Below are 72,089 nucleotides of genomic sequence, written 5' to 3' on the forward strand. Positions count from 1 at the left end.
GTACGGATTCGACGAAAGACTTCTGCCCGGAAAACAACGCGAAAACTACCTACTGCAAGTACACCGGTGGTGAATTTTACAAGAAAAGAAACATGTCATGTTGGTAATAATTACGATTCAGATATGGAGCAAACAAAGAGAAGCATCCAGTTACTCGAACAGCTTGTTGCCACATTTCCTAATCGAGAGAAAAAAATCGTTACTCATCGGTAAAATTAGCTCTAAATAATGAAAACAATGGTGTTATTGCTTTTCTTTACAGAGATTGTCATCATCTTCCTATAGATTTTATTGAAAGTACGTACGAAAAGTATAAGCTTGAACTCCGAGAATTGTTTGATAAATATATGAAGTATGGGCGACATTTGTCAAAAATTGTAGATATTTTGGAATGGTATCAGATATCAACCATATTCACTGATGAGCAGAAATATCGCATGAGTCTTTATTTAGAAGAAAAATTACTGACAGAACAAGAAAAGGGAATGGTATGAGTCAATTATCTATTTGTGATATATATATATATATATATATATATATATATATATATATATATATATATATATATATATATATATATATATATATATATATATATATATATATATATATATATATATATATATATATATATATATATATATATATATATATATATATATATATATATATATATATATATATATATATATATATATATATATATATATATATATATATATATATATATATATATATATATATATATATATACAAATAAATGTATGAATGCGTGCGTGTTTTTTTAATTTTTTTTTTTTGCAGCACACAGAATTTTTGGATTCTGTTCTGATACATGAATGGGGTTTAAAGATTTTTATTACCCTGTATGAATTCCCTACTCGCGAAGAGGCACTCCAGCACGTAAATCTTCAGGAAGAAATGGAAATATATCAAAGTGATTAATCCAGTTGATTGAGAGTACTCCTATTCATTAAACGATTCATTGTAAATGGAATTCACCAGACCCTAAACGGGAAAACTCACTCCGGTAGTTTATAAATTTGTGTTCAATTGTCTTAATTTCACTCTTGTTTGATTTTTAGAATTCCGTAAGATTTGCAACACAATTTGTCAATAGTACCCAGACGGTAAAACGATTCAGCAACATCGGTTCGCGATGTGTGTTTTCAAATGCATTTAGATTTTATTAAAACCACGGTCTTGCACAGAGAGTAGTTAGCTGTGCCAATCGAATGCTTTTCTGATGGCTGTTATGGAAACAAATATGAGCAAATGATTGAAAACAATATGTGCAAATGATTACCAAAAACAAATAACGAAAGTTGACTTTCAATATAATCTCTACTTGTTTTTCAAATGAAATCTTTCTTTAATATACTGTTGATATATCACATTCATTCAAATACAGCAACCGTCCAGTTTAAATATATGTATATACGAGCATATGATATGTATATACTACATGTATGTATAGGTATTTATATATGTATGTGTGTATCAATGTATGAGTATGCATGTACGTGCATAAAAGTAACCTTGTTTCCTGAAACCGTACTGGCAAAATGTGCACTAGTACATACCTATCTAGAAATAAGAGTTCATATTAGTCTTATGTTAATTATTCTTAATTGCCATCAACTGTTTTCCCAATGATTCTAGCTCAAAAACTACCATGCTATGCTACATAATATGCTTTGTTTTGATTTTTGATCTAAATGTTCCAGGCGGGAAGCGCGCATAATCTCCAGACCGATGTCATGGCAACAGTTTCCGGAAGCCGCCGCCGATGCTGATGGCGCTACTGTTGGAAATATGCTCATAAGCTCCGTTCATTGTGCCGCATGTGTTACTGTGCGGATTTTTTGCGTGCTTCTAACTACATTGAATGTAGGGCTATCTGGAACGTGTTGAAACATGTTTGAACGTGACTATTTATATCCTGCACAAAATCCATAAAACGTTCAAGACAAAACAATCGTTTTTCGCTTTCTGGATTTCTTCACACCATTTGCAGCAACAGTTGATCTCGCATGGACGGTGCATAATCGGCTGTTTCGCAAGCACTGACAGCCTTTTGACGTATAATCGAGCCAGAGAGCCAAAGAAAAACGGCTTCAAGCGAAATGTATGGGGATGATGTTCGTGACAGGGATGTGATAATCTCCTTCCAGTATAGTGCGTCTTGAAACTCTTGAAAATTTTATCAAACCTCATCCAGTAGAAAATTTCTAAGTGTGTAACAATATTTGGCAAATAATAAAATAATGTGTGGGCAGATGGTGCACGATTTTCAGTTTTAGGATCGTGGTTTAACTAGAATTGGGAACAGTAGAAAAAAAACCGATCGTTGAAACAAAATACCTTATAACAGTAATGTTTATTGGTGTATGAGCACAATAGCAAGATGTGTAATTTCTTAAGTTAGTAAATTTACTCTACAGCATCCTGAAATCCCGAGTGTTACGTATGTCTTATGTGGCAGGGGTCTTGTGACAGCCACAAGAGCCCCCTGGAAAAAGTATAGTCAGAGACAGAAATAGTTTAGTCTGAAAAGTGAAATAAAACATTTACGGTAGCAAAAGTGTAGTCAGAGTGTAGCTGCACCACATACATAAGACATACGTAACAGTCAGGAAGAAATCTTCCAAAAAAGTTGGTACTCGAAAGTACCAACCTCTGTAAAAAAAACTCTGTTTGAGTAGTTTATGGAGGTTGTGTACCTGCGCAGCCCTGCATTTGTCTCGTTCCCACTCGAAAAATGCAGAATTGATTTTGTAAACAACTTTTGGACAGTTTCGTAAGGGATTTTGCTGAGGGCTCGAGTAGAGCAGTTCATACTAGTGTTGGTACCGGGTGATGTGGGGCAAAGAGTACCAAAAAAATCGCCAGTGTTACGTATGTGGCTGCACCACGAAAACGAAAACAAGATGTTTTTTTTTTTCAAGTGGCTAAACAAAAACACAACCGAATACGAAATCTTTTAACCCGTAAAGACCCGGGACGAAACTTGTTTTTTGAAAATGCTCGTTCTCAGCACTGGAACGGCCGATTTGGGACAACTTGGAATTTTATTCAAGGAGAATAGTTGCTCTAAGTTTTGGTAAAGGTGCCACCACATACATAAGACATACGTAACACTGGCGTTTTTTTCTGGTACACGTTGCCCCATAGTACTCCGTACCTCGCCCTGTCAAACTGCTCGATAAATAATGAACCAAATGAATTTTCTTTTTCTCGGCCTTATCGAGCCCTAAAGAAAATCCCATAAGGAACTGTCGAAAAGTTATTTACAAAATCAATGCAGCATCTTTCGAGTAGGAACGAGACAAATGCAGGGCTGCGCAGGTACACTGCCTTCAAAAACAACTCAAACAGTGATTTTATTCAGAGTGTGGTACCATTCGAGTAGTTCATTTTGTACCAACTTTTTTGGAAGATTTCTTCATGAGTGTTACGTATGTCTTATGTATGTGGTTATGTATGTCTTATGTATGTGGTTATGTAGTTTTGTGATTTTGTACTGAAATAATTTAGAAACTCCAAAATTCACTCTTGCATACCATGTTTCATCCACCTGACATGATTTGATACATGGAGCAATTGATACGTATGGAAATTCCCTGTGGTTGCTCAATCTGTTTGAAAAATTAAAAAAAAAACACAGACATATTTGCGTCTCACGAAAACGGGGAGGGGTCCAGAGGGGTGGCATCTGTACCAAAACTTAGAGCAACTATTCCCCTTGAATAAAAGTCCAAGTTTTCCCAAATCGGCCGTCCCAGTACGAGCATTTTCAAAAAAGAGAACGAGCATTTTCAAAAAACAAGTTCCGTCTCGGGGCTTTACGGGTTAATGTCGAAAATTAAATCTTAAGTGATATTTTATTGTTGTGTAAAGGATTAGCGCTCGGACAACGCTTGTTTTTCACGCTTTTCGATCCGGATAAGGCAATCCACGAACAGTTGCGATCAGCTGATTTCAGTCTGTTTTCAACTTATGACAGCTTTATGTATGTTAGATCGGTCGCAACTTGGCTGTAATTTGGATCCAGAAGCGTGAAAAACAAATGTTAATCGGTAGCTCTAGTATCGCGAGTGCCAATCCTAAATACAACAATAAAACTCACTTTTGATATTATTGTCGACATTAAAAGATTTCGGTTTTGGTCGTGTTTTGGTTTTACAGCTTGAAAAACAGCAACAATAACAAACGTGCAAGCAAAGAAACGTCACCCGTGGATTGCCTTATTATTGAAACATAGATATTGTGATTTCAGAGAAAAATTAGAATTTTGCGCTCTAACTGACAACCGCAACTGACAACCGAAAATGACAATCTCAGACAGCACCGATAAAAATGCGACTCATAAACTTGTTTGTCAAAGCGTATGCACTCTTAATTTACTTCAATTGAAATTGAATAGCATTGAAGCCCCCTTGATTCCTTGCCCTCGACTATGCAGCAGAGCCGCATTGATATGGTTTGCAATCAGAATGTTCTACGAATAAACTAGTTATAATCCATTATTTGATGTTGCTTAAACAGTATGCCATATAACATAGTTTTCATTGACTGGTGAATGACCGCCGGTTAAAACCTCAACAAAAAAATGTGTCGATGAGATATATGAAAAAAGGACCTCTGAATTTCGTTCAGAGATTTAGAGGTACGGCTCAAGAGATTCGTCTTCTCGAAAAAAGTCACTCTTCTTAATTTCTGCACAATCGGACTTCGGGAAGTCGTGCGGGTAAAATTATACTTTTTTACCAAAAAAAAAATGTTCGATAAAAAATATTGTGATGCCAAATTCCTTAGAGATGCAATAAACGTTAAAATCTAGTGTTTTTTTTTTTTTTTTTGTAAGATTTGGATCACTGCAACCATTTTTTTGATCATTTGTGGTAAAAAAAAATATTTATATATTTTTCAGCTGGAAATCTCTCAGCTTTAGTTTACTTTTACCATTGAGGACATTTTTCGAAAAACCGAAGCTTCTGAGCCCTACCGCTAAACGAAATTCGAAGGCCTAGTTTCCCCATAACTTCTGTTGGTTCCAGCTTGAGAATTCCTATGCTTTAGAAAGTCTTTTTTTTTTGAAAATTTGTTTCCTGAGATAACATAAATGTCTTCCAGTACCGCAAAAGTCTACAGCGCATCGTTTCTATGTCTGTCTCCTGCATCTTCAAAATTGAGCTTTATAGACATAGTTGTTAGAGCGGGGGCCTAGTGTGGTTGGTAACGTCTCCGCCAACCACGCTCGACGCCTGAGTTCGAATCCCAACGCCGACATAGGTGTCGATGGTTGTGAGGTGGCGTGATCCACTCACAACCAACCCAACTGGTCTAGATTCAATCCTAGCCGACACCGGGAGATTTTCTGAGGCGAAAAATCTCTGGGATCACGCCTTCCATCGCATGAGGAAGTAAAGCCGTTGGCGCCGGTCCGTTAATAAACGGGTCGTGAGTTAGGGTCCTGAGTGTGGAGTCGCCTCCCTGGGCGTCGGTGATTGGCCACAACAGTGGCGGAACTAGACCGACGGAAAATAAGCGAGAATAAAAAAAAGACATAGTTGTCCCACGACTTTTATTCTATATATCATGGCATTGTTGTGATAAATACATCAAATCACCAAAAGCATGCGAACTTTAACAAACCCGTACCCAATGTTGTCGTATCATATTCACTAACCGATCTAAAAATAGGCGAAATGGTGCCCATCGCTGATGGCAATAAATCGTACATGCCTTTGATGATGAATATGATATTCTTTGCTCGATCAAGACAAACGAAAACCAAAGAAACAAATAAAAAAACTCTAATTAACTAGTGAGGTGTAAAGAATAAAACTTATTCGGATATTTTTGTATTTCAATTACGAACATTTCACTATCCCCAGTTGAACGTGTATCGAGTGCTATTCCTTACAGCACTTTTTTACCAGTGTTTGAGATGTCTGTCAGTTGCGGGTGTTGCTTCTTCTTTTTCTTAAAAATACCCTGCATTCTAATTTTTTTGTGAAAGGACAATATCCAACTCAACCAACAATACGGGCAACAAAAATGTGGCGCCACTCCGAGCATGATGGCGGTTGAATGAACTACATTTCATGCGCACACACAGAAATATATTAAGGTAGTTGCTATTGTTTTAGGCTTGGTCAGATTTGTGCGGGGTTTTTAACAGACTAATCTATATGGTCTGGATAATAATAATAATTTATTACAACAGGACTAAAAGAATAAATGATGAAATTGTCAATGTATGAGATGACAATGATATATGAATTATTTATTTTGATAATAGTATGATTAGTCGTTTATAGTCGTTTTAACAATATGTTTTAAGCATAACCAAAGATGACTAGTCACACTTATTTTTGTTTTAATTGTTGGGTAATTTTCATTACGGTCACGTTCGATAAATTTGAAATTTAACTGGCCATTCTGTAATTTTATGGAAGAATGCTGATGTTGATTTACTTATCTGCGAAATACAGTTTAATAACATTCACTAGACGAGCTCAGCAAAAAACATTACTGACATCTTCTGTGAATTAAATATTTTCTGCACTTTTTTATAGTTCAGTAAATAAAAAGAATGTGAAGCTATTTTTCCTCTACGTCACCTTCGCCAATTCGATTAGAGTATCTATGAGATGTTTACATATTGTAACTCACACTAATTTGAAAAATTACGCAAGATTTACTTTTTAGTGTTGTTTTTTTCCTTTTTTTTAGTATTGTTGTAATAAACTGAAATTGCAAATCGTCTAGACCATATCATCTAGACCATATACGATAGTCGACTGAAAACCGTCGTACGAATTCGATTAAAAGTAACATATATTTTACTGGGTGTGCGAATCTGGTCAAGCTCACCACTGACATGATAAGAAGTACCATGATATTTTTCCGTGTGGATATGCTTTAGTTTACCCAACGGCCTACAGATGGCAAGTTCATAGCGTTGCCTTGAGATTATATTCAGTGAATTCCAACTTGGATATCTATGTTTCTTTAGTCTATGCTTGAGATTATAATAATCCGGCCTGGATTTTGTCAAGGAGAAAACGGGACAAATGGGTTTAAAAACGGGACACATGGGAAAAATAATATTTAAAATAGTTGATTAGCTGAAGCATACAAACGATTAATCATTGCTTTTAAAAACCTACCTCATTTTCTGCAATATTTAGCATTTGATGGAATTTTAAATTGCGATTTTTGGTGATAAGGTCGTGAAATTTATGATTTTGCATGCCACATACCGTTCGTGATAGAAAGGTCCTTTCCAGTGGCGCGGTACTGCCTGAAGGCACAAAATTTACTCACTAATATTGATAAATTCCTGCCAGCCTAGAAACTTTCCAATTCAACAAATTTTGTTGCAAAGCTTTATTTCGAAAACTCCTAAAGGAATATCCTAAAAACGGTACAAAATGGTCAAAAAACGGGACGGGTAAAAATGAACGAAAAAACGGTACTGTCCCGTTCAATACGGTACGTCTGGTCAGCCTACTTTAATTATATGCAGCGAATTCCAACGTGGATATCTATGTTTCTTTATGTAGTTTTCGTTTTTGCGGTGTAGCTACCCCGCGGACTATACTTTGTCCTATCACTGTTTTTTTTTTACATTTTCCGAACTATCCCGGACTACCCTTTTTTGTCCCGGACAGTCTGCGAAAGAAACAGAGTGCAGTTTTGAAGACACCAACACATTCACACGTATGTGTCAAAATAAAAAAAAATGTGTCAAAATCGGTTTGCTTTGATATTATCGTTCTTCGCGTGTCAAACATCAGGTTGAATTTTATTATTATTTTATTTTATTATTTTGTCATTTTTCAGTAAATTGGCAAATTTTTCGTACAGTAGCACACACGCGATAAAAGACAATGGCGATAATGACCAAATCAAAAGTGACAGCTACCTCTGGTATTACGCACACCATTGCAACTGCTCGGGAAGTGTTTTTTTTTCAGCTGCAAAGCGTATAGTCCGGGACGGGATAGTCCTGCCGTAAAAACGAATTCGACATTAGTCTATCCCGAAAAAAAATAACATTAGAAGAACATTAAAAAAACCTTAAAAATTGCTGTAATTGTACATAGCTATACCATAATTTAACTATGTTTTTCATTGTAGATACATCGTTTACAGTACAGTAAAAATACCGTGTTTTTATTGTAAGCATAAAAAAACACGGTATTTTTACTGTAAGCTTGTAAACGATTGTTGTCATTACCATGTTTTAACAACGTTTTTTGTTGTTGAATCTACCACCGACAATAAATTTACCATGAAAAACATTGTCAGTGACTTCTAAATGTATGGGAAAAATGCGAGCCTTTGGCATCCCTATACCGAGTAACAGTGAATGACAGTGAACTCATGTCCTGGGCTCAAATTAATTTGTGCCCGCTGTCAGCAGTAAGATAAAGATGTATGAAAAGAAGCGGTGATATGCTATCTCATTTTTACAAATGTTGAGATGTTAGCCCTTGAGACATGGCGTGATGCCAAAGGGGTGGAAAAATGTCTCAAAAAATGCTGTTAAGATACATAACGACCCCCCTTTTTCATCCCGCATAATCAATAACCATAAACGGATGATAATCCATATGGTTTAACGATACCCCATACAGTCGAGACTATAACCCGAACTAGTTGTTAGGCACGTTTTATGGTTATTGATTATGCGGGATGGTAAAAATGGCAGAAACGATATTTTTTATTGTTCTGGACAATGATATTTAATGTAAAACTGATGTATCTACAATGAAAAACATAGTTAAATTATGGTATAGCTATGTACAATCACAGCAATTTTTAAGGTTTTTTTAATGTTCTTCTGTTATTTTTTTTTCGGGATGCTATAACTGACAACATGGTTGTTCTGTCACAGTTGATTCTGCTTTATTGCTACTGGTGGAACGACTGGAAAGAGAATTGTTTACCTAAACAGTGTTGTTGTGACAACCTCACAAGTATGCAGTGATACCAAATGGGCAGATTTGTCTGCAAACGCAGATTTTTGGAGTCCGTGTGCAGATATTTATCGATTTGCAGATATTTGCAGTTTTTCCACGGTGTCTGCAGGTTTTTGTAAGAGTCTCCTTATATTTGCGCAGATTTTCTTAAACTGTGTGCAATTTGTACAGACTTTTGCCTGCGCAAGTGAAATTTTTTCGGATCACGGATAGATTTTTTTCAGATTTCGAGCACATTTTTCCGGTTTTTCGAGCAGTTGCAGACATTTTACAAAAACATCTGGCATCTCTGCAAGTATGGCGTTAGCCAAGTATGATGACAGTTCTACAAGGTAGGCTACATTTTTGTCTACCCACGCACACAAACAAATCTCGTTATGAAAAATTCACGTTTTGTATGGAATTCAGAACATTTTTGGAAATTTCTCGTTTTATGTTGTTTTATATCTGATTTTTTTGGTTGGAGAGTGAATCTCCAGTTGAAACACACTAGAAATTGATATTAATTTAGATTTAGTGTGAAAAATTGCGACAATATGTCGAAATAAAATATATAGAAATGCTATATTTCTAATTGTTGGAGCATAATATTAGTCATTGTCATAGCTCATGACTTTTGTTACTGTATGAAATATAAGCGACTCTATTTCGAAGCGCTATTAGAGTACAAGAAAAAAACGAAAAGTGCGAAAAGGTTACCGGCAAATTGATGAAAAACAGCATATTTTACCTAAACCGCAGCATGTTTATGTATTCCCCACAAATAAACATGTTTCAACATCATTTCTATAACTTTTCAGGAAAGTATGTTTTATAATTTTAGTTTAAAATGCAAAATCATTTCAAACTTCATACAAAATTGGAAAAAGTTCATAACGATCACTAATACTAATGCATCGACGTGAATAGCATACCTTTTAGAACTGTCATCTATACTTGGTGGCGTTAGTGCGCAAATATAAATTAATATTAATCACTGTTTATTTTCAGGTATTTCAACATTTTGTGTGTACATATACAAGCCACGCAACAAAAATCTATCTTAACCCTCTAGTGGTTTGACTGAAGCCCGCCAAAAGGCGGCATTGGGCACTAGAGGGTTAAGAAAATCAGGACAAATGCTAGAATATGAAAAAGAAATCAGAAAGCTCAGATAGGATTTCAAAATCAGGACATGTCCTGCTAAATCTGGACGGATGGTATCCCTAGGAAAACCAGATGTGCAGATTTGTCTGCAAAACGCAGATATTTAGGGTCCGTGTGCTTATTTTTTCTTGATTAGCAGTTTGTTGCAGATTTTTCATAGTTCCTGCATATTTTTGTCAGAGTCTCCTTATATTTTTGCAGATTTTCTCAAAATGTGTGCAGACTTTTGCATGCGCGAGCGAAATTTTTTCGAATCACGGAGATTTTTTTCTAGATTTCAAGCAGATAGTTCCGGGTTTCGAGCAGTTGCAGGCATTTTCCAAAAACATCTGACATCTCTGCGGTACACGCTCCCTAAAATGAATTCAAAAATGATTAGAAAACAATTCATTTTCATAAAAAGTGGAACAACACGAAAATTGAGTAACTCTGTTGTTATTCAAAATTGTGTAACCATAGTATGGGCAAATACTGTGTATTTATTATTCAGAATGATGTATACAATTGAACTCATTTTTTGTGTTTAATAAAACTCATTTAGTTCTTAAAAAATATCAGTTTATGTGTACAAAATTATCCATTTATTGAATTTAAAACTACTCAGTTTTGAAATTGAAACCTACACAGATTTAGATTTTGAAACTATCAAATTTTTGAATAGAAAAATATTCATTTTTGAATTTAAAACTAACCATTTTCAGAGTTTAAAAGTACTCAGTTTAAGAATTGAAAACCACTCAGTTTGAAATACGATGTTAGCGTAGAGAGGGATGTTTGTGCCGGTAACAGTCAGAACAAAACAAACAAAATCTGAACGGTGTCTAATTATATTTATTTTTTAAGTATATTTTGCTCTTTTTTTGTGATGCATAATCACTTGATATTTTACTCTCCCACAATTTTCCTGATGACACGAACAACCTGAAAACTTTTGGTTCTTTAGAATGAATAATGAAAAAAGTTTATATGTGTACCTTAAAGCTTTTTAAAATGTCCGTGACCACCTTCCCAGCGATTTTCTCATTTTTTGGAATCACTCAAACAGCCACAAGAATAGATAACACGGCCGCAAAGGCTAAATAATGGCGCACAAATGTTGAATCATGGTGCCGCCTTTTCACTCGTGTCAAATAATGGTGTCGTTTTTTCATGCTTGCTACTCAAAATTGAGTTATAGTGGTAAATTCAAAAATGAGTTATTCTAGATTAAGTTAAAATCAGTGTAAAAATTACACAGAATCACCAAATGCGGTATTCATTTTTTGACGTTTCCATGCAACTTATGAAATTGAATTAAAACTAATTCATTCGCCGTGTTACTTTTCACGAGCGTGTAGTTGCTTGCCAAATGTGTCAGCTGTTATTTGACGCAGTCTTCATTCTTACTTTGAAATCTGAGATTTAAAATTAAAGAGTTATCCAAATAACATAAACATGTTTGCATGTTACATGAGATATGTAAACAAGCAAATAAATACGTGAATGTATTTATTATGCTTTCCAGCAAGTAAGTGTTCAACGTTGATAAATCGTTTTGGTATAACGTCGATTTCCACAACAGTTATAACCACAGGTTCAGTTTCTATTTTTATTCATAAAGCCAGTTTTTTTTTTCTTTTTAAGGGGAGGGGGGGATTTGTAAGTAGCTTAAGTATTCATGATAAATATGGCGACTACTTAACACTGTTAGAAATTTGTAATTTTAATTGCTAGGATTTGTTTGCTTTCGCAATTAGGACTTATCATTCGTAGGGATTTTAACCTACTTGTCAAAAAAGGGGAAGTAAACTTACAACTGACTGTGGTTTGGGTAACTTTAGATTTCATTTACATGCTTGATATCTTTGATACTATGTCTTTCTTATATCTTAAAACTGCTTTCTACTCTTTATTACGTTTTTGGCGGTTTTTGTCGATGCACTGATGCATCAGAACCTATAGCCATGTGCTAACAGTGATGGAAACGAAACGAATATGATGCAATCGTCGTTTATTCATCATATGTGCACTTCACGAAGTGTACAGGCCGGGACTAAACTCGAATCCTCTCAACCTATAATGAAATGATGATAGGGTGCATAGGTTTCTGGGAGAAAACAAACACATGACTAGACTACATCAGCTCTGAGAAGCAATTCGATCGTTGCGTTTGTCTTTCCATAGGCCGGTAGTTACGGGAAGAAAGGATAGCAAGAGGAGAAAATCATGTCGCCTGAACAGCAGCAGAGGTGTGGTGCGGTGAGAGGGAATGTGTGGGGGAAGGAACTACTTCGGCAGCGGTTGAGTTTAAGCGAGAGTAGGAGAGCATACACTGTCATTTTCTTTCTTTTTCTGACAAAAAATCATATTCATGAGTCAAAAGAATAAGGATATAACAAGTTCTGATCGCTCTCTGTAACAGAGACGAATAACTTCATATACCGAGTTGTGCACATTGAGAACCACGTATTGTGGTGTACACTAATGAATAGAAATATGTCGTAAAGAGGAAAGCAAAAAGAGTGCACCAGCACCGATACTTTGTTTTTCGCATACTGACGACGATGTAAACGCATCCTAGGCTAGTTTTATATGTATTCATTAATCGCTAGAGGTGATTTTTTTCCTTCGCTGTGTGCTAATTTAACACGTGTGCCGAACATTAGTTAAGACGCAGTTAGCTTTAATTTCCTTGCACTTTCTGCATACCAGGCGAGAGGAGGTGAGTGGAGGATTAAAAGCAAAGGTCAGAACAGCAGTGTTTGCGTTGCTACCCACAAAAAAATAACAAACTTTAGTGTACCTCAGCTTCAGAGTTTGCTTGGGAAAAAGGCAATTTGAGTAACTTTCGTTTGTCGTGCGCGTTACTGAAAGACAAGCAAACTATATATATTCTGCAACTTAATTGCTAACATAATGGCTATAAAGAGAGAGCTTATCGTTTCAATTGAGGATTGCAATGGTTTTTGTCGAAAATTGTTAATAATTTTATTTGACATAGCTTCTAATGTTCCAACACCAGTAAGTCTATGTAATTCGAGTGTACCAAACCAAGGAGGACGCTTCAAAATCAGCGTTTTCTTACTTGTTGAACAGCAACTTGACCAGATCGGTACAGCATAAAGCATTTAAATAACACCTCAAATCAACTATCGTTATCGTTAAATCTATTTATATTTATATAAATTGCACGACAAGATCATTTTAGTTTAGGGGCCATCCACATACCACGTGGACAGATTTTTAGCGATTTTGACCCCCCCCCCTCCCCCTCCGTGGACAACTGCTCATATAAATTTAAAAAAATTGTATGGACCGTGGACATTACCCAACCACCCCCCCCCCCCCAAGGCTGTCCACGTGGTATGTGGATGGCCCCTTACTTTATTTCTATGTCATTCACAAAAGATAAAATTCATAAGAACTCGTGGCAGGATAGGCATTGGAAATAATGATTGGAAGATGGGATAAGAGGGCGAGGGCGTTTTTTGTGAATCACGCGTTTGACTTTAAATCGGTTGGATTTTCTGATATGCAGTCTGCTGATGAGGTCACTGCTTGAATATTCCAAATGGCTACACCACAGCTTTAATATTACAGTATCTACTACTACTAACACATGTATTAGGACACGAAAAAATTGGCAATTTTCAGTTGATAATAAAAACATTATTATCGCTTCATTTTAGTCAAAATATATTAATAACTCAATACATATTTAGGTAGAAAAACGTTTAAAAATTAACGAGATTAAAAATATCTAAATTTAGGTTGATCGTCGCTTTCTGTCCACGACAATATCAATCTCTACCTTTAAGTTTAAAATGAATTATGTAAATAAACGTAAAACTCAATTTACTTTAAGTCACCATCATTGGCAAACATGGATTCCCAATTTTCTCGTGGTGAAACAATCGGCATATAGTGAAACATATCGGCAAATATATATTTAAAACCGATTTTTTTCTGGCAGTTGTTTCAGTAGAATAATATAGTTCATTTGTTTCAGTGGTGTTTAGCATACGCACAATTTTCTCGCATTGCCTGATAGTCCTGATAGTATTGCATTTCATTTTATATACAACGATGGCTAATGAAGTCGATACCCAGTTTGTTCGAAAAACTAATGATTTTGCGTTGGAACTATATACGGTAGGAAAAATTAGTGCTTATCAATGAATCAGAAGCTTATCTAATTATTGATTACGTGTCTTTCAGCAAATTATTTCTGGTGAAAAGAAAAATGTTGTTATCTCCCCGTTTTCTATTAGCACCTGTTTGTCATTTGCAGCGATGGGCGCGGGGGGCATAACCGCCGATGAACTGTTTTCAGCATTAAAATATGGAAATTCTGCTGAAAAAGTCAATGTAGCAGAAAGTTACGGAAACATATTAGCAAATTTGAGTACTAACAAAAGCCTTAAAATTGCTAATAAGATGTATGTTATGGAACGGTATTCACTGAAGTCAGACTTCCACGAAATTGCGGTTAAAAAATTTCAATCGGAAGCTGAAAATATTAATTTCGCTGAGAATATTAAAGCAGCAAAAACGATCAACACATGGGTGGAACAGAAAACTAACAACAAAATTCATGATCTCATCTCTCCTGATGCTCTCGATGATTACACCCGAATGGTCCTTGTTAATGCCATTCATTTCAAAGGAACGTGGACTCACCAATTCAATCCAGCCAGCACCCGACCAATGCCTTTTTGGATTAGTGCCACAGCATCAGTAGATGTTCCAATGATGAATACTAAAAAACATTTCAAACATGGCGTATTCGAAGAACTAGGACTAACCATGCTTGAATTACCCTACTGTGACAGCGATGTTACAATGTTAATTATGCTTCCAAATGAACGAGATGGGTTGAAAAAGCTTGAAGACACGCTCCTTACTATCGATATTCCTTACTTGATGACTAAAATGTATACACAAGAAGTAGAAGTATTTTTACCAAAGTTTAAAATTGAATTCGATATTGACCTACAAGAAACATTAGAAAAGGTAAACATTGTTGGTTGTACTAATAGATTCAAAATTCCTAAACGTGTACATATATTCCTTTCTAGCTTGGAATAAAAAGAATGTTTACAGACCAGGCCGATTTTAGCGGACTTTTGGATCAATCGGATCCACTCAAAGTATCAAAAGTCATACACAAAGCATTTATTGAAGTCAACGAGGAAGGAGCTGAAGCTGCAGCAGCAACTGGTAAGCAACATTTCTGTTTTTATCGGTAAACATCGCAGCAAATTTCAGATTTAATTTGTTAAAACCTCGTTAGATGTATTTAATGCATGTTTCATTTTTCATATAATCTAATTTCTTCAAATGACTGTATTAAAACTGAAACAGGTTGCGTGTTATCCACACTGTCGTGGGACGCATAATCGTCAAATGTTATGTTTTAACACGTTTGAGGTTTTATTGCTTATACGTCATTTTTAGTATGTTTTCGAAATATGGGGTTTATATTTGAAAACTCGAAAAAAATTCGAAGTCAATTTGTCACATTAGGAACAGGATAGTTGCATACAGTCAGGTTTTTTTTACGCGGGGGATACGTACCTCGTAAAAAAAAACGCGTTAATTCGAAAATCCGCGTAAGAAAATCCGCGTTAATTAAAAAATCCGCGTAAAAAAACCGCGTTAATTCAAAAATCCGCGTAAAAAAAAACACGTTTTTTTAAAAATCCGCGTAAAGTAGTCCAGCAAGAAGGGCTTTAGAAAAAACCCTAGACGTTCTAGAACCAGTATTAAAAATTGTCCTCTTTGGCGGTTATTCCGGATCTTTCGGTGGGCGGAGAGTATTTTTTGGACTAAGTCTTTTACTAGATAAACATTTAAACGTTTCTGGTTCCAACCCACGTTAATTCGGAAATTCGTGAAAAATTTTTCGAATTAGCGCGGTATCGCTTAAAAAAAACCGCGGTAATTCAAAAATCCGCGTAAAAAAACCGCGTTAATTCAAAAATCCGCGTTAAAAAAACCTCGTTAAAAGAACCGCGTATAAAAAAAACGCGTAAAAAAAACCTGACTGTATTTGAAACTTCAAATGCGTTTTTCTCATTTAACTCTTTTGTAGCATATGACACTTATGCGTACCACGGCAGTATACTATATTTTTTTAATATAGATATGCTTAATGAGATTTTTGCAATTCGTAGCTACCTTTGCGCGCCTCAAGAGAGCGATTAGATCCACATCGTACTTCAAAGTAGATCATCCATTTATGTGTTTGCTTTTAACGAAAAACCATATAATTTTCATAGTAAAAATCGTTCATCTAGGTCACATGTTGACGAGACATGAAGAATTGTAACCAGATTTTAAACCGCATTTGAAATATATTTTGTAATCGTTTCTTGATCCATCGCACATATGAAGCTTTCCTCATAGCTGAAGCTATATCTAATCACGGCAAATGGATAAGAATTTGTGTAAATATTATCACTGTCGTTATCAAGTGCATTTTTGAATACCCTTCATTTTTATACATTAATTTGTAATAGATAATTTACGGTTCAAACGATTTATGTGTAAATTTTCTATAAGTGTTTAATCTTTGGTGTTTTTCTCAGGCATGATTATGCAGATGAGGTGCATGATTAACCATCCCTTTTTCACCGTTGACCATCCATTCATGTACCTTTTAAAACAAGGCGATCAAATATATTTTATTGGAAAAATGATACATGCCTGACTTCATGTGATGGAACGATTTGCTTAGACAGTTCAACAGTGAATATATTATTATTTAACATATATTGTACAATAAACATCTGTTGTTAGCTTCACACATGTAATTCGCTGCGAAATATCACATTAAGAATACTTAACGAATTACTAAGAATAAATGCATTGAAAAAGTAATAGTTTTTGGAATAACTTTTCACACAGCTAGACATGTTCATACATTAGGATTCCGGATTACCTAGCTGCTGATATTTGATAGGTTTTTGCTTAATGTCAAATTCGTTTTCGCAGTATAGCTACACTCAGACTACACTTTCTACCCTGTAACTGTTTTTTTTTTTTTTTTTTTTTTTTTTTTTTAAGTAGAATACTTCTCTCAGGTAGTTCGGCTACATAGGGATGTGAAATGAAAATCTAAAACCGAAAAAAGTAAAAAAAAGTATTCACACTATTTTACTATTGTAAATAGTCAAGCCTTGTCAAAACGAAAAATTCGACCTCTGATTGGTCGTTATATGACTGCTTCCCAAGCACGGTCGACAGAATCCTTGCAATTTTAAACATGCTATTTGGCCTATATAAGAGCCTGTTTCAGCCGAAGCCGCTCATAACACTGTGCTACAGCGATTTAGAACTTCTGAAGTGACCTAGCGTAGGTTATAGGTCTTGTTGAGTGTAACATTCGCTCATACTAGAAATTTTCCAAACACCCCCAAAATCTGAAGTTATGGTCAAAATACGGTTTTTTGGACATCAGTGCATACAATTTTTTTTAACTCAGTCATTTCTCAACCGATTTTCAATATTGAGGCAGTTTTGGAAAGAAGATAAACAGAGCTTTCAAAAAATCTACTGGTTTGTACTAATATCACTAAAACATGTTGAGTTATTTCACGCAATTTTTCGATTTAATTTGAAATTTGCCACCTGTTTTTATGAGAAAGATACTACAAATACACTAAACTTTTGAAGTTATATTCAATGACGAATCAAACAAAAGTGGTTTTGTGAAAATCGGTGAATATTTGACTGAGTTATATCTTTTTTAAGAAAACCAGAATTTTTGGCTTCTATACCACAATTATTTCGCGGTGCTACAAATGGTGAAAAAACACAAAAACTTCTGAAGTGATCTGGTGGAGGTTGTAGGTCTTGTTGAGTGTAACATTCGCTCATACTAGAATGTTTCCAAACACCCCAAAAATCTGAAGTTATGGTCAAAATACGGTTTTTTGGACCTCAGGGCATATATTTTTTTTAACTCAGTCATTTCTCAACCGATTTTCAATATTGAGGCAGTTTTGGAAAGAAGATAAACAGAGCTTTCAAAACATTTACAGGTTTGTACTAATATCACTGAAACATGTTGAATTATTTGAGTTTAAATATAATTTTTTAGACTTTTACATGCTATTTTTCAACATAACTTGAAATTTTTCACCTATTTTTGTAAGAAAGATACTACAAATACAATAAAATTTTGAAATAATATTCAATGCCGATTCAAACAAAAGTGGTTTTATGAAAATCGGTGAATATTTGGCTGAGTTATAGGGTTTTTAAGAAAACCAGATTTTTTGGCATCTAACGCACAATTGTTTCACGGTGCTACAAATAGTAAAAAATGCAAGAGCTTTTGATGTGACCTAGTGTGGGTACTAGCTCTAGTCAAGTGTTAATAGCGCGCATACTTAAAGTTTTTCGAATACCCCTAAAATTTGAAGTTATGATCAAAACCCAGTTCTCAGACCTCACATTGAAAAATTGTGTGAAAGAATCTAAAAAAATATATTTAAACTCAGATAACTCAACATGTTTTAGTGAAATTAGTACAAACCAGTAGATGTTTTGAAAGCTCTGGCCAATAATTGAAAATTCGATGTGCAAAACCCGATCCAGGGTGTCGAAAACCTGGAAAATCAGGGAAATACAGGGAATTCATTTTTCGATCAGGGAAATCATGGACAGGCCCTGATCACGGAATATCAGGGAAAACTGAAAAATATTCTAGGAAAAAATTTTAACCGAGACGAGATTTTTTTAAACGACTCTAGCGCAAAAATTGAATTTTTAGCATGAAAAGCCAATTCTGGACCTCTACGGTTCGGCTTCACATTCAATTGTTAAGTTACGTTATTCTACGTTGTATTGGAAGAACAACATTTGTGCTCCCCCTGTCGTGTTTGATACTACGCGTGTACAACCATATCAGTGTTATAATATGGCAACAATGCACCAGTAAAAAGTAGCGCGTAAAAGAGCGTCCTTTTATCCTTTATTGTTAAACGTGCTCTTGTAGAGATCAAATCGTTGTTTAAATAAATTCTTTAATTTCATTCGTTACATTAACTTTGGCCTTTCATTTTTATAAGTGTATAAGTTCATTTTATCATACCATTTTACGAACTGACAGGTGTCACGGATCCTGCTGGTATTGATGTTGCGTCAGCGGTTCCGAGCTTTCTGTCAAAATTTCATTCATGAATTGAGTTCAGAAACGTCTCGTAAAATGGTCTATAGGTTATGTCTGGGAGGGAGAAACGAATACTACACTCAAAACAGAGAACACGCACATGTGTCGTTTCCTGATAGCGTGTAACTGTCTTTTTGCTGTAACGCATGCATGACTCAAACGAAGTTTTTAGTAACATCAGAAATACTGAATGTGCAAATTTTACAGACTAATTTGTCGAGTCTGTGTTTTTTTTTTTTATTTGCCGTTGTATAAAAGTTTTTTCAGAGTTTTTAGTTTGACCGTAATAAGTGTGTTTGAAATTGTAACTGAAGCCTTAAATCCAGAGAAGAGCAAGTTTAATAATCGAAGTACGCTAGCATGATTATTACTTAAAGCCTATGAAATTTATTGTTTTCGTAAAAACAAACTAAAATATTTTGTAAAACGACAATGAATACAAAAACTGTTTGCGATGAATATTTTTTCGAGCAACTGAAAGGTATCAGTTATAACAATACTCATCGCAAAAAATTGCTTTTTTTTCCTTGGTTCAAATTGACAGTCAATGACAGCTCATTCTGGTTCATTTTGACACTCACACAGCTTCGTGTCCGTTACTCCCTCCCAGGGTTATGTGGCCCAGTTGAGTTAAAGTGCGGGAATCGTATTTATTAGATACGATTGGTGGATTGCTGTGATTATCGAGAAAGACAAAGTGTGCTATCGAAAACAAAATGGCATACACGAAAATCTTGATTGAAAAATTTAACGACCAGAATTACGGTATCTGAAGGTTTAAGACGCGGTTTCTGATAACACGGCAAAAAATGCTGAGTGTAGTGACCGATCCGAAACCTGAGAATGCTGATGCTGCCTTGATCTCAAAAGATGAGAAGGCGCAGGCATTGGTTGGGTTGGCACTTCAAGACACGCAACCGATTCATGTTATGCAGAAGACGGCGAAAGAGATGTGGGATGCTCTGAAGGACTACCACGAGCGAGCGTCCCTATCGAGTAAGATCCACATAGTGCGTAAGTTAGTGTCCATTCGAATGTCCGATGACGGGTACATGGCAGAACACCTGAAGACTATGGCAGAGCTGAGACTTCGGCTCACGGCGCTAGGGGAAGAAATGAAGGAACACTGGATGAAGGCCGGCGGCGCACAGTGGGGCGACTCCATACAAATGCTGGACAAGCAAAAAAATGTCTTCAAATCATGGAAAATACATGGTTTTTATATAATTTTGGGACGCAGAGTCCGAATTTGATATTTTTGCATAAAAAAGCGTGTTTTTGACGCCAGGGAGATTTTCATGTCTTTTATATATATTTTGTGAAAAAAATTTTACGACGGTTTCAATTTTTCGGAAAATAAAATGCATGATGCTTGAAAAATTTTCATATTCCGTAAAAAAACATAAAAATATTATTCAGTTATTGAGAAAATAAGAAAAAATATCAATAGAAAATATCAATTCGTGTTGAAAATCACTTTTAACTTGTTTTTTTCAAAGTGTCTATATTATATTGCTTCTTTTTGTCGCATTCTTCTTTTCATTCACTTCCACCGTTATCTTTATTTTTGTGTTCTTTTTTAGTACAGTTTTAATTAGAGATCCTCAGAGGGAGAGATAAGCGATGACAAAAACCGCTGATTTGGCAACTAGGTTCCACATATCAGAGGTGCCAGATCTCTTCTCAAAGCGCAATGTTCACTAACTTTTTTATTCGGCTCCTTTAACTGATCGTGACGGTGGAAGTCCTGGTGAATAATAAAGTGCATCACAAAAACCGTGCAGGTGTTAATTTTTATGTTTATGTTTAGTTTTCTATACTCTCATTTTTATTCTGTAGACCATACAAAGGGTTTGTGAACCCCCAGTTAAAAATCTCTGTGATGAAGCAACTTTGGAGCATTCTCAATTCATGTTTTAGCAATAAAACATTAAAAACGTGTAAAAATATATTCTTTAGTGAACCTTATTGCAATACTTTTCAATGTGTCACCTTTCTTGTTCGTTTGGCTCGAATTTTGACATGTTCGTTTGGCTCACAACACTCTCTTCGCATGTCTCTCCCTCTGAGTTTTGCTAGTTTTAATATGGGGGAGAGTAACTGGCAACAAGGCCGATTGTTTGTGCGCGTTTTTATCTCCACGTAATTTATTCTTTTAAAGTGTGTTTAGCGAGAAAATAAATAGTGAAATCTACTAAAAATACTAGTGTTGGTGTTCCAAACAACAAAACTATTGGAATATGCAGTCTTTGGAGGATTTTGTGCGAGATAAGTGGTATTATTTAAGGCACTAAAATTTGGATTCTGGCACTTCAATAGTATACAACTTTAGGAAAAATATAATTAAAATAAATTTCGCATTTTCAATTTTGGGTCGATGGCCAGCGATTCCCCACTGTGCGGCGAGGCGAGAAGGTTCCCGGAAGCGAGAAAGCTTTGCTACTGTATCATTCGCTGAAAAGTAGAAATTTTCCAGTGAGAAGCAAATCGTAAAGAAAAGTAAAGCTAAAGTTTGTCATTACTGAAAGAAAGAAGGGCATTATTGACGTGACTGTTGGAAATTGATGCAGGATCGACAAGGGAGAGTTAATTTGGCTGCCGAGTCCGATGTGGAATATGAAATGTGTTTAGTTGTTGATATTGGTAGTGTCGGGGAAAAAGGTGTTTAGTACCTGATTCAGGTGCTACTTCCCACATGACCAACGATAAATCCATTCTTGGTGAGCTTGACCGTTCTAGAGAGGCGATCATTTGTTTGGCCGATGGGAATAATGTGAAATCAGTTGAAGCTGGTTCCAGTAAAATTTCTTGCGTTAACGGCAAAGGTGCTCAATTGAAATTAGGTTTAGAAAATGTTTTTAATGTGCCATCTCTCGCGAGTAATCTACTTTCGGTGAGCAAGATTGCAGACCTCGGACTCTCTGTACTGTTTGATTTTAGTCGATATTCGGTGATTTATTTGCTGCAGCGCAAATCAGATTCCGAAGAAAAGATGCGTGAATACTGTAACATGGTTAAAAACCATTTTGGTCACTGTCCCAAGTGCATCCGGTCGGATGGGGTTGGTGAGTATTCTTGTCGAGTTATGAAAAAGTTTTTCGCAGATTGTGGTATTGAGCATCAAAAGACGGCACCGTATTCACCGCAACAAAACAGTGTAGCTGAGCGGAAAACCGTTATCTAAAAGAGATAATGCTGACTCGGACTTGAAGAAAAAGTTCTGGGGGGAGGCTATCAATACGGCAAACTATTTCCAAATTCGCTGCCCGTCATCGGAAGTGTGTACGCTGTATGAAATATGGAAGAAGAAGATACCCTTGTACAATCATTTGAAAGTTTTTGGAAGCGAAGCATACGTACATGTTCCGAAGGAAAAACGCAAAGCTCTGGATCGCAAGTCAGAGAAGCTAGTTTTTGTGGGCTACGCAGAGGGGCGAAAAGCATATCGCTTCTTGAATGTGCAGTCGGGACTCATCATCATCGGTAGAGATGCGAAAACTTTGAACAGTGCCTTGTGAAGGAAACCGTACCTGAGCAGTCTGCTGCAACCTTTCACCCTCGATTGAGTTGGATTTAGAAGATACTGCGATTTCGAATGTGGATAATGAGTTGGAAGATTCTGAAAATTCGGATGTGCTGCCCTATGCAAGTGCTTCTGATAATGATTCTTCATTTTAGAGCTATCCTCTTGATGAAATAGCCAGGCGCTCTCGACACTCTACGAAGGGCATTCCGGCAAGTAGGTTGATAGAAGAGATCTTCGTAGCCGGAACTGTCGCGGTAGAAGCGAAAAACTTTAAAAATGCTATGGTCTGTGAGCAAAAATATCAATGGAAATAGGCCATGGCAGACGAAATTGTAATCCCATTCATAAAACGGGACATGGGGACTGGTAAACTTACCTGAGGGCCGAAAGCCTGTTGGTTGCCGTTGGGTTTATAAGTTGAAACACAATGCTTTAGGTGAGGTAACCAAATATAAGGCACGGCTGGTAGCGCAGGGTTTCTCGCAGATCTATGGGGAAGATTACGACGAGGTGTTTGCACCGGTAACCACGCACACGACTTTTCGGTTTTTGTCGGCTTTGGCAAGTAGGAAAGAAATTAAATTGAAACATTTTAACGTGAAAACCGCCTACTTGCATAGCAAACTTGATGAAGAGTTGTACAACCGCCTGGACACGTGGTTAAAGGTAAAGATCACATGGTTTGTCGATTGAGAAGGAGCATTTACGGGCTGAAGCAGTCTGCAAGATATTGTAACAAGCGTTTGGATTGTGTTCTGCAAAACATTGGCTTCAAACAGTGTACTGCAGACACTTGTCTGTATACGAAAATGTTGAAAGAAAAGCTGGTGTATTTATTGGTTTACGTAGACGACATTATCGTGGGCAGTGTGAACGAATCCATAATTAATGCCGTGTACGAGCAATTGAAGAGACAATTTGAGATGACGGATCTCGATGATTTTAGTTACTTTCTTGGTATGCAAGTACCTCGTGAGGTAAATGGATATAGTGTGTCTTTGGAAGGTTACATCGACCGAGTTGTCGAGAAATTTGGCCTACGTGAAGCGAAAAAAGCAAATACGCCGATGGAAAGTGGATACGTGAAGGAAGATGACAATAGCAGTGCTTTTCCAGATGGAACAGTATATAGAAGTCTCGTCGTTGTACATAGCAGTTTGTGCTCGGCCAGACGTAGCAGTAAGTGCATCAATCCTGGGACGGAAAGTGAGTACACCTACTGAGGCCGATTGGGTAGCGGCTAAGCGAGTGGTATGCTACTTGAAGGCAACAAAAGATTGGAAATTAACGGTTAGTAATTGCGGTGGCAATTTGGTCGGATATTCTGATGCGGATTGGGCGGGCGATATTCGTTCCAGAAAGTCAACCACAGGTTTTGTTTATTTGTATGCTGGTGGAGCTGTATCTTGGTGCAGTCGAAAGCAAATAAGTGTCACATTATCTTCGATGGAGTCGGAATTGGTGGCACTAAGTGAAGCAAGTCAAGAACTTCTATGGCTTATGAAATTTAGTAGTTTCAGAATTGGGTTTACCATGCGAAGGACCCATGACGGTGATGGAAGATAACCAGAGCTGCATTACCTTCGTAACCTCAGAACGAACGAGTCAGCGTTCTAAGCATATTGAGACGCGGGAGCATTACGTCAGAGAGTTATGCAACGACAAAGTGTTACAGTTGAAGTATTGTCCATCGCAACACATGGTGGCGGATGTGCTTACAAAACCATTTTATGTAATCAAACAAAGGGAGTTCGCTAAAATGATGGGACTCTTTCCAAATGGTGGCAAAAAATGTCGAGGAGGAGTATTGGAAGAACAACATCTGTGCTCCCCTTGTCGTGTTTGGTACTACGCGTGTACAACCATATCAGTGTTATAATATGGCAACACTGAACCAGTAAACAGTAGCGCGTAAAAGAGCGTCCTTTTATCCTTTATTGTTAAATGTGATCTTGTAGAGATCAGATCGGTGTTTAAATAAATTCTTTACTTTCATTCGTTACATTAACTTTGGCCTTTCATTTCAACCAGTGTATAAGTCCAATACGTTGCACTTTTTGTGCCGAATGCCGAAAAATATTAGGGAAATGAATGTTATATCTCAGGGAATATCTGGGCGAATCAGAGAATTTGGTTTTGAAAACTTTTTCGCCACCCTGCCGGTCGATCCTGGTCAGTAACGAGGTGGCAATCCGGTGGTGATCAATTAAGCTCTACACGCTGTAACTGTTTTTTTTTTTTTACTTTCCGAACTACACTTTTTCTGTCTCGGTCTACACTTTTTCTACCCCGGACTAAACTCGGAAGAGGCAGGATGTAGTTTGAGATAGAGATCCTCAGAGAGAGAGAGATAAGCGATGAAAAAAACGCCGATTTGATAACTGGGTTTTACATGTCGGAGGTGCCAGATTTCTTCTCAAACGCATTGTTGACTAACTTTTTTAGACTCGTATTTTTGGTGGTGACGATGGAAGTCCTGGGGAAAAGTAAAGTGCATCAGAAAAACTCTGAAGGGGTTAATTTTTTTTTGTTTATGTTGAATTTTATACACTTTCACCATAATTCATTATTATTTTGTGAACCACACACAAGATTTGTGAACCTCCGGTTGAAAATCACTGAGATAATGCAATTTTGAAACATTCTTAATTCATTGTTTAGCAATAGAACAAGAAAAACGTAACATAATAAACTCGACCTTTGTTGTACTTGATTGCAATACCTCTCAATGTGTTACCTTTCTTGTTCGTTTGGCTCGGATTTTGACATGTTTGTTTGGCTCACAACATTCTCTCCGCATATCTCTCCCTCTGAGTATTGCTAGTTTGAGAGAAACCAACACATTCCCACGAATTTGTCAAAATTGGGTTGTTTTGGTTCTCGTTCCACATGGTTAAGTGTCAGGTAATTGTTTTTTTCAGCACATTTGCACAGTGTCCGACCCTAGAGTGCCTATATATAACTAGAGTGGCGCCGTGTTATCCAAAGTAACGCTGGTTACACTGGTAACACTGAACATCCTTTCTCTTTTCCCCACACGTGTTTGATAGGTTGTTTGCTCAATTGGAATGACACTGACAGATAATTTTTATTCCAATTTCCGAACTTCCGAATCCGAATTTTTTTTTTCTGTCGAAGCCGACCCGAGCCCGACATTTTCTTAGGGTCGATTTCTCATACAAATTTGACCCTGTGCTAAAGCTTTGAGCCTCGCATGGTATTTAAATGTCAGTGATATCTACAGTTGCATGATATTAAGCATCCTTATCTTATAATTATTTTTTGTTTGATATAGTCGGGTTTCGATTTTCAAACCAAAAAAAAATGCGCAGCTACTCTGCCTTATTACTTTTTTTGCCTTGTGGTATTTGCACATACATAAGACATACGTAACACTCAGGAAGAAATCTTCCAAAAAAGTTGGTACAAAATGAACTGCTCGAATGGTACCACAATCTGAATAAAATCGCCGTTTGAGTTGTTTTCGAAGGCAGTGTACCTGCGCAGCCCTGCATTTGTCTCGTTCCTACTCGAAAAAGGCTGCATTGATTTTGTAAATAACTTTTTGACAGTTCCTTATGCAGGGTGGCGACTACCGGGAAAAACCGGGAGAATCAGGGAATATCAGGGATTTAATTTTTCGATCAGGGAAATCAGGGAATATCAGGAAATTTATTTTTCGAAATTGGGTCGCCACCGCGTTCTTTGGGGCTCGATAAAGTCGAGAAAAAGGAAATTCATTTTGTTCATTATTTATCGAGCAGTTTGACAGGACGAGGTACGGAGTAATATGGGGCAACGTGTACCAGAAAAAACGCCAGTGTTACGTATGTCTTATGTATGTGGTATTTGCCTTGTGATATAACAAAGTTTGGCATTTTGTAAACTCCCAACGAAAAAATCGGTTGATTTATAGTTTGTTAAGCTGGTGTTTGGCGGATTTCGGTTGGACTAAAGCTTAACAAGCTATCAAAATTGTTTGAGGGGCTGTAATTGGTTGTTCGAACAGAATCAGCTTTTTGGAACGAGTAACACTGTTCAAACTGTTCAACCCTTGCTGAATAGGGTTGGGCGCACGGCTCACGGGCCGTTCATATGAACCGGTTCTTAGAAAAGAGCGAAAGAACAAACGGCTCATGAAAAAGAACCACGGTTCTTTGAGCGCACCAGAACTGCTTGGTTCGCGCGAACCCGAAGTCTACCGAGACAACACGAACTGTCAACGCTCGTGAATCATTGTGAACCATGAGCCGTTCATATGAGTCGGTTCAGAGCCGCTCTTGCAAAAGAACCGTTCCGCCCATCCCTATAATGCTGAAACAATTGGTTTTGTATGGAAGTATAGAAATTCTGAAAGTATATGGGGCAGATAACCCCTTCTTTCCACTCCTCTGGTAGCTGTTCTGTTTCCCAGATCTCGACGATCAGTCTGTAATGGTAGCTGTTCTGTTTCCCAGATCTCGACGATCAGTCGATGCAGCGAGCTAGCCAGTTTGTCGGGGCCCATCTTAATAAGCTCAGCTCCGATGCCGACTTTTCCGGCCGCTTTGTTGTTCTTGAGTTGCCGGATCGCATCCTTAACTTCGCTTGTTGTTGGGGGTGACACATCGTCGTCGTTCGTTGCATCGTCTTCTCCGCTCCTGTTGTGGTCTCCTGCATGCACGTCATTCAGGTGTTCATCTTAGTGTTGCTTCCACCTTTCGATCACCGCACGATCATCCGTCAAAATGCCTCTATTCTTATCCCTACACATTTCGGCTCGTGGAACAAAGCCTCTGCGGAATGCGTTGAGTTTTTGGTAGAACTTTTGTGTTTCGTGTATGTGGTGCAGAGTTGGACTTGCTGCCTCCGTTTCAGTCTATATCGCTCCACATTCTGACGGGTGGCTCTACGCAGCATTGTGGCCCGCGCTACGTTCTTCTCGTCCAAAATCTGCCGACATTCTTCGTCAAACCACTCGGTACGTCGATTCGGTTGCACGTGTCCCAGGACTTCCTCCGCAGCACTGCTGATAGCTGTTTCAACGGCATTCCAGCGATCCTCTAGAGGGCTTCTTCAAACTCTCCCTCTTCTGGCAGTGCAGCTTCGAGCGATGACGCGTACTGTGCTGCGACGTCGTATTGCTTCAGTCGCGCGCTATACCGTAGCGGGCGACGGTACCGTATGTTATTCACAACGGATAGTTTTTAGGGTATCTTAACCATCACTAGGTAGTGATCCGAATCGATGTTAGCGCCTCGGTGTGATCTGACGTCGATAATATCCGAGAAGTACCGACCATCTATCAAAACGTGGTCGATTTGTGTTTCTGTTCTATTCGGTGATCTCCAGGTGAGTCTATGGTGGAGGCTATGCTGGAAGAAGGTGCTACGTATGGCCATGTTCTTGGAGGTGGCAAAGTCGATTAGTCTGAGGCCATTTTCATTCGGCAGCTGGTGTGCACTGAATCGTCCAATCACCGCTCTTTACTCCTCCTCCTGGCCAACCTGAGCGTTGTAATCCCCGATGATGATCTTAACATCATGTTTTGGGCAGCGGTCATATTCACTCTCCAACTGCGCGTAGAATTCGTCCTTGACGTCATCGGCACTTCCGAGGTGTGGTCTATACACGTTGATAATACTAATGTCGAGGAAACGGCCTTTGATCCTGAACCTGCACATTCTAGGGCTGATTGGCCACCACACGATCACCCGCTTCTGCATCTCTCCCATCACTATAAAAGCTGTTCCCAGCTCATGTGTGCTTACACAACTCTGGTAGATGGTGTGACCATCCCTGTACGTACGCACCATCGTCCCCTTCCAGCATACCTCCTGCAGCGCTACGATGTTGATCTTACGGGTCTTCAATTCCTCGGAAAGCACGCGGGTTCTTCCTAGGTATTTGAGAGATCGGCATTTCCATGTTCGAAGAATCCAAACCAGAAAAAAACGCCAGTGGTACGTATGTCATATGTATGTGGTAACACATTGAAAGGTATTGAAATCAGGTAGAATAAAGGATATATTCATTTTCAAACGTTTTATGTTTTCTTGCTAAACAATGAATTGAGAATGCTCCAAAATTGCTTTATCACAGTGATTTTAATCTATTGGTTCACATACCTTTTGTATGGTCCACAAAATAATGATCAATTATGGTGAAAGTAAATAAAATTAAACATAACCATAAAATTCAACACCTTCACGGATTTGCGATGCACTTTATGATTCCTCAGGACTTCCACCGTTACTATCACTTATTATATATTATTAGAGTCGAATGAAAAAGTTAGTCAACATAGTGCTTCGAGAAAAGATCTGGCACCTCTGATATGTGAAACCCAGTTGTCAAATTAACGATTTTTCTCATCACTTATCTCTCTCTCTCTCTCTCTCTCTCTCTCTCTCTCTCTTTCGCTCTTTCTCTCTCTCTCTCTCTCTCTCTGAGTATCTCTAGTTTCGGTAGGCTTCGGTTTCAGGCAAAGATCAGTTTTGGGGCGCTCAAAAAACCGCTGGTTACTTTCACGAGCCGGTGCGTATCAAAGGCTCGTGCATCCCTAATCAATAATACTAGGTGTCATTAACGTGGAACCGAATGCATATGAATAAAACCGGAGTCGTCGTTAAATGCAAAATGTTTTGAACAAACCCAATGCCTTTTCAATTGTTATTGGTTCGATGATGTTTTTGAATGACCGGATTCATGATAGTGTATCGATTCGTTCATATCTGCATTAACCTAGTCAGTACCAAAATCATCAGTAGTGATTACTGGTTGCCAGTGGTGGGCACGATTCCGCTAATCGCTAATTAACGACGCTAATATTCAGTTAGCGGTTTAGCGATTTCGCTAATTTTTCAGCTGGTTTGCGAAACTGTTAGCGTCGCCAAAATTTTGGCCTTCGAAACGCTAATTTGCTAAATTTTGTAGAGAAGCGACAATTTAGAAAAACTGTGAGTTGCTGATAGCGTAGGTAAATTGCTTCGAAAGATTAACATACTTTACTGCGAAAGTTACTTTTGTCAGTCTTTTTACCCTAGAATGGAGTTCCAGTTACCGTACAAGCCACAGGAGCATTTTGAAAAACAAGCTCAAGGTCTACACACTCAGAACTGGATCTCAAGCTCGGTTATAAAAACATCCGAGTTTACTCGGCAACTTGCACACTTAATCCAAAAAAAGTCGTTCGGTGTTTTTTTACAGTAATCCATCGGTAAAGTGTAATAATACCGGTATACCTGCAAAAAAAGCATCAAATTAACGACTGTTCTGTAAGATCTGTAAGTTTTACCATAATTTTGTTAATTTTTACCGAAATATTTGCTTAATTTTACATTCACCGAAATCTGTATAACTTTTTCCGAACAACCTGTAAAAATGCCAAATTGTGAATGTGGTGAGCATTTTACTCATACGTGCAACCGTGCAAAACGCGAATATTTTGTACTGGTGCTGCTGATTTGTGTGTGTAAACATAGGATATTTATAATTTGGAGAGTGTTAATGGTGAATTACTGAAACAGGATGTACGAGTCGCTAACATTTTTCGTAAGTAATCTGGTTTATTTAGTTTGATTTTAGACGGTACCGGCAGGCTCATTTATAACCGACTTTTTCTGCCACCGGTATTTTTTACAGGTGCGTTCGGTATTTTTGTTCATTTTTAAAGTTTCTTGCGTTAAATTTTACTGGCTGCTCGGTTTGAAACATTACCAAAAAGCTGCGAAAATTACCGACCACTCGGTTGGTGGTTTCACAAACTGTTCGGTAATTTTCGGAAACACCGAAAATTTTATCGAACGTTCAGCTGTTAAGATTCCGGTAAAAATTTACCGAATTCGGTGTTTTATTTTAAGTGTGTGCACACACATAAAATAAAACACCGAATTCGGTAAAATTTTACCGGAATCTCAACAGCTGAACGTTCGGTGAAATCATCGGTGTTTCCGAAAATTACCGAACAGTTTGTGAAACCACCAACCGAATGGTCGGTAATTTTCGCAGCTTTTTGGTAATGTTTCAAACCGAGCAGCCAGTAAAATTTACCGAAAGAAACTTAAAAAATGAACAAAAATACCGAACGCACCTGTAAAAAATACCGGTGGCAGAAAAGTCGGTTATAAATGAGCCTGCTGGTACCGTCTAAAATCAAACTAAATCAACCAGATCACTTACGAAAAATGTTAGCGACTCGTACATTCATTAACACTTTCCAAATTATAAATATCCTATGTTTACACACAACAACAATTAAAACAAATCAGCAGCACCAGTAGAAAATATTCGCGTCTTGCTTGGTTGCACGTATGAGAAAAATGGCCACCACATTCGCAATTTGGCATTTTTACAGGTTGTTCGGTAAAAAGTTATACAAATTTCGGTGAATGTAAAATTAAGCAAATATTTCGGTAACAGTTAACAGAATTTTGGTAAAACTTACAGATCTTACAGAACAGTCGTTAATTTGATGCTTTTTTGCAGGAATACCGGTATTATTACACTTTACCGATTGATTATTGTAAAAAAAATTACCGAACGACTTTTTTTGGACTAAGTGTGTGGGATTCAACGGATATCTACTACTAAGACAAGACGCGACCTAAGACAAGACGTGACAGCTGGCTTCTTATTTTTCTTTTCGTAACGGCCGTCATCCCCGTCGAAATTTTTTTGAACGTTCCATACCGTTGATGCCAGAATGATTATTTTTAACAACTTCTGCAGGTCAATGAAAATAAAACAAATTAAAATTGCAATATATAGGCGAATAATACTCAATTCTTATTTATTATTTTATGTTCAATAAAGCATACTGCTATTATCAAATTTTTTCTTCCTAAGTTTCTTGGTACCCAATTTTTTTCTTTCTAAGTTTCTTGGACTTCAACCGAAATAGTAATAAACGATTAATCAATGCATTTTTAAAGTTATAACAGTGAAATACATTACTCGGTAATATCATGTACCTTGCATACTTTTGCATCATTATTTATGAACAATTATAATAGCTATATTATGACTCTCCAGCATCACTGCTTTACAGTGAAAAGTAACCTCGTTGTATTTTCTACGTGACGATTGCGTTATCGAATTCAGCCAATCAGCAGCCGGTTCAAATTGGTTGAATGTAACGGTGACCAGCTGTCACGTCTTGTCTTAGATCTACTATATAAAAATGGAATTCCGTAACGCTTGATCTCATTGATATTATTCCCTCCGTCTCTGTGGTGTACAGTAATCATTATCATTTAAAATCATTCTAAATCAGAAAAATAAGCGATGACATAAAGGTTTTTTAACCGGAAAATGTTCGCTGATGTTCAGGGAAGACATTTGGAGAAAAATAGTTAGTACCTGATTACTACAATTTGAGCTATTATTCACAAAACTACGTAAAACATGCAAAATTATGACTTGTCAAGCTGAATTTGCCTCTAAATCAAAATTCAAAGCGATGACATAGGATTCTTTTTTCATTAAAATGTTTGTTACGTTCAGGAAAGACTTTCGAGGAAAAATAATTAGTATCTGATTACTAAAACTTGAGATATCATTCACAAAACTACGTTAAACATGCAAAATTGTGACTTTTATACTGAATTTACCTCTAAATCAAAATTCGAAGCGATGATATGAGATTCTTTTTCATTAAAATGTTTGTTAATGTTTGAGAAGAATAATTAATAGCTGATTACTAAAATTTGATATATTATTCACAAAACTACGAGAAAAAAGCAAAAATGACTTTTTAAGTTGAATTTGCGTCTAAATCAAAATTCAAAGCAATGACATGTGATTCTTTTTCATTAAAATGTTTGTAATGTTAAGGAAAGACATTCGAGAAAAAACTTAGTATCTGATAACTAAAACTTGAGATATTATTCACAAAACTACGTAAAACATGCAAAATTGTGACTTTTTATGCTAAATTTACCTCTAAACCAAAATTCAAAGCGATGACATGAGATCCTTATCTCAGTAAAATGTTTGTTAATGTTCAGGAAAGACATTCGAGGAAAAATAATTAATAGCTAATTACTAAAACTTGAAATATTATTCACAAAACTACGTAAGACATGCAAAATTATGACTTTTTATACTCAATTCGTCTCCAAATCAAAACTCAAAGAGATGACATGTGATTTTTTTTTTTCATTAGAAAGTTCGTTGATGTTAAAGATGTTAAATGATGTTCAAGTAAAAATAACAGGTATTTGATTACAAAAACTCGAGATAATAATCACAAAACTACGTGAAACATGCGAAATCATGACTTTTCATACTGAATTTGCCTCTAAATCAAAATTCGAATCTATGATCTGTGATTTTTTTTAAGATGAAATTAAGGGAAAATAATAAGTACCTGATCATTTGAAATTTAAATAATTTTAATAAAACTACGTGAAAAATGCAAAACCAAGATTTTTAAGCTTAATTTGTCTCTAAATCATAATTTAAAGCATGTGATTGTTTTCAATGAAATGTTCGTTCATGTTCAGGAATGACATTTGAGAAGAAATGATAGGTATCTGATTACTGAAAATGTAGATATTATTCACAAAACTAAGTAAAACGTGCAATGTCATGAATATTTAGGCTCAATTTGTCTGCAAATCAAAATTCAAAGCTATGATATGTGACTGTTTTCCAATAAAATGTTAGTTAATGTTCAGGAAAGACATTTGAGAAAAAATAACACGTATCTTATTGCTAAAAGTTGACATATTATTAAAAAAACTACGTATGTTCGAAGCATTTTTGAAGATGATTTTCTGCATACAAAGAAAAACCTTAGAATACTTTCTTTGATTTTTTTTCGAAAAACATATAATACATGCAAAACTTTGACTTTTCAAGCATAAGCTCAAATCGCATCTAAGTCAAAATTCAAAACGATGACATGTGATTTTTCTTTCAATAAAATGTTCGTTGTTTCTTTAACATTTCCAAATATGTTTTTGCACAAAAATCCATGTTTTGAATCAGTGTGAGTCGAGCATAAAAAATTTATATTTCTGATGTATTCGTTGATTTGTGAATAGTAACACATTACGAGATTCGATTTACTTTTTTTCCTTTACCCAAACTAGATCTTGGAACATTTAGCTGGAGGAAAGGTCCCATTTCATTGGTTTGAACATAGATTAAGAGGCGACTTAAGCATTGAAAGTCATTTTTTTATTTTCTACATAGTTTTGTGGATTGCACAATTTTAGTTATCAGAAAACCTTCACTTCTTCCCAGATGTGTTCCTTGGACATCAACAAACATTTTAGTTTTGAAAAAAATTACAAGCATCTCTTTAGAGTTCATTATAGAGGAGAAATAAACATGAATGGTCATGCTCAATTCTTCTGCCCCCCCCCCCCCCCTTGAATCCGGCTTTGGTCATTGTTGATACTTAGCTTCAAGAGCGCACACTATTGTAATTACATTCACAAAAAACGTTCATGTGTGTTTTTATTATAATTTATATTCAACTAGCTGACCCGGCAAACTTTGTCCCGCCTATTTTGGTGTTTAATTTAATAATTTTAAACATTTCAAATTTATTGATTCCTTGCGATTGAATTATATCGTTTCAAAATAATTGGTTTTATCGGAATGGCAACATCCTCAACTTTTGGCTTTTGTACATGACCTCTATTCCGGATATATATTGGGTGCATTTAAGTTATTTTCGTTGTTTTCCAGAAACTGAAAGTGGTCATCTTCTAATTCAAAATGGTGTCCAGGGTCAATGCTTGGCTGCTTTACATCATTTCGATTACGGACTTATCCATATGTAGTAGTATTCGGTTATTTGCGGATGTTTTCCAGAAGTTGCCATTTTTCAATTCAAACTGTTGTCTAAGGTCAATTTATAGCTCCTTGCATCATTCTGGATCCGGTGATCCGGAACCGTAAGTCGCCATCTTGGATTTAGAAATGGCATTTGGAGACAATTTCTGGCCCCTGAGCGTAATTCTGGTTTGAGAAACACCCATATTGGGTGTTATTTGGTCATTTTCGGCTTTTTTCCAGAAACCGGATGTCACCATCTTCGAATTTAAAATGGTGTCTGTGGTCGATTCTAGCTCCTGTGTATCATTCTGGTTCCGAAGATACTCATTTTGTATGGAAATCGGCCATTTTTGGTTGTTTTTTAGAATCCGGAAGTAGCCATCTTACAATTAATAATGGTGTCTGAGGTCAATTTTCAGCTTAATTCTCGTTCCAGAGATACTCATATTGGGTGGTATTTGGTCACTTTAGGCTGTTTTCCGGACACCGGAAGTCGCCATCTTGGATTTCAAAACAATTTCGGCCCTCCGTGCGGTCAAACTGGTTAAAGAAACGCTCATGTTGAGTGGTATTTGATCATTTTAGGCTGTTTTTCAGACACCGGAAGTCGCCATCTCACAATTCAAAATATTGTCTGAGGTCGATTTTTGGCTTCAGTGCAACATAGCAATCCCGGAAATACCCATATTGGGTGGAATTTGGTCATTTGCCGCTGTTTTTCGGGAACCGGAAGTCGCCATCTTGGATTTCAAAATGGCATTTGGGAACAATTTCTGGCCTCCGTGCGTCAATCTGATTAAAGAAACGCTCATATTAGGTGGTATTTGATCATTTTCGGCTGTTTTCCAGACACCGGAAGTTGCCATCTTACAATTCAAAATATTGTCTGAGGTCGATTTGTGGCTTCAGTGCATCATAACAATCCCGGAAATACCCATATGGCGTCGTACACAAATTACGTAACGCTAAAAACCTAGATTTCAGACCCCCTCCACCCCTATGTAGCGATGAGTAACGTTAGATATGACTTCCCTCCCTAAGGTTACGTAACGCTGGACAACCTGCTCCCCCTTCCAAATTTGCAATTTTGAGCAAACATCTCAGTTACGTAACGGGCTCAACTACCCCCCCCCCTCCCCTAAATGTAAAAATGAGTAACGCAGACTTATCCCCCCCCCCTTCATGCGTTACGTAATTTGTGTACGACGCCAATTGGGTGGTATTTGGTCATTTGCCGCTGTTTTTCAGAAACCGGAAGTCGCCATCTTGGATTTCAGAATAGCATTAGGAGACAAGTTTTGGCCTCTGAGCGTGGTCTGGTTCTGGTCTGAGGTCGAATTGTGGCTTCAGTGCATCATAACAATCCCGGAAATATCCATATTGGGTGGTATTTGGTCATTTTCGGCTGTTTTCCATACACCGGAAGTCGCCATCTTACAATTCAAAATGTTGTCTGAGGTCAATTTGTGGCTTCAGTGCGTCATAACAATTCCGGAAATACCCATATTAGGTGGTATTTGGTCATTTGCCGCTGTTTTTCGGAAACCGGAAGTCGCCATCTTGGATTTCAAAATGGCATTTGGGAACAATTTCTGGCCTCCGTGCGTCAATCTGGTTCAGTGCTGATAAAAGTCATTTTCCCCAGCAAAATTCTTCGAAAATTACAGCCAATCATTTTCAATTTCCACTTCCAATGATCGCAGCACTCTTTCAGATACACTAGATTTTCGTCCTAGTAACGTGCTGTTATACTCGAATGAAATAGATCGCGCGCATCGTTCACGGTTACGGAATAAAACTTGACGACAAATCCAACCAAATGATCTTCACTTCAAAGCGAAAAAGAAAAACAAACAGTCCACTCAACCAAAATGAACCTCACCGAAACACTTTTTCACTGACACTGACCGATGCCTTGACAATCTTCGTTAACTGATAAACTGATTTTGTTGTCTTGCTTTCATCGCATGAAATATAATGAGGTGTTTTGACAGTTCACTTCCATGCAAAAAGTGGGAAGGGAGAAATCTGAAAGGGTTGCAAAAAAATAACGTATATGGATGCTTTTTTTCACTTTCACTCAAGAGTGTCAACAAATATCAACCCTGATCTGATTAAAGAAACGCTCATATTGAGTGGTATTTGATCATTTTCAGCTGTTTTCCAGACACCGGAAGTTACCATCTTACAATTCGAAATGTTGTCTGAGGTCGATTTGTGGCTTCAGTGCATCATAACAATCCCGGAAATACCCATATTGGGTGGTATTTGGTCATTTGCCCCTGTTTTTCAGAAACCGAAAGTCGCCATCTTGGATTTCAGAATGGCATTAGGAGACAATTTTTGGCCTCTGAGCGTCAATCTAGTTGAAGAAACATTTATATTGGGTGGTATTTGGTCATTTTCGGCTGTTTTCCAGACACCGGAAGTCGCCATCTTACAATTCAAATTGTTGTTTGAGGTCGATTTGTGGCTTCAGTGTATTATAACAATCCCAGAAATACCCATATTGGGTGGTATTTGGTCATTTGCCGCTGATTTTCAGAAACCGGAAGTCGCCATCTTGGATTTCACATTGGAATTAGGAGACAATTTTTGGCCTCTGAGCGTCATTCTGGTTGAAAAAACACTTATATTTGGTGGTATTTGGTCATTTTCGGCTGTTTCCCAGACACCGGAAGTCGCCATCTTACAATTCGAAATGTTGTCTGAGGTCGATTTGTGGCTTCAGTGCACCATAACAATTCCGGAAATACCCATGTTTGGTGGTATAAGGTCATTTGCCGCTATTTTTCAGAAACGGGAAGTCGCCATCTTGGATTTCGAAATGGTATTTGGAGACATGCCAGAAGAAGGAAGGGTGTCGAAACATTATGAACATGTTTGTTACTCCTCAAAACAATCAACTGCCAAATTTGGTTCCATTTAGTTGGTTAGTTCTCGAGATAAGCAGAGATTTGTGTTTCATTTGTTTTGAACTCCTCCCTCACAGAAGAGGGAGGGGAGTCGAACCACTATGGACATACTTGTTACCTCTAAAAACATTCACATACCAAATTTGGTTGTATTTGGTTGATTGGTTCTCGAGCTGGGCGAAATTCGTATTTAATTTGTATGGGACCCCTTCCTTGTAGAAGCGGGAGGGGTGTCAAACCATTATGGATATATTTGTTACCCCTAAAAACATCTACCTACCAAATTTGGTTCTATTTACTTGGTTAGTTCTCGAGATGTGCAGAAATGTGTGTTTCATTTGTATGGGACCCCTCCCTTCCAGAAGAGGAAGGGGAGTCGAACCACTATGGACATACTTGTTACCTCTTAAAACTTTCACATACCAAATTTGGTTGTATTTGGTTGATTGGTTCTCGAGCTGTGCAAAATTCGTATTTAATTTGTATGGGACCCCTCCCTTGTAGAAGAAGGAGGGGTGTCGAACCATTATGGATATATTTGTTACCCCTAAAAACATCTACCTACCAAATTTGGTTCTATTTACTTGGTTAGTTCTCGAGATGTGCAGAAATTTGTGTTTCGTTTGTATGGGACCCCTTCCTTGTAGAAGCGGGAGGGGTGTCAAACCCTTATGGATATATTTGTTACCTCTAAAAACATCTACCTACCAAATTTGGTTCTATTTACTTGGTTAGTTCTCGAGATGTGCAGAAATGTGTGTTTCATTTGTATGGGACCCCTCCCTTCCAGAAGAGGAAGGGGAGTCAAACCACTATGGACATACTTGTTACCTCTTAAAACTTTCACATACCAAATTTGGTTGTATTTGGTTGATTGGTTCTCGAGCTGTGCAAAATTCGTGTTTAATTTGTATGGGACCCCTCCCTTGTAGAAGAAGGAGGGGTGTCGAACCATTATGGATATATTTGTTACCCCTAAAAACATCTACCTACCAAATTTGGTTCTATTTACTTGGTTAGTTTTCGAGATGTGCAGAAATTTGTGTTTCATTTGTATGGGACCCCTCCTTCCCAGAAGAGGGAAGGGTGTCGAATCAACATGGACATATTTGTTACTCCTAAAAACATCCGCATGCCAAATTTGGTTCCATTCACTTGGTTAGTTCTCGAGATGTGCAGAAATTTGTGTTTCATTTGTATGGGACCCCTCCCTTCCAGAAGAGGGAAGGGTGTCGAACCAACATGGACATATTTGTTACTCCTAAAAACATCCACTTGCCAAATTCGGTTCCATTTGCTTGATTAGTTTTCGAGATGTGCAGAAGTTTGTTTCATTTGTATGGGACCCTTCCCTTCTAGAAAACGGAAGGGTGTCGAATCAACATGGACATATTTGTTGCTCCTAAAAACATCCACATGCCACATTTGGTTCCATTTGCTTGGTTAGTTTTCGAGATGTGCAGAAATTTGTGTTTCATTTGTATGGGACCCCTCCCTTGCGGAAGAGGGAGGGGTCTCGAACTATCTTAGTCACCTTTCCCGGCCCCTAAAACCCCTATATACAAAATTTTACGCCGATCGGCTCGGTAGTTTTAAAGCCTATATGAATCAGACAGACAGACAGACAGACAGAGCTGCATTTTTATATGTTTAGAAGAAGATTAGATAGATAGTAGAAACATACGGTATCGTATCGTCTCCCCGCAGCTGTCTTGTACTATAATCATAGACAAACAGACGAACCACTGCTTACAAAATTTTAAAAATATTGTTCCGATTCAGGAAAAGAAATTTTCTGGTTCGTTTGCTTGTCATTGCATTGCTATATCACTAAAGTCACTTTTTACGCGAGGGATACGTGCCGCGTAAAAAGCGACTTCAGTCTTTAGACTTATGCAACATTTTTAATAGTAATGTACAAGCTGTGTCAATGTTCGTAATTGTAAGTAGCAAACTTTATAGTTCTATAGTACTCTCCAGTGGCGGGCACCGCTGACCGAAAAATTAGCGACGCTAATCGCTAAGGCACTAACCTAAAAATTTAGCTCGATAATCGCTAAACGCTAAACCCACATTAGCGTAACTTTCGCTAATCGCTAACTTTTTAATATGTAAATAGTCATATCGCTATATTTATTGCTCGTGTTTTGTAAGATTTGGACCACTTTAATCCTTTGTGGTAAAACTAACGAAAACAATTACTTTTTAGAGCTATTTACAATATGAGGTTCACGAAACGGTGTTCATACTTTGAATTTGTAGAAACAAGGAATAACAAAAGTTGTTCAGCTTACATTAAAAATGAATACTTTAATGAATGTTTTCATAAAAATTCAATTAGTATCTGAATCGAAAAAGTAGAACCAAAGCTGTCATAATTTCAAGCGCATTGCAATTTACAAAAATTCTTGGGGTGCCGAAAATTCAATCTACACCTTGAGCTTGTTCTTCAAAATGCTCCTGTGGCTAGTACGATAACTGGAACTCCATTCTGTGGGTAATAACACACTGCGCGAAGCGGACAAAACGAAATACCCGGAAAAATGGACTTCACTGAAAGAACACGAGACACGTTTATTGTGGCAAAAGATTTAATTCGCGTGTCACTTGAATGATGGATTATACAGTAATGAAAATGAGAGGGAAAAAGCTTCGCGCTACTTTCGTGCGCTTTCGTGTTGACGCAATTTGCCAACTGTAAAGAAAATAAACTATGGCTGCTACACGCTGAAACGAGAGTCCAGAAGCTAGGTGTTGTTCACTCCCACACATTCTAGGGTAAAAAGACTGACTTGCAATTGTGTCATAAAGAGAGGAATTCTAGACAATTAAGTCAATTGAACGTTGTTTGAATGAAACATACGTTCCAAAAGTAACTTTCACTGTAGAGTACGTTCATCTTTCGAAGCAATTTACGTACGTCATCAGCAATTTACAGTTTTCTCTAAATAATTCTATTGTCGCTTCTCTACAAGTTTAGCGAATTGGCTATTAGCGTTTCGAAGGCCAAAATTTTAGCGACGGTAACAGTTTCGCTAACCAGCTCAAAAATAAGCGAAATCGCTAAACCGCTAACTGAATATTAGCGTCGCTAATAAGCGATTAGCGAATTAGCGGAATGGTACCCACCACTGGTACTCTCGCTTCTTTTTTAATTTGAACATTGTTTATTTAAACTTCAAATGGATTAAATATAAAATATAAGTTCAATATTAAAAGTATCACATAAAATTATTTACTTTTTTTGGATTTTTCAGGAATGATAGCAATGGCGATGTGTTACATCGAACCCATTATGTTCCTCGCCGATCGGCCGTTTTATTTCGCTCTGATACATGGAAACAACTTTGGCTGTTTAATATTCAACGGACGCATTATGAATCCTGTACAATAAAGTATAACAACAATAAAGCGTATATTTTAATGTTAAAGTTTTTTCTGTCATCTATGAATCTGTAGGTGTATGCGACTTTTATATTTACGAGATGTTTCTATACCTAATTCGTGAATGAAATGTTGACAGGAAGCACGGAACCGCTGACATAACGCACGTAAAAGCAATACCAGCATCAGCAGGTTTCGTGATACCTGTCAGTTTGTAAAATGGTCTATTGTTGTATGGTATAGACAGGTATGAGTAAGCTCAATCTAGCGGCATAATAAATTTTTCGAAAATTTTCATTCAAAATGTCAAATGCTTGTTTATTTGTTTGTTTATTTGTGATTAAATTCATCTGACACTAAGTTTTAATGAATTGAAAACCTTAACTAAATTACAGCAAAGTCGAACTAATTAGCCTATTTTTGAATCGATGGATAGGTTCGTTGAATAAAAATAAGTCTTCAACTAATGAAAAGGCACGAATGCACGCGGCGACTGGTTCATTATAACCATAAGATGTTCGATGAAATCTAGGCACAAGTAACGAATCGTTGCGCAACGTTCTCTGCGGTGCTCGCAAATCAAGCAGCGAAAGCAGCCAAGGTGAGTCGATTTCTCCGTTGAGAAGCTTTCCAATAAGAATCGCTTGCTGAATTGATCGTCGTCGTTGCAGCGTATCTAAACCCAGGAGTAGACATCGGTCAGGATACGAAGGAAGCTCCGATGGATTGCGCCATGGTAAATCTTTTAGAGCCAGTCTGAGGAAACGTTTCTGTATGCGCTCGATTCTTATACTCCACGAGGTTTGATGTGGACACCATACAACAGCAGCAGTTTCCAAAAGAGGACGAACTAGAGCACAATATAGTGCCTTAAAACAGTGGGGATCGGAAAAATCCTTAGCTATTTTCGAGATAAATCCTAGTTGACGACTCGCTTTGGATATAACCGCTGAGCGATGAAGGTCAAACGTCAATTTCGAATCTAGCAGGATGCCAAGGTCGTTTACCAGATCTACTCTCGTTAGTGTAACGCCATCAATTTCGTACGCAAACTCAATAGGCTTGGAGATGCGATGAAATGTAATTACTACACATTTGCCAATACTTAGAGTTAGCTTATTTCTTTGGCACCAACTAGCAAAAATATTGAGTAATAATTGTAGACGTTCACAGTCCTCCACGGAACGCACAACGAAATAGAGTTTCAGGTCATCCGCATAAATCAGTTTACAGTTATTCTCAAGCAATAGGGCGGCATCGTTAAAAAATAGTATGAAAAGCAGTGGACCCAGGTTGCTTCCTTGAGGAATCCCTGACGCATTAGTGAAAGGTTCCGAAGTGCAGGAATCAATTTTAACTCGCAGTGCTCTATCCGAAAGGTACGATTCAAACCATGAAACTAGTTTACTTGAGGCACCGAGTCGAGAGAGTTTACAGAGCAATATTCGATGGTCAATCTTGTCAAAAGCGGCTTTCAAGTCGGTATATATCACATCCATCTGAGCCTTCATTTCTATGGTCGCAATATAGGTGGAAGTGAATTGCAGTAAATTACTACACCGATCGGCCGGGCATAAAACCATGCTGATCAAAAAAGATGTAATTTTTAGTTCGCTCTAACAGTATGCCGCACACAATAATCTCGAAAAGTTTTGATGCAGCAGAGAGACTTGTTATTCCACGGTAGTTTGACACGTTTCTACGATCGCCATTTTTGTATACAGGAAACATGTAGGACTGCTTCCACAAAAGTGGAAACTTTCCCTCATTGAACGAGCGGTTGAAAATACAGCACAGTGGATCTACTAATGCAGCTATACAACGGGTCAAAACCACAGCTGGAATTCCATCTGGACCAGGTGAATAGGAGCACTTCAATTTCTTCGCTGCTTCAACAACCATTTCATTTGTAATGACGAAAGATCGTAAATCGACCAAATCAGCTGGGACGTCAGAGGCAGCGTACTCGGCCTCCTGCTGAGATGTGCAACCTGAGTTGAAGACCGAAGCAAAATGTCTAGCAAAAAGGTTACATGTGGTTGCAGCAGTCGAGGCGGTTTCATCGTCGAGGAAAACACTCGATGGAATCGAAGAAGTATTCCGTTTGGAATTTACAAAGTTCCAAAAACCTTTCGGATTGCGCCGAAGACTCGATTGAATTCTCAGGACGTACGACTTATAGAGTGCAGCGTTAACTCGACGGTAAGCGTTACTGGCTACCTGAAAATTATACTTGTGTTCGAGTGTTCGATGGCGCCGCAATCTACGTTGACATGCGTTACGCTCACGTTTTAGTTTACGTAATCCCGGTGTACTCCACGCAGGCGAAGCTGCAGCACGTTTGGTTGGTACATTTGTCAGCAGCCACGAGCATATTTCGTCACTAAACTTATCAGCCATATCATCAACGTCACTAGAAGCAAAAAGCAGATCCCAATTCACCGTTGACAAGTACGCAAGTAAAGCAGCAAAATTGATCCTACGGTAATTAAGCGTTCGCTCAGCATTGGCGACAATCGGTGCGATACCATCAGTGACGGCGGGCAAAGACATCTCTAACGGTGGGTGGTGACTGTCGATAGGTAAGAGCGGAACGGGGCAAACATTGACACTTACCTTCTGCTCAAAAGTGCAGAAAACCAAATCAAGTGTACGATTCAGGCGGTTGCGTACGAGATTTGCCTGGCTTAAATTCATGAAATCCATGCCATCTAGTAAAATACTACTTGATTGAGGAAGTTGGTTTCCATTACTACAATAGATACCGTCAATGCCACTCATCCATTGCATGCGTGGTTGATTGTAGTCACCACAAACGAGAATCGTATCTTCTAGAGTAGAATTCGTTCTAATTTCGTCAATAGTTGCTAAGTGGTCATTCATAGTGCAGATGTCGCTGCTCCTGTCTGGCGGAATATACACTGCACAAATAAGCAGCTTTTTGCCTTTGACGACGGAAGACACACAAATCTGTTCCAAGCTTTGTCCGTTAGTTGTACATATAGTTTTACTAGTATTACATTGAGCAACAGCAACAAGCACACCTCCAAGACGAGATTTACAACTATTTTGAGGGCTACGATTACACCGGAACACATTGTATGCAGTACCAAAAAGCTGAAGGTCGTTAATGTCATTGTTTAGTCCAGTTTCCGTCAAAATGATGACATCGTATGAACATTCGCTAGCAGCCAGGAACAAGTCGTCAATTTTAGTGCGTAGGCCGCGGACGTTCTGATAGAAAATCCAAATGGCATCGTTGTCGTCGGGAGAAGTACGCTGCAACGTGCAACAATTTAGTGTTTGGTCGTTGTTTGTTAAATTAAGATACTCGCCTTTGGCGGGAACCTGAAGGTTCCCACCATCCGTATAACATCGCAGAAAGGCAAAATTGTCGGCATTCTGTGCAGTCGTGCAGGATGCGTCATAGTCGGAGCTGCAGCTTACTGGGTGGAGTTTTTTGACTGGTCGATGAATTCTCTGAATCTAATTTCAATCGGCCAAGTAGCGGCATCTAAAGATTTGTCCTTTAAAGCTGGATCCAGGCCAATTTTAAAGGAAACGAATGTCATGTTTGAAACATCCATTCCCTTTGGAACAAGACGAATGATATCCACTGGGTCGGTCAAATCCAAACATCTTCCGATAATTTTATTCACGTCATCATTTGTAATCATTGGTTGAAAGCCGGATAAATAAAGCCAGAACTTTGGCGACGGTGCAGCAGCAGCAATGAACGAGACCGAGAGATCACTGATGTCGATTGATTTCGTGCCACGATCACTGGTAGGTAATAATATCTGCGCAGGCTCCTTACGACGGCGTTTAGCTCCTACTTTGGGCCACTGAATAATTTTCGGTTCACCTCCAACAGTTGAACAATCGGTTTTGCACACAAAATCATCTACTTTTTTATTTAAAGCCTCAACCAAACCAGAAAGCTGGTGCACTTGCTTCGTCAGGGTGTCGGAGTCGGAAGGCGGCGGAGAAAAATTTTTGCGTATATCAGCAATGTACGAACGGATACCTCTACCGTTCAGTTCAACTCGGCAGTCCGGACAAATAAATAATGCTTTGCCCTGCGTAAAGATATCTTTACACGAGCGTTGATTGAAACCACAGCACTGAGGACGAATATGATAAAATGTTTCACAGAAGCCGCAACAAACTGGCTCCAAATCGTGGACATCCAATTTGCATTCACCGCATATTTTGTTACTATCCATTTTTGCTTTCCACTTCTCGTCTTTCGTTGGCGCGAAGAATAAACAATATGGGTGTATAGATGAATCTTAGCAGTTAACGTTCGTAAAAATCTCTCAAAACCACTCAGAACAGAACTAAATAGCCAGTATTTTAGTGCTTATTGAAAGTAGGTACTACTACGCGACTGATTGACACGCTTTAAGTGAAATAAAAAGTTAAATAAACTGATAAATATCGACATAAACGCACAGCACACAAACGACAAATTCCGCGTTATGTAATATTTGAATGGTTCAAGAATCTACAATCTGAACTAGCATGAAAAAATCACCAGAATGATTTTTGATATATCAAATATCAGTAAGACACCGATGTGATATTCCAGAGTGAACTTCCCAAGTAACCATAAGCATTAGGAGATAGCATTTTATTAGCACTAATTCAGCCTTGTTGATTTTTTTTCTTCATCTATAGTTTATTTGACACAGCACAAATACAATTCAATGTTTAACGGCGCCAATTATATCTGGTAGCTTACTTTCTAAAGTATCTTAATAACTAAAAGCAAATTTTTTATCCTCGCTGCCGTCTACGAGCTGAAACTAAATCTAACTTAAAGCTAGAATATTTTGCATTAAAAGCACAGGTTTGCTGTTTGATGGTTTTCATTGCCATAGGTAAGCAGCATATTAGATTTGTTCCGCTGCTGGGCCAAGATATTACGGACTGGCATATTGGGTTGTTTCCATCGGGCCTTGAGAGTATCGTGCGGGTCTGATTGCTGTTTCCGGATCCGGGGTCTTAACGTGTTCTTGTCGTTTGGTTGGATGTAGGCGGAAGGGGATAGGACTAAACTGGGGCGTGGATGGATTTCAGGAAAACGTATATAAGGGACATGTAGGATAGGTCACGGCTCGCCAAGACATCACGAACAGGAACAGCCGGCTGCCTACCTTCGGCCTGCAGGGAAGCTATTAATCTAGACCTGGCGTCACGGTGTACAGGGCATGACCAAACAACGTGCTCTATGTGGTGATAACCTTCACCACAGGCACAGATACCACTTTCCCTGAGCCCAACACGACGGAGATGCGCGTCAAATCTATAGTGATTGGACATAAGCCGGGACATCACGCAAATGAAATCCCGACCTACATTCAACCCCTTGAACCACGGGTTCGTCGATACCTTGGGGATTATGGAATGTAACCACCTTCCCAGTTCCCCCTTGGTCCAAGAATTTTGCCAACTGATGATCGTATTCTGACGTACAAATGCGAAAAATTCATTAAAGGCAATTGGTCTTTCATAAATATCACCGTTTGTTGCGCCCACCTTAGCCAAAGAGTCCGCTTTCTCATTACCCGGTATCGAGCAGTGAGAAGGGACCCTCGCTAAGGTAATCTGAGTAGATTTTTCGGATAAAGCACTCAGATGTTCCCGTATTTTCCCCAGGAAATACGGAGAGTGCTTAACATCTTTCATCGATCGGAGAGCCTCAATGGAACTGAGACTGTCCGTAAAGATGAAATAATGGTCCGTGGGCATTTTTTCGATAATCCCTAGGGTGTACTGAATTGCAGCTAATTCTGCGACGTAAACAGAAGCAGGATTATCGAGCTTATGGGAGACGGTTAAATTGTTATTGAAGATACCGAAGCCAGTGGACCCATCAAGAAGTGATCCGTCAGTGTAGTACATATTGTCGCAGTTGATGTTTCGATATTTATTGGAAAAAATTTTAGGGATCTGCTGCACGCGTAAATGATCCGGGATTCCACGAGTTTCTTCTATCATGGATGTATCGAAAAACACAGTAGAATCAGAAGTATTTGATAAGTCGACACGATTTGGAATATTCGAAGAAGGGTTAATATTTTGGGACATGTGATTGAAATACAATGTCATAAAACGGGTTTGAGAATTAAGTTCGATTAACCTTTCAAAATTTTCAATCACGGGACGGTTCAAGACCTCACATTTGATTAGAATACGAGAAGACAGGCTCCAGAAGCGGTTTGTCAATGGTAGTACTCCAGCTAAGATCTCCAAACTCATCGTATGGGTCGATTGCATGCAACCCAAGGCGATACGCAAACAACGATATTGTATTCGCTCCAGTTTGATCAAATGTGTGTTTGCTGCGGAGCGGAAGCAGAAACACCCGTATTCAATAACAGACAGTATCGTTGTTTGGTAAAGCCTTATAAGGTCTCCTGGGTGGGCACCCCACCATTGTCTGGTTATTGTACGAAGAAAATTCACTCTTTGTTGACATTTTTTCATCAGATACCTCACGTGACAACCCCAGGTGCCTTTAGAGTCGAACCAGACACCAAGATATTTGTGTACCAAAACCTGAGAAATCGTTTTACCCATTAATTGTGTTTGAAGCTGAGCAGGTTCATGCTTCCTAGAAAAAACTACTATCTCAGTCTTCTCCGGAGAGAATTCGACACCTAGCTGTAAAGCCCAAGCAGACAAATTGTCCAAGGTATCTTGCAATGGTCCTTGCAAATCGGCAGCTTTGGCTCCTGTAACAGAGATTACACTGTCGTCGGCAAGTTGTCTTATCGTGCATGAATTTGCCAGACATTCGTCGATGTCATTTACATAAAAGTTGTAAAGAAGGGGGCTTAAACATGAGCCCTGGGGAAGACCCATGTAGCTAATGCGAAAAGTTGCCAAATCACCGTGCGTAAAATGCATGTGCTTTTCGGACAACAAATTGTGCAAAAAATTGTTCAAAATTGGAGAAAATCCTTGTCGGTGAAGTTTACCCGAAAGAATGTCAATAGAAACGGAATCAAAAGCCCCCTTAATGTCCAAGAACGCAGACGCCATTTGTTCTTTGCGAGCATACGCCAGCTGAATATCTGTTGAAAGCAACGCAAGACAATCATTCGTCCCTTTGGCACGGCGGAAGCCAAATTGAGTATCTGATAGTAGACCATTTGATTCGACCCAATGGTCTAAACGACGGAGTATCATTTTTTCCATCAATTTCCGGATATAGGATAGCATTGCAATCGGCCTATAAGAGTTGTGATCAGTAGCTGGTTTCCCTGGTTTTTGGATGGCGATCACCTTCACTTGCCTCCAATCCTGCGGTACAATGTTTTGCTCCAGGAACTTATTGAACAAGTTCAACAAGCGCCTCTTGGCATTGCCGGGTAGATTCTTCAACAAGTTGAATTTGATTCTATCTAACCCAGGCGCGTTATTGTTACAGGACAGAAGGGCAACTGAAAATTCTGCCACCGTAAAAGGTGATTCTATCGCGTCGTGGCCCGGAGACGCATCGCGAACAATGTTTTGCTCAGGAACAGAGTCCGGACATACTTTCCTGGCAAAATCAAATATCCACCGACTTGAAGACTCCTCGCTTTCGTTGACCGTTACGCGATTCCGCATTCTTCGGGCTGTGTTCCAAAGAGTGCTCATCGATGTCTCCCTCGACGTCTCGTTCACGAACCGACGCCAATATCCGCGTTTCTTTGCTTTAGCCAGGCTTTTAAGCTTGGTATTAAGCTCCGAATACCGTATATAGTCGTCGGGTATACCTCCCTTCTGGAAGGCCAAAAACGCGTCGGATCTTTGCGTGTAGACATCGGAGCACTCTTTGTCCCACCACGGAGTTGGAGGCCGCTCTTTGGTCGTTACGCCGGGATATTTCTTCGTTTGGGCTTGCAACGCGGCGTCGAGGATTAAGCCCGGGAGGAGGTTGTATTCTTCAAGTGGTGGGTGATGTTGAATCGACTCGACCGCTTTTGAAATCATTTCCTCGTATAACTTCCAATCGACATTCCGTGTGAGGTCATACGGAATGTCAATTGGTCGCATGCGAGTTGACCCGTTTGTAATTGAAATAAGAATAGGCAGATGGTCGCTACCGTGAGGATCGAGGATTACCTTCCATGTGCAATCCAACCGTAGCGACGTCGAACATAAGGATAGATCCAGAGCGCTTGGGCGCGCTGGAGGTTTCGGGATACGTGTCATTTCACCGTTGTTTTAAATAGTCATGTCGAAGTCATCGCAAAGGTTATAGATTAAAGAGGAGCGGTTATCATTGTAAGGGGAACCCCAAGCCACACCATGAGAGTTGAAGTCTCCCAAAATCAAACATGGCGAGGGAAGAAGTTCTATTAAATCAAAGAGCAGGCGTTGCCCAACCTGTGCTCTGGGAGGAATATATATTGAGGCAATACAAAGCTCTTTACCTTGTATTGTCATTTGACATGCGACAACTTCGATGCCTGGAATCGAGGGGAGGTTAATACGATAGAAAGAATAGCACTTTTTAATCCCTGAAAGTACTCCTCCATATGGGGTGTCTCGATCAAGGCGAATAATATTAAAATCATGGAAGTTGAGATCAATATTTGAAGTAAGCCAAGTTTCACAAAGGGAAAATGCATCGCATTTGTTTTTATTTATCAAAACTTTAAACGAATCAATTTTTGGTAAAATACTTCTACAATTCCATTGTAAGACAGAGATAGAATCCTTCATATACGCAGTTGAATTAGGCATCGAAGGATACAATCGCTGCAAGGAGGGGCCATTGGGCAGTCAACTGCTTCAAAAATGATCTAACTGTTGGGAGGAATGCTGTAAGAAAAATTTTAATTGGATCGGGTACATTGAAATTTTCAAAAATCCAGTCTACAATGTCAGAAAATTTCACTAATCCAAAGTTTGTTTCATCAACTGGATGTGCAAAAGGAACAACTGGGGTTTTAGATGTTCCTGGCAGTGCGGGGAACTCCTTCTGGGACTTTAAACTTGCAAGCCCAGGAGGAGTTTGCTTCGGTTTTTCCGCAGCACTGTTTGGTTTGTTCGTACTTTTCATTACACTTTGGGAAATCTTAGGACCTTTACGGGGAAGTTTAGGAGAAGAAACATTTTTCCTCTTCCTAGACTCCCCAGGATTGGCATAAGATGAATGATGAATCGTCAGAATCGGTTTCATCAGAGGACAACAGATCAAAGGGGTTCGATGTTATGGTAGAAGTGGTCACGGTCTTCTTCAGCATCTCAACATAAGAACGCTTTGAACGCTCCTTAAGTGACCGCTTGATTTTATCTCTGCGCTGCATGTACACCGGGCATGTGGAGAGCTCATGCTGGTTTTCCCCACAGTGAATACATTTTTCAGCATTAACACTGCAAGAATCTTCCGCATGAGTCTCCTCACACTTGCTACATCGTGCCTTATTGCAGCAGTAGGCGGCTGTGTGGCCTAACTGCTTGCAATTGGTGCAATTCATAACACGGGGTACATACAATCGCACAGGCAGACGAACCCGGTCGATCGAGACGTGGCTGGGGAGTGCAGATCCGGCAAACGTAACGCGAAACGAGTCTGACGGAGTGTAAACTTTTTTACCGCCGACGAGAGACATGGACCGCAATTGCTTACAATCCAAAATCTTCGCCTGTGTTTCGGTATTTTTGAAGCAACCGGTTGCGCTTTTTAGGATACACTCGACAGACAGACTCGAATCGGTTATGACACCGTCGATCTCCACGTCTCGTGCGGGTATGTAAACGCGATACTCGCGTGTGAAGAGCTCAGAGCAAGCAATAGCATTGGCCTGTGCCAGATCACTGACCACGACACGGAGCTTGTTAGGTCGGACCTTGAAAATTTCGGTCACGGCCTTGTACCCCTTCGTCAGGTCTTTAGAAATTTGCAGTATGTTTAATAGCTTTGAATTCACTCCTGCCTTTGGACGAAAATAAACAGTATAGCTGCCCTGTTGAGATCCGTCCGGGTAAAGCCTGGGGCGAGGGGGGACTGGAGAATGAACAGGGGAGGGGGTAACAGAAGGGTCAGGGTCAAGGGGGTTCGGGGATGGTGGCACGGGAGGCGAGGGATCTATATCCATCGCGCTAAATGTAGCGCACTAGCGCCGACAATAACACGTACCTATTTACTTCTTCCTTCCAGCAGTGGTTGTCCGATCGTTTGAAGCTGCACCCAAAGCAGCCAGCAGCACCAGTACAGCAGCACCAATACAGCCACCAGCAGTGAGCCGGGTGTGAGATCACTCAGCACAGCGACACGACTCGACTGTCAAATGATGGCCTTGAATTAGAAAGATCTATTCACTGTGCACTGATCAAAACTGCAGCTGGTATTTTGCACCAATACAGCCAAAGTTGCGAGCCGGGTACAGAACGTAGCGACACAACTCACAATCTAGTTGGCCTTTAGCGCGAATAATACACTCTTTTGTTTGGCTATTCGTACACACGGACCGGATTGTAATAGAACGACCACTTTGCACGTCCGTTTCTGTCGAGTGTTCGACGCGGAATGCAGCCTTGTTGATGCCAAATAGCTTTATATCATGTTTTTTAATGTTTAGGGTATTATGCTAAACTAGCATTACTGAGAGCAAAATATGTGCTTAAAGGGCTATCGTAAGTGCTACGATGTAATGTTTTAAATGCATATAGAAGACACATTAAATTTTTTCGTAAGTGCCAATAACGAGCGATATCGAGTGGTCAAATAGAAATAGACGGTACATGATACAACACGTAAATGGACAAATGATTAAGGAGTGGGAATTTTTCGATGCAAAGTTCGGGTATATGAAAGCATGAAACTTTCCGAAATACGCAATGCAAAACAATTGCAAACTAGTGAGTTTGATCCAGGTTCTACATCTCCTGGGCTCGTGGTTTCTGAACCGTCAATATCAGAAGATGAAAAAAAAGTCCCCGTTGAATTCCAAACGATGTTGAGGAAGAACACATGTACAATATAAACCATATGTATTCCTTCTGAATATTTTTTTGCATTTGTTCCAGATACCAAATGATTAAGGTTCTACATTTTTTTTCGTTTGTTTTCTTACCTCACATGTCAGAAAAGAGAAATCCCATGGGTGCTCCAAATCAGCATTAGAGATGCATATCAATGGTTGCCACCTGCGGCACTTTATCAGCACGCTATTTCGCCTTTTTTGAAATAATATCAGATATATACAAGCATTTAGGTCAGAATAAGTTCTTACCCACAGGGTGGCCAGCGAACCGGGAAAACCTGGAAAACCGGGAAAAAGCCAATATTTCAATATTAAAAAAATTTCAATATTAAACCGGGAAATTTGTCATGTTTATTTTGAACATTATTTATCATTTACTTCATGCTTGGGATATGTTGTTTTAGTTCAACACGCTATAAATTTTCTGCCATCTCACAAACACTGGAAGACTCAAAAATTTATTCACTTATGTTCGAGCGTCTTGATAGAAAAATTTTCACTACACTTTTCACTTTTTATTCACTTTCACTATTTAATTCTATCACTTTTCACTTTTCACTTGCAAATACGTATTTCGGCACTGACATAGCGCTTCGTCAGTGCTTATTTGGACTGTGGAGAAAATAGCGAAACCCCAAGAATTTTATACCTAATTAGGTAAACGACTGGGGCAAATTTTAACTCAGAAAACGTAAACAACTTGAGTTAGGTAGAGAAATGTGCGGCCTGGTGATCCATGCCTTGTCGGGGAGTTTTCGGTAGAAATTTAAAAAGCCAAGAGAAATGATTACCCTGATCTCTGTTAAGGAGGGTAGCTGGGTTTTGTTTGAAAATTTCTAAACTTTCTGCGACATCTAATTTCCAAGGGGATGTTACTGATCGAACTAGACTAATGTTGTCAGTAGTCATAGCGTGATCTTCATGAAATATATGTTCGGCTATTTTGGATCTGAAATGGTGAGTTATTCCTTTTTCTGAGTCTTTCTTAGCCTTTACAAGTTCTGAAGTATGTTCCTTAAACCGAATGTCTAAATTTCTTTTTGTTTGGCCAATGTAAACTTTATCACAATGTGGACATGCAACTTTATAAACACCCGTCCTATGTAATTTGTCAATAGTGTCTTTAGTAGACCCCAACTTTGTTTTCATTTGATTATTTCTACTACTGTAGATAATATCGATACCAAATTTTCTAAATTTTTTACGAAGTTGACGAGTGAAACTGACGTCATATTCAACCACTACTCTTTTCCGATCTTCTGTTAGCGGAGTGAGTGTTGTGTGAGATTTCCTATGTTGGATTCGTTTCTTTTTGTCATAGATGGCTTGTATGGTTCTTCTGTTATATCTAATTTGTGCGGTGGAAAAATTGCAACTGCCCATCCCACTTTCAATATCAATGATTGCTTGTTCAACATTTGGTTTAGAAGAAACAGCAAAGTTGAGGCCTTTGTTCAAAAGATTTTGTTGCTGTTGTGAGAATTCACACGAAGATCGATTGACCAAAATTTTCTATATATTTTATCTTAGTTGTCATTTTACTACTCTTATTTCGTAAAAACAACTGGTTAATCTTTTTTGCACCCAATTTTCGTTCGATATGTCTCGAGGCCAGAAATTTCAGAAATTGATTTTGAGGAATTTGCGTTTTCAAAGACCAGAGGCAACGAAAAGAATTTGAAATTCAATTCAAAATACATCAAATAGTATTCTAGAGGCATAAAAATGCAGAGCCTGTCTCTGTTTATTTCTCAAATTGCTTGCATAATCCTCCAAAATCAGAAAGACATATTTTAAGTCAAAACTATAAGGTTATGGCCCTTATTCGCCTAAAATAAACTTGGAACAATACCACGTAAGGATAACAATGGTATCAAATTAGTCCTTTCTACACTGAAAATATTTTATCGTTATTCTCTGCACGCACATTTCGTAAACATGAAATTCGTAGATTGTACAGCACTTTTGCTGGATGTATAGAACATTCGTACTGCAAGTTATAGAATTGCAACTTTACGCATAATTTGTACAATTCACGAATGTACATTCATACAAACGTGGATAATAACGAGCAAAAAAAAACGGAATCACGAGTATCTACTTGAACGAAATTTTTGTGTTCTGTTATTTTTGATTTCGTATAATGTACATGTTATTGCGTAAGCTTACTAATTTTTCATACTATTTACATTATGCAGCGTTTGTTTGTACGATTGATTGCGTTCATTTCTTGAACCTTTCGTTACGTATACGAATAGAGATCTGCAACCATTTTGACAGTTCTGACGAAAGTACCTTCATTTATAATACTCATTAAAGATATACCGAGGCAATAACTGAGCGTCAAGAGATCCTTAAGAAAACGGGAAAAATATTTTGAACGACAGAAATACTCACAATTGTTTATAATTCAGCTCACAATTGCCATGAAGCTTTTACAGAGACTAGAAAAAGATAAAAAGTATGTTCAAATGATTCTAAAGCTCTTCGATAAAAGTCGGCAATCAGATTTTAATTTAAAACATAAAAAAATTAATTAAATTATAAAAGTTATAAATTTAATTTTTTTAAATAGATTTTTGCTGAAAATTTTGAAATTTAGAACGCGGATTCAGAAAACACAAAACAAACTTCTTCTTTAGCTCAAAAAGGCAAAAACTGTTTCTAAGTAGCAATGAAATTGTATTGAAGCCTAAAAGAAACTAACAACATCAATTTAAAATCAATTTCAAAACTGAATCTAGAAAAGTGTGTGAACACCAGAAAATGGGTAATAATTAGGTTGAAAAATGCAAAAATTTATTCTTAAACAAATTTAAAATTGCCAGAAACGGTTATTTCGCTAATTGCAGATTTAGGCAAGGCGAAAAAATATCTCGATTCGGGGCCAAAAAAATGTGCTCTAATTATTTTAAAAACTCTGAAAAAAAAAACTCTCATTCACTAAAAATGACTATGAAAAATTATCAGGAAACAAGAAAAAAATATATATGAAAATTTTTGTAAAGTCCAATAAATTTTTTAAAGTCAATTCAATTGAAAATTATGTTTTAAAAGAAAAAATGATGTCAGAAATGAAAAATTTAGCTAAAAAGTTGCTAAATTTTAGTCTGACGAAAATTCCAAAAAAGAGACCCTATAAAAGATTCCAAATTGAATTTAAAAAAATCCACAATCATATTCAAAGTTCAATTCAGAACTAGTGAAAAATTATTTTTATATTTTATTTTTAAATAAGCACAAATAAGGACAAAATCAACAATTGATGAAATTTCTCAAGGCTTGAAATGATAGAAAATAATTTCAAAATTTGTCGTTTCCGAAGCTCAACAGCAGCCAAAACAATTTTGAATTTAATTCTAAATTTGTAAAAATATATATAATAAAGGTTTGAAAAAGCAGAAACCAGCTCTACAAAACGCAAAAATCGCAACCAAAGAGTGCAGAAAGTTACAAATATCGCTTTAGTAAAACAGTTATTTAAACCAGTAATTAATTTACGTAAAAATTGTTCCAAAGAACGGTTCAAAATAAATTAAAAATATATGTGAAAATATCCTGAAACATGAACAAGTTGATTCTAAATGATATCTTGATTTTAGCTGAATGAAGTAATGAAAATTTTGAGAGAATGACATTTTCTGCACGTTACTTGTTTCGAAAAGCCCCAAGTGTGTCCTTTCTACTAGACATAAGATTATACCAGATAATCCCTCGTTTAGTATTTACACAATGGGCCGAGTTGCATTCCTCAGCCATGAAAAGTCGAAAAATCAACAGCAATGATATTAAAAACAAAATTCTCTCACAAATTTATTTTGGCAATAAATAAAAGTGGTTGAACTAATGTGTTTTAAAACCGGGAAAAACATCAATTTTTAACCGGGAAAACCGGGAAAAAAACCGGGAATTTGAAATTGGAAATCTGCTGGCCACCCTGTACCCAGAATTCTGTAGTCAAATATAGTAATGTTGTAGGTCAATGATTTAGTGCTTACTGGTTACTTGGGTTGGTTGCACGCCGTTTGACACGACATTTTTATAGGCCCAAATACACACGGCGTAATAACGCCTTCTCCATACAAAATAGAAGGTGTGAATGCCATCACGCCTTTTTTTTTTGTATAGAGAAGGCGTCATTACACCGTGTCAGGGTTGCCACATTTATTTCTGTATTTTTTTCCGAAATTATCTGTATATCTGTATTACGGACCAAAAAATCGGACCAAAAACAACATTTGAAATTGATTTCAGTTCGACGGAATAGCAAAAAATTCTGTAAAATCTGTATTTTTGGCAATATTCTGTAATTCTGTAATACAGATTCTGTATTGCTCTCATAGTTCAAAAATCTTTAAAATGCAGAATAATCTGTATATGTGGCATCCCTGCACCGTGTGTGTAACTGGGCCTTAAGACACCCACTTTGCTACCATCTAAAAAACACGAATATTAACTTTTTAACATGTTTATTTCATTACTAGCTGACTCGGCAAACTTCGTACCGCCGCCATGAGTTTTATTGACTGTTGTATTGCAAAAACTGTAATATCTAACTGGTGCTAAAAAACCTAAATTAATCCACCTAGCGGTCAGACTCAGCCTTTCTCATTCAAACTTATTATTTGTAAAAATAGATTTACATAAATGCTTAAATCCAATAAAGGTATATTCACTCTTTGGGTTCTAAAATATTGATGTTGTAATTAAAGTATAAAATATGAAATTTGACGTAATGTTAGTGCTTAAGAATTAGCGAAATAAAGGAAATGACTCTTAATTTCGAACCATTTAATCACGAGCGATACCGGGAACGTTCAGATAGTACGATACCACATTTAAATCATGTTGAGGCCATATATATTAATCAAAGCAGGTATAGTGTTGAATAGTCTTTGAATTTCTTTTCTTTCCAAAACTTTTGAACAGCATATCAAATTGTTATGAAGTTTGTTATTTGTAAGTTTGAGAGATGACTCGTTTGTATGACACTAGTTATGTTCAAATAAGTCGTGTAATACTTGAGATAATAGACTCTCATTGTAATTTGTAATTAAAATATAACGGTTGCTTAAGTTAGATTACAATCAAATGAAAAGGGAACGTATAGGGCAGCCAAACTTTGAAACCACGTGTTCAATCATAATTCATCAGTTAACCCTTAACTAGCCCGTTCATCTGATATCAATATTGTTCAAATCGGTTGTGTAGTTTCTAAGATAATGAAGTTTCGTGGTTTTCACATTTCGATACATTACAGACGAAGTTACAGTCCGATTACAGCAAAATTCAATAGGGTGTTATGAAGCAGCTAGACCTATCATTTGATACCAATTCTGTGGAAATCGGATCAACCATCTCTGAGAAAAGTGAGGGAGTCCAAGTAGTCTTCGGAATATGTTTCTTTTCATAGCTGGATTTCACATTTTTAAACATAACAGACAAAGTAATAATCCGTTTGCAAAAAAATCATTAGGGTCTTATGGGGCAACAAGACCTTCCATTTTACCATTGATTTTATGAAAATCGGTCCAGCCATCTCTAAGAAACATGAGTGAGATTAAATAGTCTCCAGAACACGTTTCTTTCCATAACTTCTGAACCACATGTTCAATCTTCATAAAATTCAAAAGTTAAGGGTTTTTTTTTCAGGTAGCCCGTTCATTTGAAGCCAATTCTGTTCAAATCGGTTGTGTAGTTTCTGAGATATTGATGTTTCATGATTTCCACATTTTGATACATAACTTCTAGAAATCAGATTACAATAAAATTCAATAGGGTCTTATAGGGCAACTAGACCTTTCATTTGCAATTAATTTTATTGAAATCAGTTCAGCCATCTCTGAGAAAATCGAGTGAGATTGGGAGAGCGTTACACACACACATGCAGAAAATGCTCAACTCGTCGAACTGAGTCGAGTGGAATACGACATTCGGCCCTTTTGAGCACTTTTATACTTTAGTTTTTGCAGTGATTGCTATACCTTTCTAGGAGAAAGGCAAAAAGTGAAATGATAGAAATGACTTTTAATTTCAACTTCAATCCCGAGCAAGGCCGCAAACATTGAAATAGTACAATATCAAATTTAAATGATGTTGAGGCCACATATTTTGATTGTAGCTATAGTTTTAAACAGTCTGCGGGTTACGTTTCTTTCTATAACTTTCAAACCACATGTTTAAACATTATGAAATTCATTGTTCAAAAAGCCCATTTATTTGAATTCAACTATGTTCATAGCTTCTGAGATATAAGAGCGTTTTTCACATTCTGACGCAATAAAATTTGTAACTTTTTTGTTTCTGCATGAAACTCGAAGCTGTCTTCAGCAAAGTTGTGGATAATTTCATTTCAAATAACTTTGCTAACAAGACTTTTTCTCTATGTATTGTAGATTTTGAAAAAAAAAACTTGACTTTTGTATGACAATGTTCGTAAATTCAGTTTTTTGCTTCGAACTGTCTTATTTGATTTTTTTTCTAAACACAATGCCCTAGAGAATTTTAGGCCTTATCATGTACTAAAAGTTTTACAAAGGCACTATGCTGAGATTCCTTTTAGTTTGAAAAATATTATCAATTTCAACAATAATTTACTCTATGTAAGTGTGTGTCTCTCAGGACGTATGTGTGTGAATGTATGTGTGAGCATATGTGGTTATGTAAATGTAGATCATAAGTAAGAAAATAATTATATGTTTTGCATTAGAATGCTATAGAAAACAGCCAAAGAACTCACTACCGAAGAGTCCGATAACCTACTGCAATTTTAATCGATATGTACCCACAATCATATTTTCTGGAATCATCCGTAAGTGTAAAATCAAAGAGCAAATTGGTATTAGTCTCTCTTCCCTGATACACACTCATACATGTTTGTTTGCGGTGACAATGTAACATACACATTCATCCAGATTCCTTACATAATCCAAGCAGTATTTAGTAGGGATGTAACGGATATCCGCATCCGCAAATGCGAAACACCCGCATGAAAATTGTCATCCGCATCAACATCTGCATCCGTAATCACTTATCCGCATCCGCATCTGCAGATGTCTGAAAAATCACATCTGTAACATCCCTGGTATTACGTGTTTTGCTTATTCGAGTTTGACGATTAATGTTTGCATCGCTCGGTATATTGCAATAAACATGAGTTATTTGATGTATGGAGAAACGTGCAGCCAGTTAGTCAGTTGTCAAAGCACTAATTATTAATCAAATATCACAAGTAATTAGTAAAAGAAATTTGAATCTGAATACAAATCACATTTACACCCATTTTTTCACATACGTACGTCCTTAGACACACACACACACTAAGGGTGGGCGAAACTGGCTTTTCTGGTGTCGAAACGAAACGAAACGAAATTAACCCTTAATTTGGGTTTCGCCAAATTAGTCGAAACGAAATCAAGGTGGATTTCGAGTTCTCGAGACAAAACGAAATTGGTCTCCAAATTTCGCGAAATTACGCGAAATTTCGAAAAATTTAAAAAATGTTTCTGAAACATAGCATCACAATGATTTGAATCACAAGGTGCTTACCTGGTTGACGAAGAGTAACGTAGGTATCAGTTATCGAAAAACCGACAATGACGAGAATATCAAAAATGGAAAACTATAATCTTGAAGCGCGATAGATACAAATGATTTGAAGTTCACACTTGAAATATCTTTGTAAATAATAATTTAATAAACTTCTGAACTGATTCTTTTGGTTTGAATGAAACTATGTTTAAAATAGTAATCCTTCTTTCATAGCACTTTCATTATTCAAAAGCCAAGTTTTGTCATAGAGCTCAAACTGGAAAACATGAGAGATGGTAGGTAGGTTTTCAACCATTCCTGTGAGTTTTGGTGTCCCTAGCAAAGATAACTTTTTCAAAGACTTGACTGAGTTTTTCCCTAAGCAAACGTAGAAGCGACGGATCCGATAAGCAATTACTCGGCGGCCTTTTGATGCATTTCTGTATTCTCTAAAAGCAGCAAAATTCACAGGAATGGTTGAAAAGTTGTAACACCTTTTAAGGGCAACCATTTAGGGAAACTTTTTTTCGCTTTTGTCGACCAGTATTATTGATTTTTTTACACCGTTTAGTGATTACAAATATTTTCAGAGCCAAAAGTGTTTTGATCAGTATGACGTCTTCGGCAAAGTTTTAGATAGTAATTTCATCTTTCCGATAGAAAACACTAAAAAAATTCATTTATTTTAAATGTAAGAGAAACATTTTTCTTCAAAAATCTTATTTTCTGCCTTTCTCCTAGAAATTATTAAATGTAAGAGAAACATTAAAACTAATATGAAAAAGCTTTTTCTTCAAAAATCTTATTTTCTGCCTTTCTCCTAGAAAGGTATAGCAATCACTGGAAAAACCAAAGGTATAAAAGTGGTCCCAATGGCCGAATGTCATATACCACTCGACCCCTTTCGACAAACTGAGCATTTTCTGTATGTATGTATGTAAGTGTGTGTGTGTATGTGCAACTTTTTTTCTCACTCACTTTTCTCAGAGATGGCTGGACCGATTTTCATAAAATTAATTGCAAATGAAAGGTCTAGTTGCGCCATAGGTTGCTATTGAATTTCATTGTAATCGGATTTTCAGTTCAGAGGTTATGTATCAAAATGTAAAAATCACGAAACATCAATATCTCAGAAACCACATAACCGATTTCAATAAAACTGATTTCGAATGATCGGGCTGTCTCCAGAACCCTTAACTTTTAAATTTCGTTATGATTGAATTTATGGTTCAAAAGTTATGTAAAGAAAAGTTATCCTGAGGTTGTTTAAACTCCCTCATTTTTCTCAGAGATGGCTGAACCGATTTTCACAAAATTAGTGTCAAATGAAAGGTCTAGTTGCCCCATAGGTTGCTATTGAATTTCATTGCAATCGGATTGTATCTGTGTTCGTTGTTCATAAAAATGTGAAATCATTTAATGAAAGTAAACATTTTGACTTTCTCCTAACGATCACTGGCTAATTAAAAGGTGGAAATATGATCCAAATGGCCGAATGTCATGTACTACTCGACTCAGTTCGACGAATCGAGCATTTTCTGCATGTATAGGTGTATATGTTTGTGTCATTTAAATTTGATATCGTACTATTTCAATGTTTGCGGCCTTGCTCGGGGTTGAAGTTGAAATTAAAAGTCATTTCTATCATTTCACTTCCTTCCTTTCTCCTATTGCCTTTCTCCTAAAAAGGTATAGCAATCACTGCAAAAACTAAAGGTATAAAGTTGCTCAAAAGAGCCGAATGTCGTATATCACTCGACTCAGTTCGACGAGCTGAGCATTTTCTGTATATGTGTGTGTATGTCTGTGTGTGTAACGCTCTTCCAATCTCACTCGATTTTCTCAGAGATGGCTGAACCGATTTCAATGAAATCAATTTCAAATGAAAGGTCTAGTTGCCCTATAAGACCCTATTGAATTTTATTGTGATATGATTTCTAGTTTATAGGTTATGTATCAAAATGTAAAAATCACGAAACATCAATATCTCAGAAACTACAAAACCGATTTATTAGTTAGTTTTAAATTAGTTTTAAATGAATGGGCTACCTAAAAAACCTTTAACTTTTGAATTTTATGAAGATTGGACATGTGGTTCAGAAGTTAAGGAAAGAAACGTGTTCTGGAAACTATTTAGTCTCACTCATGTTTCTCAGAGATGGCTGGACCGATTCTCATGAAATCAGTGTCATATGGAAGGTCTTGTTGCCCCATAAGACCCTATTAATTTTTTTTGGAAACGGACTATTGCTTTACTTGTTATGTTTAAAAATGTGAAATCCAGCTATGAAAAGAACATATTCCAAAGACTACTTGGACTCACTCACTTTTCTCAGAGATGGTTGAACCGATTTCCACAAAAATAGTATCAAATAAAAGGTCTAGCTGCATCATAACACCCTATTGAATTTTGCTGTGATCGGACTGTAACTTCGTCTGTAATGTATCGAAATGTGAAAATTACGAAACTTCATTATCTTAGAAACTGCACAACCGATTTGAACAATATTGATATCAGATGAACGGGCTAGTTAAGGGTTAACTGATGAATTATGATTGAACACGTGGTTCAAAGTTTGGCTGCCCTATACGTTCCCTTTTCATTTGATTGTAATCAAACTTAAGCAACCGTTATGTTTTAATTTGTAAAACAACGAAAGTCTATTATCTCAAGTATTACACGACTTTTTTGAACATAACTAGTGTCATACAAACGAGTCATCTCTCACAATTACAAGTAACAAACTTCATAACAATTTGATATGCTGTTCAAAAGTTATGGAAAGAAAAGAAATTCAAAGACCTTTCAACACTATACCTGCTTTGAATAATATATATGGCCTCAACATGATTTAAATATGGTATCGTACTATTTGAACGTTCCCGGTATCGCTCGTGATTAAATTGTTCGAAATTGAGAGTCATTTCTTTTAATTTGTTATTTCTTAGGCACTAACATTACGTCAAATTTCATATTTTATACTTCAATTACAACAACAATATTTTAGAACACAAAGAGTGAATTTACTTTTATTGGATTGAAGCGATGGACGCTTCTATTAATTTATTTTTAGTAATTTTATATTATATTTTTATAAATTTTTATTTTTATAAATTTTTATTTTTATAAATTTTTATTTTTATAAATAAAAGTTTGAATGAGAAAGGCTGAGCCTGACCGCTAGGTGGATTAATTTAGGTTTTTGTATAAAAATTACAAGAAAAATACCGGAACGATGAAGAATTCAGAAAATAAGTTATATTTTTTCAAAAATTTTTTTTTTCACAGCGTGTTTATTTTTGGAAGGACAATATTTTTCTTTATAACTTTGCCAGAGACACTATGCCAATCAAACAAACTGTTTCGGTTGTAAAAATATTTTAATTATACACAGAGTGCTCTATTAGAATCGATTTGTTTGACTGGCATAACTAGTGTCTCTGGTAAAGTTGTAGAAAAAAAATTTGTGTTTTTTAGAAATTGTTTGAATAATTGATTAAGTGAAGACGACAATATTTATGTGACAAACTCGATGCGAGTGAAACTTTGGTTGTATGTTAGCTGATTCTACACTAACAATGATTTTTGCCTTGGGCTTGAATTAATAATTTTTTGCCTAAAATGTATGACGAACGGGCCTTTCAAAAATGCACTATTTCATTACCGTAACTGAATAATTAAATATTCTTGATATCTCGTTGTTTTTATTTTTATTGTATTTTAATACTAATTGTGGATAGGCCCGTTATCCTGAATTTTCCAGAACAAGTAAAGATAAATAAAGTAAAAAAAACGCCAGATCTAAGTAAAAACAATCAGAAACTTTGAAGAGCAAAATGTTACTCATTTTGATTTTCATAAAAGAATTGATTTATGATCTTATTCTGCAAATATATGTACAATAAAGTATGAAACATTTATTTAAAAAATGAAGGTTAAAGAAAACAGATTATTAGTCATTGCGCAAAGTGTAAATAAAATTTTCGGTAATATTATTGTCTCAAAAAAAAAAAATAACAAATAGATAATGGTTGTTTAATTTTTAATAATATTTCATTATCTTTAACAAATAGGGTATCGAACGTCTTCGTCAGTGTTTTTTTTCGGCCCCACTTTGCATAAGATTGCTGCAGAAAAACTGCCGAAGAAAACCACTGACGAAGACGTTCGATACCCTATAATGATTTCCTTACCTGAAAGTAATTAAAATACGCTATTCTGTTGAGTATATTCAGAATGATTTTCAATACAATTTGTTGTTGAGTATAAAAATAAATAAAATTTATTTAAACAGTTTGATCATCTACGATATTTTGTTCAACATTCAAAAACATTGTAAATTTTTGAATGTTGAACAAAATATAAACATCTTTCTTTCTTCCTTCTGTTCACGAACATCCAGGTCTTATATATTGTTTTCAAGACCAAGGCGTTGATTTTTTTTTACCGGTCGTTGAGTATTGAAATATACTTTCAGGAAAAATGTCACAAATCCCGACGCATTGCAAAATAGAATTATTATTCTGTAGAAGTAAATGCCATATAGGGTTAAATCGAACAAATATTTTCTTCGTTCGGGTAAATTTGAAATATGTTTCAAAAATTTGATCACAGCTAATTACTGACAAATCGCAAACTTTCCGTGATACTCATGAATTATTAAGTCGTGTCAAGTAAATTTATTAATAAAAAAAATGCGAAAGCTTTATTCTTAGTGGCAATAATAAATTATAAGTAAGAAAAAAGACCACGTGGCCTTTTCGTCTTCTATGTCTGACTTTTATTAGTAAACCAAATATCTGTTGAGATTTATTCAATTGAATTTATAGTCGCAACGAGCACAAACCAGAAAATAATGTAATAATGTGCATCGGAAATTTGGTCCGAAATTTCACGAAATTTCGTAATCGTCGAAATTGGAAGTTTAATTTCGCGAAATTTTAGGCGGAGTTTAGCGAAATTCAACGAAACTTTTCGGTAATTTTTTTCGGGAAATTTCGAGTTTTGCGAAATTATACGAAATCATTCGAAATCTCGCACAGCCTTAACACACACTTACATATTCAATCGTATATACATACACAAAACGTTCAAAAACGTGTAACTGTGATCAGAGTCTATGGTTATCAAAAGAGTCCCGCAAAGATGAAACCAAGGGAACTAAATCAGTGTCAAACGAGGGTACCAATCGAGCAATGTAAATAAACAAGGTGATAATGTTAGGAGTGGATGAAAAGTGTTGTAATTGAGCGTAATAAAGAATATGTGTTTTTCCGAAGTTTTACTTACACATTTTAATCCAACATTAAACCTGTACACTGGTTCACTTAAATTTAACGAAACATCACCGGTGTAATCTTCCAAAACTGTGTACCTTGTGAAGAATTTCAAAAAATGATATTCGCTTATGCATGGTGAAAAACAAAACTGTATAGTTCTTGGCAACAAACGGCACAAAAAACTGTGTTGCCGAAACGATAGATTTTCTCTTCGCGCGACTCTATATACAGATAGACTCTGCCTGTGATGATATCTCGTTATGCTGAAGGCAAAATGTGCAAAACAACACAAATATTTAACGCTCGTTCTCTAAATTGTGATGAGTCGGACGAATAGCTTTTCCACCATTTTGTAGAACTAATCTGAAGCTTCAAAAAGGCAGTGAGTGTAAACTCACGGGCGTCCCCCTTTTTCTCCAATCCGCAGCAGAAAATAAAGTAAATTATCGTTAAAATTGCTTATATCTTTTTAACCAACAGGAATCTCAGCATAGTGTCTTCGTAAAACTTTTAGAACATGATAAGGCCTCACTAGAACATTGTGCTTAGAAAAAAATCATATAAAAGAGTTAGAAGCAAAAAACTGAATTACCGAACATTGTCATAAAAAAGTCAAGTTTTTTCAAAATCTAGAATACATAGAGAAAAGGTCTTGTTAGCAAAGTTGTTCGTAATTAAATTATCTACAACTTTGCTGAAGACAGCTTTGAGTTTCATGCAGAAACAAAAACAGGTTACAAATTCTATTTTTGCCATAGTAGGCTATTGCTGATGTTGCATAACACCATAATGTGAGCAATTTCAATACAAGCAATTGCTTCGAAAACACTTCAGTCCTGAAGTGAAGCATTTAGACACTAGAGAATTAAGTTCAGATCGACTTGAACTGTCCTACAGTACGGCCGCATTTCACCAACAGCTCGAGGCTAAGTCTTAGACTACCGAGAGATATTGAAATTTTGTTTTTCGCTTTCAACAGGCAATCTTTTTAAAAGACTACCTGTTGAAACGCAAAGTAATAAATTTGTTTTTAACGTTAACGAGTGTTTAGTGAGTAAATTTGGTTTGAGATATTTCTACTTAAATTCTATAGTGAAGTGAAAGTGTAATGAAGTTTTTCATTTATGCCTGGTAGAAATAAAAAAGCTCGCTTTGATGCGGTTTCATGGAAACGTGAGGCATCTCCTCCAAGTGACACTGAAATTTCGACTAACAGGTATTGCCCTTGCCATCAAAGTTTTTAGTTCCTCATTTTTACTTTCTGCTCGAGCAGTTGTGCGCAAAGGTAACTCGCTAATTGTCGTCTACGCATTTTACAAAACATTTTTAATTTTTCTCATAGGTAAGGTGTTATCAGACCATTTATTTACCAGCATAGTATAAAACATTATCTATAGAGTTGTTTTCATAATTTAAAATGCTTGAGAAAGGTATTTTTCAATGTGAGTGAAATATTTTTTCTCAGCATATACCGATAAATATATGCGAAACTACCCTACAACGTTTTCCGAACGAAGTCACGATTTTGACAGTAATAACTTTTTTAATTCTTGTTTATGTTTGTCGTGAGCAGGTTTTGGGTCAGATTTGTAAATTGAGAATTTTTTAACGTTTTGTCCTGAAATAACAACTCGATTAACAGGTAGAGTAAATTTCTGTTGAGTGGCTTGAAAGAGAAGTAACCCCATATCACATATTTCCACATTGTAATATAGAACATCCACTGGTAACTTCTGATAACGGAAGTTTCTGATGCTGGATACATGATGTTCATGGATAATTTTGAGAACCACAATGAAGATCAGGACACCACTAATGGAGAAGAGGAATATCTTGATACTTCCGAGGAAGAAGAGGAAAAATTGTTTCGGTTTACCGCACAAATTTTGACACGAAACTTTAAAGGTCATAAAAAAGGACCCTATATGCAAAAAATCAAAATTAACGGCGACTCGGTGGATGAAGTTCTGGAGCTGGTGTGGAACTCCTGCGAGAGGTTTATAAAAAAAGAAGTTGTCTTTGACGCAAAAGTAGGAGGAGGAGCGGATCAGTTTACCACACGATGGGCCGAGAAAACAGTCCCAGTCATCGAGGATATAGACAAGTACGTTACATTCCAGGATAAACTTTCAAGAAGAATTTATAAACCGTCACAGTTCAAAGAAAAACCAGATAAGATGCATAAGTTTATGGACAAGGAGATAAACTTGTTTGTTTATGTTTATTCTGAATCGGTAACTTCGGCAAGCATGTACGACACCATGCGAATCCAACTTTTGAATCCAGAGGAAAGGGACAGGGCTGGCGCGGCTTCGAACCAGGCAGTGTCTTCACTGGTTGCAGAGCTGAAAAACCTGTACAAGGGCTCATATGCTTCTCAAGATGTAAACTGGGCCGTATGGGCTTCGTATTTGTTCACCAAGAGTGCATTGGAACGGGATGAATTGAAGCATCAAGGCCCTCCTCATCATTTAATCCATCTTTTTAAAACCATTCCTTCTACAGGCCAGAGAGTTCTGACGAGTACACGAAACGATATTAGGATCGCTCAAAATGTGAATGCTGGATTCAAAGAGGAATTGGATGCGTTGGCTTCGGAATTGAATCAAATTTCTGTTCTTATAAATGCAATGAATATTCGCCTAACTGCACTACTTACAATGCAAGCCACAAACGATTCCGTTCTGTTCGACGTGTCTGGAACCATGGAAGCAAGTGAGGATGAATTTGGAGTGGCGCTGGCCAACCAAGTAACCGATTGTCCGGACCTGGACCATGTTTAGGAAACCTTCGTCAATTTAACTGTAACTTAGTTATGGTATTGAATTTACTTTTACTGAGTAACAATGTTTGTTATTGATCAATAAAAACTAACGTGGTATGGTTTAATTATTATAAACTACATTTTATTCTGATAATTGAAGCAACATCGTATTCAATTCTTTTTTTGGCAAATCAAAGCCCAGAGATTTGATGTTTTGATTCAAACCGATAGCAGGGTTGAATTTGCCCCCGGGTAAATAGCCACATTTTCCGAAAACTTTCGTACAATTGAAATTACAGAAATAATTCAACGTCTCTGATATTGTAGTGATGATTTGTGAATTGTGCTCCACGTAATTTCTCTGGAGTTTTTTTTTACAATAACCGAAAACGTATTCTATAGGGTTAAAAAAAGGAGTGTAAGGGAGAAGGAATACAATGTAAATGCCGAGTGATCTTAAATATTCAACAATATGTTTATCGCAGTGGATCCGCGCACCGCCAAGAATCCACACCGAATGGCTACCTGGATGACGGTGGACAACACCACTGTTTGCAAATTTCGTGCAACAGTAAAAAAACGGACTTTGGTGAACGTATCATCAGTTTGAAAGGTTTCCAGCATACCATACTGTCCAAGGAAACAAAGTAACGACACTCGTGGCTTGCGGTTGAATTCTCCCCGAAAAATCAATTTTTCTCCCACTTTGGCATAGCCACGGTTCCTTAGTACGCTTCTGTTGTCAATTGAAATCTCGTCTAAAAAAACTAAGTTATGGAGATTCCACTTGATCGAGTTTAACTCATTAACGAAGTGGCATATCTGAGCCTCCTTAACTTGTATCGCCCTGCGTTCAATAGCTTTCCAAGTGTAACCCTCAGCATGGAGAATCCGAGAAATACTAGAGGTGCTGATTGAACACTGGAAGGTTTGTTGGAACCGATGTTTTGCCTCGTCCAAAAACAAAGTTGGTTCCTTCTGATACAGCAATATTATCCAGTTCCTCTTTTCGACATCGAACTGCATGTAAACGTTTTTTCGCTGTTTCCTCGTTAACAATCCGCTGTCCTGGTACTGCCGGACCCAGTTTCCAATAGTTGCAGAAGTTTTCCCGTAAATTTTTGCTAGATAGGGCTTAGACAGCCCCAAAAAGTAAAATCCATACAATGCATGATACTTTATGTTGGACGTAGCATGGCGCCTGAAAACAGCCTGCTGTATTTGCTGCATCTGAATTATTTATTTATTGATATATGACTTATGTTACTAGATACCCAATTAGCAATTTACCGTTTAAATAAAGGAAACCAAAACTTTTTTCCGACTCGAGAAGAAGATTTTAGCTTTGCTGCTTTCAAACCAAACAAACAATGACACTCATTTTGACGTTTCTCTTTTTTTTAATCAACTGCGCGCAATTCCTTTGCGCCCAACCAAATGCACAAAAGAAAATTTTTAGAAAATATGCGCAATATGATATTCTTTCTTCCGTTGGGAATCAAGAAGTTCAAACTTCTCATACTGAGCATAAAGCCGTTATGAAGAAGGTTGAAGTTCCACCTATTGTGGTATTTGTAGCAAATTTTAAAGCATTTTGATCAGAACTTTCATCATTTCTGTCGGATGTAAAAGTTGATTTTCAAATTGGCCGCCAAGGCGAAAATCGTATTTTGGCCGAATCTTTTGATGACCATAAACATCTTTTACAGTATTTGACTGAAAAGATGTATACATTTTATTCCTTTTATGCTTAAAACGAGAGACCGTTTAAGGCTGTTTTGAAAGGTCTTTCAAATGATCAATCTATTGATGAAATTAAAGATTGTTTGTCAGAATCACTTGGTTTTGCCCCCAACCAAGTAATTTTGATGAAACGAAAGGCAAATGCCAAAATTAATCAAACTGGAATACACCAGGAAAATTACTTAGTACATTTTGATCGTACCAAAGTACATAATTTGAAATGTTTGGAAAAAGCACGTGTTTTATTTAACGTGCGAATAAAATGGGAAAATTTCAAGAGACATGGAGGAATCCATAATCTTACGCAATGTCGGAATTGTCAAGCCTATGGTCATGGAACTCGAAACAGCCATATGGCAGCAAAATGTATGATTTGTGGTGACACTAGTCACACGAAACATATCTGCCCCGTGAAAGAGACCACTAATAGTTTTAAATGTGTAAATTGTAGGGGAAATCACAAATCTAATTTCTTTAATTGTCCTGTAAGGTAAAAAAAATTATTGCTTCCAGACAACGTAGGAATTCTATACAACCTGTTGTCAATGTGGGTAATCAAAAGACTTTCAATACTGTTCAGGCATCACCAGCACTTTCATTAGCAGGAGTGTCTGTAGGTGATAATTTAAATTCAGATAACAAATTTCAGACAATGATCCTGTTCAGGCAACACCGGGCTGTTCATATGCCAGTGTCCTTTCAGGTAATATTTCAAATTCAAACAGTAACAAAGTGTTTGGGGCTGAAAAGTCAGCCAGTATTGATTTCCCGATCACTCAAAAATATCAGGATTATAACAATTCTTGATATTTTGTTACGAACTTTTTGTATCATCTTGTGTTCTAAACTTGGTCTCGTTAATAGTTAAAATATCAAAATTCCTATCAAAATTCTTACTGATTATTGCAAATTATAGCAAGTTTTGTAAGGTTTTCTGCAGAAAAAGATCAGAATTAGTTAGAATGTACAATATTTTGTTAATTGAATAACAAATTTTGTTATAAATATGCTTTGAAAAAACACATTTTTGAACATTCATGAGTATGATAACATAATTTGATATAATTCTGTTCTTTCCATCATTCTGGCATATCAAGAATATTACAGGCTCTGTTATTTCTATCAAGTTCAGATATATTTGTGTTACCCATTTGTTATAATCGTTTGATCCGGTTAGGTATTCCAACTCCCGAAAAGATTGATTACCTACAACAATCCATGCTGCGGTTAATGTCCGCTTTGTTGAACTGTAACTGGATGTATGAGGCTGTTCAAGTAGGTATGAAATTTACAACTAATATTGTTATGAAATTAAAGTTCAGCAATGATTTTAAATAATGCTGTAAATTTTCTGAATTGAAATGCTCGCTCTTTAAAAGCGAAAGAGGATGATTTTTTCAATTTTTTAACAGTCCACGATGTGCATATTGCAGTTGTGACTGAAACGCTTTTAAAACCAAATATTAAACTAAAAAAGAACCAAAATTATATAGTTCATAGGTTTGATAGAATTGATGTTGTCGGTGGTGGAGTTGCAATAGTTATCTACCGTCGAATAAAACATCGTGTTTTACCCCATCTTGAAACCAAAGTTATCGAGAGTTTGGGAATTGAAATTTGCCTTTTCAATGCACTGGTGAGCGAAAAAATTATTTCAAGGGAGATTTGCAAAAAATCACAAGAAATAAATCTAAATTTTTAATCATCGGTGATTTTAATGCGAAACATCGATTTTGAAATAATGCTCAAAGCAATTCCAATGGAAAAATATTGTTTAATGATTGCTCGGCTGGATTTTATTCAGTTTTATTTCCAAATGGTCCTACATGTTGTTCTTCTATTAGGAATACATCTACAATTGATTTGGTACTAACAAATCAAAGTCATTCATGCAGTGATTTATTAACTCATGCTGACTTTGATTCTGATCATCTTCCCATAACATTTTCTATTTCCCATGAAACTATTTTAAATCCCACTAGATCTGTGATAAATTATCACAAGACTAATTGGGATAGATATCGTTCTACGATCGAAAAAAATTTGAATGATGATATTATTTTACAAAATAGTGCTGACATTGACAGAACATTAGATAATTTTAGCAGCTTAATACTCAATGCCCGGAAATTATCAGTTCCTAAGGCTCGAGTGAAATTAAATGCACCAATTGTTGACAGTGAACTTCAACTTCTTATACGTTTGAAGAACATACGGAGACGTCAATACCAAAGATCTCTTGATCCTGCTTTGAAAATTATTTTTCAAGAACTACAAAAGGAAATTAAACATAGATTCACTCTCTTGCGAAATGAGAATTTCATGAGAGAAGTTGAACAACTAAAATCTTATTCAAAACCTTCCTGGAAGCTTTCGAAGGTTCTTAAGAAACCTTCGAAGCCCATTCCAGTCCTTAAAGATGGTGATTGCATTTTTCTAACGAATGAACAAAAATCTCAAAAACTTGCTCAGCAGTTTGAGAGTGTTCATAACTCCAATTTGAACGTAGTAAGTCCTATTGAAAATGAAGTAAACAAAAAGTATGATCAGATCACCACCCAAGAATTTCTTTCCGAAGAGGTATTGAAAACAAACTTGAATGAGGTGCGAACTACTCTCAAAAAAATCAAAAACATGAAAGCACCAGGAGATGATGGGATTTTCTATATCCTCATCAGAAGTCTTCCCGAAAACTCTTTAAATTTCTTGGTAAAATTTTTTAACAGATGCTTTGCACTAGCACATTTTCCTACGAAATGGAAAAATGCCAAAGTCACTCCAATTTTAAAACCCGAAAAGAATCCAGCTGAGGCATCAAGTTATCGATCAATTAGTTTACTTTCCTCTATTAGTAAACTTTTTGAAAGAATAATTATAGAATAATTATATAT

General features: G+C 37.1%; 3 protein-coding genes and 1 long non-coding RNA gene across 8 annotated transcripts; 2 read left to right on the forward strand and 2 right to left on the reverse strand.

The window, feature by feature from the left end:
- Window positions 1-11,481: 11,481 nt before the first annotated feature.
- LOC129723567 (serine protease inhibitor 42Dd-like) lies at window positions 11,482-40,940 on the forward strand. 5 transcript variants are annotated; one of them, XM_055677877.1, is made up of 5 exons: window positions 11,482-11,715; window positions 14,131-14,273; window positions 14,340-15,134; window positions 15,200-15,341; window positions 16,298-16,705. In XM_055677877.1, the coding sequence occupies exons 1-5, from the start codon at window positions 11,625-11,627 to the stop codon at window positions 16,450-16,452; spliced, it is 1,326 nt and encodes a 441-aa protein (XP_055533852.1). In that variant the 5' UTR covers window positions 11,482-11,624; the 3' UTR covers window positions 16,453-16,705. The 5 variants fall into 5 exon arrangements, with proteins under 5 accessions (XP_055533852.1, XP_055533855.1, XP_055533853.1 ...); XM_055677880.1 differs by having other exon boundaries at window positions 11,482-11,649; XM_055677878.1 differs by lacking the exon at window positions 16,298-16,705 and adding an exon at window positions 40,767-40,940 and having other exon boundaries at window positions 11,691-11,715.
- On the reverse strand, window positions 21,987-23,437 carry LOC129723569 (uncharacterized). Its single transcript, XR_008727773.1, has 3 exons — window positions 23,202-23,437; window positions 22,660-23,071; window positions 21,987-22,586 (listed from the first exon to the last, which is right to left on the reverse strand). It is a non-coding gene; the product is annotated as an uncharacterized LOC129723569 (long non-coding RNA).
- Window positions 40,941-42,447: 1,507 nt separating the features above from the next.
- Window positions 42,448-44,321, reverse strand: LOC129719862 (uncharacterized). Its single transcript, XM_055671278.1, has 2 exons — window positions 44,229-44,321; window positions 42,448-44,172 (listed from the first exon to the last, which is right to left on the reverse strand). The coding sequence occupies exons 1-2, from the start codon at window positions 44,319-44,321 to the stop codon at window positions 42,448-42,450; spliced, it is 1,818 nt and encodes a 605-aa protein (XP_055527253.1).
- A 21,907-nt stretch (window positions 44,322-66,228) lies between these two features.
- Window positions 66,229-67,474, forward strand: LOC129724482 (uncharacterized). Its single transcript, XM_055679419.1, has 2 exons — window positions 66,229-66,333; window positions 66,407-67,474. The coding sequence occupies exon 2, from the start codon at window positions 66,455-66,457 to the stop codon at window positions 67,472-67,474; it is 1,020 nt and encodes a 339-aa protein (XP_055535394.1). The 5' UTR covers window positions 66,229-66,333; window positions 66,407-66,454.
- Window positions 67,475-72,089: the final 4,615 nt, after the last annotated feature.

This window comes from Wyeomyia smithii, chromosome 2 (assembly GCF_029784165.1).
Source record: "Wyeomyia smithii strain HCP4-BCI-WySm-NY-G18 chromosome 2, ASM2978416v1, whole genome shotgun sequence".
Classification (NCBI taxonomy): Eukaryota; Metazoa; Arthropoda; class Insecta; order Diptera; family Culicidae; genus Wyeomyia; species Wyeomyia smithii.

What these genes read in the sequence shown, in the direction of transcription:
- LOC129723567 (XM_055677877.1), top strand. Translation starts at nt 11,625, where the DNA reads ATGTATTTATTATGCTTTCCAGCAAGTAAGTGTTCAACGTTGATAAAT. An exon ending in TTGCGTTGGAACTATATACG is followed by an intron (nt 14,274 to 14,339) that starts GTAGGAAAAATT and finishes CGTGTCTTTCAG; the next exon opens with CAAATTATTTCTGGTGAAAA. An exon ending in TACAAGAAACATTAGAAAAG is followed by an intron (nt 15,135 to 15,199) that starts GTAAACATTGTT and finishes ATTCCTTTCTAG; the next exon opens with CTTGGAATAAAAAGAATGTT.
- LOC129724482 (XM_055679419.1), top strand. Translation starts at nt 66,455, where the DNA reads ATGATGTTCATGGATAATTTTGAGAACCACAATGAAGATCAGGACACC.
- LOC129719862 (XM_055671278.1), bottom strand. Translation starts at nt 44,321, where the DNA reads ATGACGCATCCTGCACGACTGCACAGAATGCCGACAATTTTGCCTTTC. An exon ending in CCTTCAGGTTCCCGCCAAAG is followed by an intron (nt 44,173 to 44,228) that starts GCGAGTATCTTA and finishes TGCACGTTGCAG; the next exon opens with CGTACTTCTCCCGACGACAA.